This window comes from Neomonachus schauinslandi, chromosome 6 (genome assembly GCF_002201575.2).
Source record: "Neomonachus schauinslandi chromosome 6, ASM220157v2, whole genome shotgun sequence".
Lineage (NCBI taxonomy): Eukaryota > Metazoa > Chordata > Mammalia > Carnivora > Phocidae > Neomonachus > Neomonachus schauinslandi.
In genome coordinates, this window is record NC_058408.1 from 127,968,944 (window position 1) to 128,039,045 (window position 70,102).

At 44.9% G+C, this 70,102-nt stretch overlaps 2 protein-coding genes and 1 pseudogene across 8 annotated transcripts; 2 read left to right on the forward strand and 1 right to left on the reverse strand.

Annotated features, from left to right (window-relative positions):
• Positions 1-9,820: 9,820 nt before the first annotated feature.
• Positions 9,821-24,977, forward strand: PPRC1 (PPARG related coactivator 1). Of its 4 annotated transcripts, none has more exons than XM_044916136.1 (14): positions 9,821-9,988; positions 14,413-14,601; positions 15,173-15,319; positions 15,439-15,540; positions 15,655-18,547; positions 18,847-18,900; positions 19,742-19,799; positions 20,571-20,641; positions 21,630-22,353; positions 23,319-23,468; positions 23,579-23,645; positions 23,764-23,885; positions 24,134-24,285; positions 24,578-24,977. In XM_044916136.1, the coding sequence occupies exons 1-14, from the start codon at positions 9,836-9,838 to the stop codon at positions 24,679-24,681; spliced, it is 4,986 nt and encodes a 1,661-aa protein (XP_044772071.1). In that variant the 5' UTR covers positions 9,821-9,835; the 3' UTR covers positions 24,682-24,977. The 4 variants fall into 4 exon arrangements, with proteins under 4 accessions (XP_044772071.1, XP_021555468.1, XP_021555469.1 ...); XM_021699793.1 differs by having other exon boundaries at positions 15,439-15,531; XM_021699794.1 differs by having other exon boundaries at positions 15,439-15,531; positions 20,574-20,641.
• Positions 24,978-26,676: 1,699 nt separating this feature from the next.
• On the forward strand, positions 26,677-38,398 carry NOLC1 (nucleolar and coiled-body phosphoprotein 1). Of its 4 annotated transcripts, none has more exons than XM_044916586.1 (13): positions 26,677-26,844; positions 29,515-29,570; positions 29,679-29,821; positions 29,925-30,055; positions 31,265-31,430; positions 33,140-33,237; positions 33,357-33,495; positions 33,859-33,987; positions 34,184-34,294; positions 34,382-35,026; positions 35,209-35,315; positions 35,700-35,792; positions 35,942-38,398. In XM_044916586.1, the coding sequence occupies exons 1-13, from the start codon at positions 26,725-26,727 to the stop codon at positions 36,098-36,100; spliced, it is 2,097 nt and encodes a 698-aa protein (XP_044772521.1). In that variant the 5' UTR covers positions 26,677-26,724; the 3' UTR covers positions 36,101-38,398. The 4 variants fall into 4 exon arrangements, with proteins under 4 accessions (XP_044772521.1, XP_021555209.1, XP_044772520.1 ...); XM_021699534.1 differs by having other exon boundaries at positions 29,682-29,821; positions 33,131-33,237; XM_044916585.1 differs by having other exon boundaries at positions 29,682-29,821; positions 33,140-33,262; positions 33,352-33,495.
• Positions 38,399-66,496: 28,098 nt separating this feature from the next.
• LOC110589479 overlaps positions 66,497-70,102 on the reverse strand; it is a 4,587-nt pseudogene continuing 981 nt past the window's right edge.

Genomic DNA, 70,102 nt, shown 5'->3' on the forward strand with positions numbered 1-70,102 from the left:
AACGAGCTTAGGAGAAAGATATTATTACCTCCATTGAACAAGCAAGAAAAGTGATATCCAGAGAGATTAATAAATTTGAACTTGTCTGTAAAACATTCTTCTTCCTCTTCTTGCCTACTAATTAGTTAATGCCTCTTTAAACCTCAGTTTCTAGCTTCACCTCCTGTTGGAAGGAACCCCTCCCACTCCCACCCCAGCTGATCTAGTGGCCCTGTTTTCTTTAAGGAAATATCTCAGTGCTGTTGAATGGGTGATTAATGGTTTAAGTCCTTGAGGAACCAGACTTACAGAGGTTAAGCATCTTGCCCAAGGTCACACAGCTAACTAGTACTCAACCCAGGGCTCTTCTACCTGCCTTAACTTCTAGTATGGACCAGACCTGGGGAAGGAGAGGACATCTTTGGAGCAGTTTTCCGAATTGTGGTGCAGGCAAAAATGGGAACTTACAGCTGCCTGGCAGATGGACCTGGGGTCTGGTAGGGAGGCAGTGAGTCTATGTGGAAGGTCTTTAATATAATGACATGTCCTGGAGGATGGCAAGCTTAGCTCATTTGGATGGATGAACATGAGCACCTAGTATTTTTTTCTTTTTGAGGTGAAATTACATGACATTTAAAGTGAACAATTCAGGGGCGCCTGGGTGGCTCAGTCGTTAGGCGTCTGCCTTCCGCTCAGGTCATGATCCCAGGCTCCTGGGATCGAGCCCCGCGTCGGGCTGCTTCTCCCTCTCCTACTCCCCCTGCTTGTGTTCCCTCTCTTGCTGTGCGTCTCTCTGTCAAATAAATAAATAAAATCTTTAAAAATAAATAAAGTGAACAATTCAGGGTGCCTGGGTGGCTCAGTTGGTTAAGTGACTGCCTTTGGCTCAGGTCATGATCCTAGAGTCCCAGGATCAAGTCCTGCATCGGCTCCCTGCTGAGCAGGGAGTCTGCTTCTCCCTCTGACCCTCCCCCCTCTCATGCTCTCTCTCTCATTCTCTCTCTCAAATAAATTAAAAAAAAAAAAATCTTAAAAAAAAAAAAAGCACTAATCCCATCATGGGGGCCTCCCCCTGATGACCTCATCTAAACCTAATTACCTTCTAAAGATCCCATCTCCAAATACCACTTTGGGGGTTAGGTTTCAACACGTGAATTTTGGGGGTATACCAACATTTAGTCCATAGCATTCATCATAAATCTATACAGCAATAAAACACAGTAGAGAAATTAATCTTTATAATAAAGTCATTTAAAAAAATAAAAAAGTGAACAATTCAGTGGCATTCCAGTATTTTTTAATACCAGCCATTAGTGCAAGATAGACTATAGACACGGGATGAAGTGAAGTAGGAGGTACTAAGGAGAAGAGGTGAAGTGAGGAAAGGAGAAGGGGAGAGGAGCCCTACAGAGAGGCAGGCAGCAGAAGCAACTAGGTCAGCTTGTTCCCAGAAAGAGGTGGGCTCCTGCTTTCAGCCCCTAGAACCTGTCGCATCCAACTCCCTCTCCTGACCTTGACCTTGTCCTGCTTTATTTTCTCCCACATTTCTCTACCCCTGAAACACCCACAAATATTATTGGCATCACTCTCTTTCAAGGATGAATTTTCTTTTTCCATCGAGGTAGTAGTTGATATGTCTTATTAATGGCTATATCCCTAGCACCTAACAGAATGCCTAGTATTCAGAATGCCTACAACTTTGTTGAATGATAAAAAATTTGGACAGGATTTATCTTCCCCTGCCCCAAAATATGATGCCTTTCCCTCTTGTCCATTTACCATCATTATCACCATATACAACCACCACTTCTTTCTCTGCCAAAGCAGTTTCCTAAAGTGTGTAAGAAACTCCCAGGAAGGGGTGCCTGGCTGGCTCAGTCAGTGGAGCATGCAACTCTTGATCTCGGGGTTGTAAGGTTGAGCCCCACATTGGGTGTAGAGATTACTTAAAAATAAAATCATATGGAAAAAAACACCCACAACTTCCCAGGAAACCTGTTAAATATGCAGAAGACCCCACCTTCAGATGGAAGAAATCTCTTCTCCGGAGAAGAGATCTAAGTAGTCTGCATTTTATTTATTTATTTATTTTTTTTTTTTTTTTTATTTTTTTAAATATTTTATTTATTCATTTGAGAGACAATGAGATAGAGAGAGAGCATGAGAGGGGGGGAGATCAGAGGGAGAAGCAGACTCCCTGCCGAGCAGGAAGCCCAATGCGGGACTCGATCCCCGGACTCCAGGATCATGACCTGAGCCGAAGGCAGTCGCTCAACCAACTGAGCCACCCAGGCGCCCAGTAGTCTGCATTTTAAAGAAGTTTCTCTGGTGATTCTTCTGCATGCCCATATTTGGAAATAGTTCTTTTTTCTAAAAGTGTCCCTGCCCCTCAGAGCATTCCCACCAAGGGGATGAAACCTATTCATTCATTTCTCCTTCAATAAGCACCTGCTTGGTATAGTGGTGGAACTAAGGAGCCTCACTGTGTGCCTCTGCCCAAATGGTTCAACCCTTCCTTAGCCTCAATTTTTTCCTCAGTAGAAGGGAGATAATAATCCTCAAAAGTGGGTTTTGGGGACTAAAAATTAAGCACCAAAAGAGGCCTGAAGTGCTGGCAGCTCCCTAGCAGAGTAGCAGCAGTCCAGGTATATTAATTATCTAATGCTGTGGAACAAGTTACCCCCAAATTTAGCATTTTAAGACCACAAACTTTTGTTATTTCACTCAGTTTTTGAGGGTCAGGAATCCAGAAGTGGCTTAGCTGGTGTTTTAGCTCAGGGGCTCTCACAAGATTATAGTCAAGCTGTTGTCGGGGTCTGCAAGGTTTGACTGGAGGTAGAGAATCTGCTTCAAGTTCACTCTCATGGTTATTGGCAGGCCGCCATTCTTCAATGGCTGCTGGACAGAGGCTTCAGTTTTTTGCTACATGGGCTGTCCATAAGGCTACTCTCGCAACATGGCACATTACTTTCAGAGAGAGAGAAACAAGAGCACCTGGGCTGAAAGCCTCAGTCTTTTTGTGACATTATCTCAGAAGCAATATATCATCATTTCTACTTTATGTTATTGGTCACACAGACCAACCCTGCTACAATATGGGGGTGTGGGGGGGGCTAAGAAGATTGTGACTAACAAGAGGCAGAGATTATTGGGGGCCATCTGAGGGTTTCCAACCACACCATGTCCGGTCTTCAGCATTGTAGGCCTAGAGATTCAATTTAGGCAGTGAATCAGAATACATCAGATTCAGGAAACTGATTCACACAAATTAAATACACATGAAATATCCTGGTAGACTCTCCCTCTTCTCTGGAATTCTTTAGTTAAACTGGTCTTCCTTTGGAACACAACAAATGGGTTATGGGTTCCCACTTCAGAGCCTATGTGCTGACTGTTCTTCTTAGAATGCTTTTTGAATGGCTAAGTCCTCCTTGTGCTTCTGGTCTTACTTCAGATGTCTCCTCAAAGGCCTTACCTGTTCACACCATATAAAATTTTTCCCACTTACTTTTTATACTCTTCATCCCAATTATTTTCTGATAGCACTTAACGGCTCTCTGGTATTATTTTGACTTTTTATTTACTTGCAGAATTTCTCCCCAGTAGAATTTGAGCTCCACTAGGGAGGGTTTTTGTTTTTGTCTGTTTTTTGGGGTTTTTTGGTCTGTTTTGTCATTGCTGTATCTCCAGTGCCTAAAGCAGTGCCTGGCACATAGTAGGCACTCAATAATAAACCAGGGTGCTGATTTGCTAATTCACACTGAAAAATATGTCGTGTGAACTGGGCATTTTATCTCACTTGATCAACACACATTCTCAACATAGAAAATGATACGGGAAGGTGGTTACTACAATCAGGTGAGTCTTTGGTGAGCATGGAGTCAAGCAAGGACACATGATTGGAGGTTCCCAAAGTTTGGTGGTTTATAAGGTTTTACTTTTTTTTTTAATATTTATTTATTTTAGAGAGAATGAGAGAGAGCAGGGGAGAAGGGCAGAGGGAGAGGAAGAGGGAGAATCTTAAGTAGCCTTCCCGCTGAGCATGGCACTCCACTTGACACAGAGTTTGATCTCACAACCCTGAGATCATGACCTGAGCCAAAAATCAAGAGTCGGACACTCAACTGACTGAGCCACACAGGTGCCCCTTTCGTTTTATTTTTTTAATTAAAAAAAAATTTTTTTTAAAGTAAAATCCAATGCGGGGCTCAAATGCACAATGCTGAGATCAGGAATTGCATGTTCTACCAACTGAGCCAGGCAGGCAGGCACCCCTGAGGTTTTCCTTTATGGCTCTTAGAAATGCACCTGCCAGGGGCACCTGGGTGGCTCAGCCCTTAGGCATTTGCCTTCAGCTCAGGTCATGATCCTGGGGTCCTGGGATCGAGCCCCGCATCAGGCTCCCTGCTCAGCGGGGAGCCTGCTTCTCCTTCTCTGGCTCCCCCTGCTTGTGCTCGCTCTCTCGCTGGCTCTCCCTCTCTGTCAAATAAATAAAATCTTTTAAAAAACGTAAGAAGGGGCACCTGGGTGGCTCAGTCGTTAAGTGTCTGCCTTCGGCTCAGGTCATGATCCCAGCGTCCTGGGATCGAGCCCCGCATCAGGCTCCCTGCTCCACAGGAAGCCTGCTTCTCTCTCTCCCGTTCCCCCTGCTTGTGTTTCCTCTCTCGCTGTGTCTCTCCCTGTCAAATAAATAAATAAAATCTTAAAAAAAAAAAAAGTAAGAAAAGAAAAGAAATGCACCTGCCAGGCACCTGGCTGGCTCAGTCGGTGAAGCATGTGACTCTTGATCTCAGGGTTGCAATTTCTTTCTTTCTTTTTTTTTTTAAGATTTTATTTATTTATTTGACAGAGAGAGACACAGCGGGAGAGGGAACACAAGCAGGGGGAGTGGGAGAGGGAGAAGCAGGCCTCCCGCTGAGCAGGGAGCCTGATGCGGGGCTCGATCCCAGGACCCTGGGATCGTGACCTGAGCCGAAGGCAGACGCTCAACGACTCAGCCACCCAGGCGCCCCTCAGGGTTGCAATTTCAAGCCCCATATTGAGTGTAGAGATTATTTAAAAATAAAATCTTTAAAAAAAAAATAAAGAAAGGAAGAAATGCACTTGCCAAGGAGACAAGGAACCATGACACACCTGTCTGGGTGGCACTGGAGATCCAAAGATACATTCTTATCTTTTTTATATATTTTATTTATTTATTTGACAGAGAGAGAGTAAAAGAGCACAAGCACAGGGAGCACAGGGGGAGAGGGAAAAGCAGGCTCCCTGCTGAGCAGGGAACCTGATGCAGGGCTTGATCCCAGGACCCTGAGATCATGACCTGAGCCAAAGGCAGACGAGTAACTGACTGAGCCACCCAGGTGCCCCCAAAGATTTTTTTTTTTTTTTAAGGAGAGAGAGTGAGCACAGGAGGAGCGGAGGGAGAGGGAGAGAGAGAATCCCATGCAGGTTCCATGCTCAGCATGGAGCCCGACAAGGAGCTCAATCTCACCACCCTGAGATCATGACCTGAGATGAAATAAGAGTCGGAAGCCTAACCGATTGAGCCACCCAGGCGCCCCTATATATTCTTATCTTTTTGAGTAGATTCCATGCTGACATCATACTTACGAGATTAGATTGTTTCACTGGATGATGAAAAAGCAGAAATGGCACAGTTTTCTGCTTTAACATTAATCTTCTTCCCAAAGCCCAATCACCAGAGTAATGACCATAATTAGAGCCCAAATCACCAGTATTTACAGGGCATCTCTTAGAATTTGTTTCTTCCAGGCTGCTCTTTCTGCCCATGGGTCCTGTCCCGGTGCTATAATAAAATCACTTTTTGGAAAAAAAAAAATGTTTCCTCCATAGAGGAACAATTGTGCCATTCTGTATTGGTTCTTAATGATTTCTCATAGGCAAATTATTTCCAAATTCTTGGAAATAAAACTTAGTGTTTCCCTCATTTGACAATTCTATGAAAAAATGGTGAACAGATTCAGTTTCTGAATTTACGGCTTTTAAAGCTTATTTGGGAAGGCAAAACTAATACACTTGAAATATTAAGAAAATAAAAGGAGAGGGCACCTGGGTAGTTCAGTCCATTAAGCATCTGCCTTCGGCTCGGGTCCTGATCTCAGGGTCCTGGGATCGAGCACCACATTGGGCTCCCTGCTCTACGGGGAGCCTGCTTGTCCCTCTCCCTCTACCTCTTTCTCCCTCGGTGCACTCTCTCTCTCTGTCAAATAAATAAATAAAATTTTTAAAAAGAAAAAATAAAAGGAGGTTGTATTAATCTATCCAGGCTGCCATAATAGAATACCACAGACTAAGTGGCCTAAAAACAAATTTATTTTCTCATAGCTTCAGAGGCTGAAAGTTCAAGATCAAGGTACTCACAGGGCTGGTTTCTGGTGAGACCTCTTTCCCTGGCTTGCAAGTATCTCTTCCTCTTCTGACACCAGTCCTATTGGATTAGGCTCCCATCTTTATGATGTCATTAAATGGGCGCCTGGGTGGCTCAGTTGGTTAAGCGACTGCCTTCGGCTCGGGTCATGATCCCAGGGTCCTGGGATCGAGTCCCGCATCGGGCTCCCGGCTCAGCGGGGAGCCTGCTTCTCCCTCTGACCCTATCCCCTCTCATGCTGTTTCTCTCTCTCTCTCTCTCTCAAATTAAAAAAAAAATTATGATGTCATTAAATTTAATTACCTCCATAAAGCTCTATCTCCAAATACAGCTACCGGGGCTGAAGCCCTTCAACATATAAATTTTGCCTGGATCAGGAGGGGGGTTACAATTCAGTCCAGAACAGAGGTCCTCTCCTCTCATGATTTCTTTTTTTGTGTGAGAATGTATATTGATACAACCTTCCTAAAGGGCAGTTTGGCATTATCCACCAAAATTTCAAATGTATACATCCTTTAACTCAGCAATCTCATTGGAAGGAAACTATTTCATAGACAGAATGTACAAAAGGGCAAAGATACATGTACACGTGCACAAGAATGTACACTGTAACTTAATCTGTAACAGTGAAAAATTTGAAATAACTTAAATATAATTTAAATAATAGTATAGTCATATAATGGAACTGGTACTCACTAAGGTATCAGTAAATAAGATCTCAGGAAAGACTAATGTATTGTTACCTGAAAAAAAAACCGAGTTGTAGAATCATACATATGGAATGGTCACTTTTTTGGGGGGGGATAAAGACTTTTTCTTTTTTTTTTAAGATTTTATTTATTTGACAGAGAGAGACACAGTGAGAGAGAGAACACAAGCAGGGGGAGTGGGAGAGGGAGAAGCAGGCTCCCCGCCAAGCAGGGAACCCGATGCGGGGCTCGATCCCAGGATGCTGGGATCATGACCTGAGCCGAAGGCAGACACTTAACGACTGAGCCACCCAGGCGCCCCCCTAGACTTTTATTTTTATTTTTATTTTTATTTTATTTTATTTTTTAAAGATTTTATTTATTTATTTGAGACAGAGAGAATGAGAGAGACAGAGAGCACATGAGAGGGGGAAGGGTCAGAGGGAGAAGCAGGCTCCCTGCTGAGCAGGGAGCCCGATGCGGGACTCGATCCCGGGACTCCAGGATCATGACCTGAGCCGAAGGCAGTCGCTTAACCAACTGAGCCACCCAGGCGCCCTAGACTTTTTTTTTTAAAGATTTTTATTTATTTATTTGTCAGAGAGAGAGAGAGAGCACAAGCAGGGGGAGCTGCAGGCAGAGGGAGAAGCAGGCTCCCTGCTGAGCAAGGAGCCCTCTGCAAGACTCAACCCCAGGACCTGGAATCATGACCTGAGCCAAAGGCAGACGCTTAACCAACTGAAGCACCCAGCCATCCTGATTTTTTAAATTTATTTTTATTTTTTTATTTTAAAGTAATCTCTACACCCAATGTAGATCTGAAACTTTCCCTATGTATTTTTACATGAATACAAAAAGTGTGGATGAATACACACCAAAGGTGACAAGGATTAAATCTGGGGAGTAGAACTGGAATTTGCAGGCCAAGAGCATTTTTAATATAGTTTTATATATAGTTTTGTGCTATTTGAATTTTTTTTTACATTTATTTGAGAGAGAGAGAGAAAGAGAGAGCACATGCACACGGGGGAGAGGGAGGGGGAGAGAGAAACTTCAGCAGACTCCGCCCTGAGTGCCAGTGCAACTGGGGCTAGATCTCAGGACTCTGAGATCATGACCTGAGCTGAAACCAAGAGTCGGATGCTTAAGGGACTGCACCACCCAAGCGTCCCTGAAATGATTTTTAAACTTTTGTTAATAGAAAAGTTTTTTAAAAATAAGAAAACGATAAGAAGGAGCTTCTAAAAGGCAAATGAATGACTAGCAGTGATAGTGATGGACTGTGGAAATACAGAGAGGTATCATGGTTTGTTGGGATGATCAGAAAAGCTTTCCTGGATAAAAGAGGGCATGAAAGATGTTTCCAAGTTCAAATATTCCAAACAGACAACAAAGGCAGGAGAATACCAGTTGTCTTTGTAGGACAGCAAGATGATGTGCAGCAGCAGGAAATACCTTTGGTAATGAGGTGCCAATGTGGGTTTCTGAGTAGCCCAGAAAGACCCCAAGAATGCCGTGTTTTAAGATTAAACCTACAGGGGCGCCTGGGTGGCTCAGTTGGTTAAGCGACTGCCTTCGGCTCAGGTCATGATCCTGGAGTCCCTGGATCGAGTCCCTGGATCGAGTCCCTGGATCGAGTCCCTGGATCGAGTCCCGCATCGGGCTCCCTGCTCAGCAGGGAGTCTGCTTCTCCCTCTCCCGCTCCCCCCTCTTGTGCTCTCTCTCTCTCTCACTCTCTCTCTCAAATAAATAAATTTTAAAAATCTTAAAAAAAAAAAGATTAAACCTACAAACTTTTTGGGGCACCAGGGTGGCTCAGTTGTTAAGTGTCTGCCTTTGGCTCAGGTCATGAGCCCCGCATTGGGCTCCCTGCTCAGCGGGAAGCCTGCTTCTCCCTCTCCCACTTCCCTTGCTTGCTTGTGTTCCTTCTCTCACTGTCTGTCAAATAAATAAAATCTTAAAAAAAAAAACCTCTACAAACTTCCATTTATAAGATAAATTAGTAGTAGATATGTAATGTGCAACATTACATAGCTAATACTGATGTATGATATATAGGAAAGTTGTTAAAGAGTAAATCTCATCACATGGAGAAAAAATTTTTTATTTTACCTATGTGACAAGATGGGTTAGCTCAACCTGCCTATGGTGCTCATCATTTCACAGCACATGTATATCAAACAATCATGCTATATGCCTTAAACTTATACAGTGGTGTATATTAAATATTTCCTAATGAAACTAGAAATAAAGGAAGATTAAACTGTAACAACAAAAAAAGATTAAACTAGCAGGTAGTGGCGCAGTAGGAGATTAGGTGAAGGTTAGCTCCTGGAGTGCGGGTGCCCACTAGGGGGTGCTGATTCAAAGCATAGGCCCACTCGGACTATGTGGTAAAAGGAAAGTACCGCTTTATAGAATGTCAGATAAAGAAGGCGTTTGGACAGTTGGACAAATTAGGAAAATAAAGAGATGCGTAAATGTTAACCCTCCCCTTATTACCTCGCGCTCCCCAACCCATAGAACCCATAGAACACAAAACTAAGCAGGACAGTATGACTGTAGCATGTGCCGCTGGGGCTCTGCTTAGAACAACTACTATTCCCAGGCTCCCTTGCGAGGCCAGGGCCCTCTTCCCAGGTGCAAGTGGGTCTCGCCGCAAGGCCTTTTGGGATCCGTAGTCTTGCAATGTCTTCCGGGAATTGTAGTTTCCATCCCACAATCTGCTGGGCGAGGCGGCGCCGGCGACCAGAGCTGCGCTGGGTGTTCAGGGGCCAAGATGGCGGCGCGCCGGGGACGGAGAGACGGAGTCGCGCCGTCTCCGAGTGGGGGCCCCGGACCCGACCCCGGCGGTGGAGTCCGCGGCAGCAGTTGGGGGACTCGGAGCCAAACACCGTATGGGACTGTGGGATCTGTGAGTGGCGGGGAGCAGGTGAGAGGCTGGCGGGCGGCCCGCGGCTGGCAGCAAAGCGGCGTGTGCCGGGCGGTGACACGTGGACGCAACAGGAAAGGGAGGAAGCGCTCGGGAGGCGATGCCGGCTGGCTGCGGGAGACGGGTTGGGCCGAACGGACCTGGGCTGTTTACTGGAGGGACGCAGGCAGAGGCGGGGGTCCCCATGGCCATTCCTCTGGAACGCCGGAGGGGCATAGCCGGGTGTTGGAAACATGGCCCGTGGTGGGGAGTCAGAGATTCGGACTTGGAATCCAGGGTTAAGACCTCCCTCTGAGGATGCCGAATGGGGGTGCCCCTAGCACCGCGCTGCAGTGCCTTTTTGGAGCCACGTGGGGTGGGGGGAGCAATTTTCCCGGGAGAACTTGTCGGCTTCCCCTCCCCCTCTAGGCGGCTCTGGCACCCACGTGGGTTGGGCTTCTGGTTGGGGGGTGGCCCGCGGGTCCACGTGGGGGCGGGGAGGGGATGTCCACGTGGCTCCCGCTCCAGGCTGCCCGGCATCTCGTATCGGCGTTGGAGCCGCACTGCTGGGAACTGGGTGTGTCTCAGCCCGTCCCGCCATCTCCGACCGTGTTGGGGGCCCCTGGCTGAGAAGGAAGGTAGGGCCTGCTAGAAGCAACTTTGCCCAGGGTCTTGGAGTAGTTTTTTTCTCCTGCATTGGTTCACGGCGCCTCGATAGCGGACGGTGAAGGACCTTCCAGATGTGCGGGGAGTCAGTTCCCTGCGGTTGGTGGAGTGTGTTGGGGAGGGCAGAAGGCTGAGGTTAAAGGGCTGTGGAGTAAGCTTGTGGTGGCTTCTGCCTGACCGGCTTATGGTGGGTTGTGAGTCATGGGCACTGGCGTTTTGGTTGCCTGCGGACCTGCCTCATTCGTGATTCAAGGGGCATGGGGAGTGTCAACATATACGTGGGACAAGCCTAAGTAAGGGAAAGAGAATCCTTTCTCCTTCCCTTTTTCCTTCAGCGTCTCTTTTGAGGAAGCAGCTAAGGCCTCCTTCTGTGAACTGACACATAAAAATTGAGGTGATCTGTATTTAGAGCTCTTTGGAATTTTGCTGGGGATGGGAAAAGTTGGAGGCGATTTAAGAACTATTGAACACTAGTTGAACATTTATTGGATAGGGGTGGCTTCTTCTGTCAGATTCTGTTTCTTTGGTCTTCATTTCTCTATGCTTAGTGTTACCATCTCACTCCTCAGCAGAGGGCTTTTTAAAAGTTGCCACCTAGAGTGGTGGGCAGGACTTAGTCTGAATTGTTCTCTCTCTCTCTTTTTTTTTTTATAGATTTTCTTTTTCTAAGATTTTATTTATTTATTTGAGAGAGAATGAGAGGGAGCACATGAGAGGGGGGAGGGTCAGAGGGAGAAGCAGACTCCCCGCCGAGCAGAGAAGCCGATGTGTGGGATTCGATCCAGACACTCCAGGATCATGACATGAGCCGAAGGCAGTCGCTCAACCAATTGAGCCACCCAGGCACCCTGAACTGTTCTCTCTCTTAAGCAATTAAGCTGAGTCCTTGAAAGCTTTTGGGTGTTTTGCTTTGGTTTGGTTTAGTTCTGGGTGGGAATTGGGCTGCAGGCTACCAGGTAATGTCAGTTCCAGCAGACCAATCCAGGCCCTTGCTTCTGAGGCCCTAGCTTGGGAGCTGCTCACCTTTTAGGGGAGAGGCAGGAAGGATCAATGACCCAGCTGTAATCCAATTTAGGTGGTCATCTGGGGTTGGAGAGGGTCTCATGGAGAGATTGTGTTTCCTCTCTCACCTCTCCCCTAAGAAAGGTAGATATGTGGAAGCTAGTCAGTCAATCAATATTTATTGAGATGCTGTGTTCAGACATAAGGGATCCTGGGGTAAACCACACACAGTCCCTGTTCTCTAGGATCGTATGGTTTTATTGGGATAGACAGACAATAATGATGAGTGGGACAAAAGGAAAGTGCAGCATATTTGGGATTATATAATGAGTAGTAGTAATAGTCTACATTGCAGGATCTGGGAAAGGACATTTTAAGTTGAGACTTGAAGGCTGTCTGTGGTGAGGGAGGGAAGCTTTCATCAGAGGAAATAGTATGGGAAGGATTTGAAGTGGGAGAGAACATGGCTTATTGAAGAAATGGAGAGACCTGTATGTCTGATGAATAGAGAGAGGCATAGTGGTAAGAGAGGACACATACTGGGGCAGAAGAGCCTGGTGGGGAAGACCAGGACCCCTGTAAGTCATATTAAAGAGTTTAAATCTAGTGCTAAGAGCAGTAAGATGCGGGGCGCCTGGGTGGCTCAGTCGGTTAAGCGGCTGCCTTCGGCTCAGGTCATGATCCCTGGGTCCTGGGATCGAGCCCCACGTCCGGCTCCCTGCTCAGTGGAGAGCCTGCTTTTCCCTCTCTTTCTGCCTGCCTCTCTGCCTACTTGTGCTTTCTCTCTCTGTGTCAAATAAATAAATAAAATCTTAAAAAAAAAAAAAGCAGTAAGATGCCATTGGAGGGGTTTAGGGAGCGTCTCAAAAAGTGATCACATGTGTATTCTTAATAGTTTGTAGTTGGTTTTGACCCCTGTAGGGACAGGACTGCGTGTGAGAAAGCCAGTTGGGAGGTTGCTGAAGTTAGAGATGCTGGTGGCTGGCTCACTTTTAGCCTGGGTTTAGCCCCTAGATGATTTTGGTAGTCTGAGTGCTGTGCTCTTTGGGGATTAGGGATAGATGATGTCAGGTGAAGAAGGGAGTGTCTCTGACTGGGGCTCCAGTACCTGCCTGATGGGGGTGGTGAGTGGGTCCCAGAGCTGGGCATTGTTTTAAGATTCTGGCCTAGTGACTGGGTCAGGTAGGTGGCAGGGCAAGTTGAGATGCAGCCTCCTTGCTCATCCAGGAGTGTTTGCTGAGCCAGGTGCTATTCTGCTGCTGGTTGTAATTACAGGATTGTGAAGGCTTGGGAGGAGTTAGTGCCTAAAACCTGCCACCTTTCACTTCTCCTCTGGGCATTGAAACTCCTCAGTTTAGTTAGGAGGGTGGGTATGGGGGTATAGTCACACCTGTTGCTTTTTTTTTTTCTCTTGGAAGAGGTGCAGAGTTTCCCTTTGCTGCAGGAGGGGAGAGGGGATTAGCTTGTCCTTATTTGTTCCTATTCTTTGGCCTTCATCATCTGTTTCCTATAGTGGACATACCCCTGGTTCTGGCCTCCGGCCTTGCCAGCCCCATTCTAGCTACTATCTGGCCCTGCCCACGCCCACACTCTTGAACAGGCCTGGGCGGGTGGCTCCCTGCCTGGCAAGGCTGAAGATGTTGCTAGTTTTTAGGCAAGTGGTGGGGTGGGGCTTTTCCATGTACTGAATCAACGAATCAGGCTTTCTCTTTTGTGCTCACATGGTCGAGGTGGGAGACTTTCCTTTGAGACTATCGTTGAGAGATTGAGTGGCCCATTGTAGGGCCTTCAAAATACAAAAATGTGAGTTAAGTGTGAATGTCAACTCTGTATAAGACACTGTGCCAGGTGGGGCGCCTGGGTGGCTCAGTCATTAAGCGTCTGCCTTCGGCTCAGGTCATGATCCCAGAGTCCTGAGATCGAGCCCCGCATCGGGCTCCCTGCTCCACGGGAAGCCTGCTTCTCCCTCTCCCACTCCCCTTGCTTGTGTTCCCTCTCTCGCTGTGTCTCTCTCTGTCAAATAAATAAATAAAATCTTAAAAAAAAAAAAAAAAGACACTGTGCCAGGCATCATGGATCATCAGGAAGTATAAGCACATGTTTAAACCCTTCCGAGATCCAAAAGGGATATAGGCTAGTATGGTACAAAGGGTTGTTTGCCCCAAAGGAAGTTAGAATCGGTTTTAGTAATGATGCAAGGAACATCATGATTGCCAGGAAAATGAGTGCTACAGAAATCTGATTGAATTCAGGGGTATGAGGAGAGATCAGCATGGGTTGGGGAAGTCCGCGTTGTCTTGAACAAGGTTGGGTTTGAGCTAAGTAGAGAAGAAAGGCCTGAGTGGGACTTGAGGGAGGTAAGGTGGTTGGAGCTGAAATTGCCTCCTTGCTGACCACTTCTCCTTTGGTGTACCCCCCAGACTGTCTGCCTTTACCACTGCCAGCAGACAACTCTTCTGAACAATTTTGATCTTTTTGATGTTTTTACTCCCTAGTTTAATAATCTTCTGTGGCTCCAACTGTTTCTGGATGGAGTCCAGACTTTTTTTTTTGCCCAGAAGGTCCTTGAACACTGCCACCCTGACTGGTGCTTTGGCTCATGGGTATACTTCTCTCTGCCCAGCAAGTCCAGAGGTTTGGCTTTGGTGGGGCTCCTGCTGAGTCTGGGGCATTGGTGGAGGGCTGAGCGCCTGGTTTACAGAGCCTATCACACAGCTGCCCTGGAGGTCCCATACCCTGCAGCCTTCATGCCCTTATGACCATCCTGTTTGCCCCAGGTGCTGCTGCATGAGGAAGGGGATGATTCTGGTTTTGTTAGTCTGTCTCGGCTTGGCCCCTGCCTGAGGGACAAGGACCTGGAGATGGAGGAGCTGATACTGCAGGATGAGACGCTGCTGGGGACCATGCAGAGCTACATGGATGCCTCCCTCATTTCCCTTATCGAGGATTTTGGGAGCCTTGGGGAGGTGAGCTGGGGCTGGGCCTAAATGTCTTTAGGTGGGAGGTTTGCATTGGAGGCTATGGCTCAGTGACTCTGCTTTCCCAGGATCTTGGTTCCTGGATACCCAAACCAAGTCCTTGAAGTGTGTTTTTTGTCTCTCAGTGAGAGTTGGGCTGTAGGATGCTAGACTATGTCCCATGTGAGAATGCCCTGGCAGGCTTGAACAATAGTCCAAGGCCTTTCCCCCTGCATGGGCCCCCATCTTACATGTCCAGGGGGTTCCAATTTGTTTTGAGTCCAGTTCCAGCCTAGCCAAGGGTTGTCTGCTGAGCATCCCACATCTTACCTGAGGGTGGAGGGAGTATATGAAACATAAGCCTAAGCCTTAATTTTAACAGGCCTCTCTTGGCACTAGAGAGGTGGGAGATGGCAATGAATGAAATTGGAGCCCATGCTTTCTGGCATTCAGATCTCTCTCAGGCAAATTGAGTTGAACTGAGCCTGGGAGACTATGTCTCTTGGCGTTCAGTCCTTCTCAGTGGCCAGTAGATCATTAAGGATGATGGTGGGACCTTCCTGTTGTCTTTCTGGAGCAGAGCAGGTTATCTCTGGAGGACCAGAATGAAGTATCACTGCTCACAGCTCTGACAGAGATCTTGGACAATGCAGATTCCGAGAACCTGTCTCCGTTTGACAGCATTCCTGACTCAGAACTGCTTGTGTCACCTCGGGAGGGCTCCTCTGTGAGTGTGGGACCCGGGAGGGTGGTGTGTGGTTGGCGCAAAGGTTAGAGCCAAGACTGTGGGCCTACTCCTATAGTTGTGAAGCACGAACTCATCTTAGGTCTTTTCCTCCCTCTCAGCTGCACAAGCTGCTCACCCTCTCCCGGACACCCCCAGAACGTGACCTCATCACCCCGGTTGACCCATTGGGGCCCAGCACAGGCAGTAGTAGAGTGAGTGGGGTAAGCCTGACCAAGGGAGCCTCAGAGACTCCCAGGAGGGAGGAGTGTGTGGGGACAGACCTGGAAAAATGTATCCCTGGAGAAAACTTCTGCAGCTTCTCTTCTTCCCTGCAGGTTGAGATGTCTCTCTCAGATCCTCCTTGGGACTTCTCCCCACCTTCCTTCTTAGAGACCTCCTCCCCTAAGCTTCCTAGTTGGAGACCCCCAAGATCAAGAGCCCGCCGGGGCCAATCCCCTCCTCCCCAGCAGCGCAGTGATGGGGAAGAAGAGGAGGAGGTGGCCAGCTTCAGTGGCCAGATGCTTGCTGGAGAGCTCGACAACTCTGTGAGCAGTATCCCAGACTTCCCTATGCACCTGGCCTGCCCAGAGGAGGAAGATAAAACCGCAGCAGCTGAGACGGCAGTGCAGGCAGCTGGTGATGAGAGCATCTCCTCCTTGAGTGAGCTGGTGCGGGCCATGCATCCATACTGCCTGCCCAACCTCACTCACCTGACATCACTCGAGGATGAGCTTCAGGAGCAGCCGGATGATTTGACACTGCCTGAGGATTGTGTGGTGCTAGAGATTGTGGGCCAGGCAGCCACAGCTGGTAATGACCTGGAGATTCCAGTTGTGGTAAGGCAGATCCCTACCCGGCCCCAGCCTGTGCTCCTAGATGACTCGCTAGAGGCCAGTCCAGCTTTGAAGCTACTCATGCCTACACTAGAGTCGGAGACAGAAGCTGCTGTACCCAAGGAAGATCTCTGCCTTGAGAAAGAGGGGTTGTCAGTAGACTCAGAGGAAAAGCTGGAGTCAGTCTGCTTGTTGGAGCCCAGGGAGGTCATGGAGCCCGTGATGCCCAAGGGGCCTCAGAACCCATCAGCCAACACAATGCTGAGCTCCCAGAGAGCTCGAAAGGGCAGGAAGAAGAGGAGCAAAGAGCAGCCAGCAGCCTGTGCAGAAAGCTATGCCAGGAGGCTGAGGTCATCTTCTCGTGGGCAGTCTACCATGGCTACAGAGGTGACCTCTCAGGCAGGAAACTTGCCTCAGGAGGAACTTCAAAGAGAGGTTGGGCCTCCTCGTAGTAGAGGGAAGCCCCGGGCTTGGGCTCGGGCCTGGGCAGCTGCCTTGGAGAAACCTAGCTCTGGGAACTTGGAGAGTAGTGCTGGGCAAGCTAGTCCTGACAAAGAAGATCCTCTAGACCTTTACTCCAACCTGGTTGACGGTATCCAAGCCAACCCTGTTCCAACCCATGTCTCTGCTCAAGCCGGCCCCATGCCACTTGACTCTGTTGAAACCGATCCCACTGAAGTTAATCCTGTTCTAGCCGACCCTGTACCTGTTGATCCTGCATTGGTTGACCTTGCTTCAGCAAACTCAGAGCTGGTTGACCCTCTCCCAGCTGACCCAGTGCTGATTGACCCAGTCCTGGCTGACTCAGCAGAAATTGACCCTACAGTGGTTGTTCGCTTCTCAAATAACTTGCCACCAGGTGACCCTGTGCCAGCTAACTCAGCACCAGTTGACTCTGTTCCCAATGACCTGGCTCTGGTTGATCCTGTGCTAGTTAAGTCTAGGCCATCTGATCCCAGACGTGGTGCAGTGTCATCAGTTCAGGGGAGTCCAGCTCCCCAGATCCTTCCAGAGTCAGAGTCCTTGGACTCCCTAAAGGCTATCATCCCTGAAGTCCAGGAGGTTATGGGTCCTTTGAAGGTAGAAAGTGGTACCAGTGCCACACCCCAGGAAGCCAGACCTCGGCCTCTTAGCCTATCAGAGTACCGGCGACGGAGGCAGCAGCGCCAAGCAGATGCAGCAGAGAGGAGTCCCCAGCCCCCAGCTGGGAAGTGGCCCAGTCTCCCAGAGACCCCCACAGGGCTAGCAGACATCCCTTGTCTTGTCATCCCACCAGCCCCAGCCAAGAAGACAACTCTGCAGAGAAGCCCTGAGGTTTCTCCTGAGGCTTGCTCTGTGCCTGTGGGTTCTAGCCCTACTTCTCCTAGTCCTGAGCCACCTGCAAACAAACCTATGGCCTCAACTCCCACTGAGCAGGTGCCATCCCAAGAGCTGCCACTACCAGCAAGACCTCCACCTCCTACTGTGCAGCCCATGCCTCCCAAAATGCCCACTGCTTTGCCTTTCCCTCCAGGTGGGCTAGGCATGACCCCCATGCTGCCCCTTCCTACAAGTGGGCAAGGGATCCCCAGTCTGCCCCCACCACCCTTGCAGCCTCCCAGTCTTCCGATGTCTATGGGGCCAGTGCCACCTGATCCCTATACTCACTATGCTCCTGTGCCACCCTGGCCTTGTTATCCCCCTGTGTCCCCTTCTGGCTATCCTTGCCTGCCCCCTCCACCAACAGTGCCCCTAGTATCTGGTACTCCTGGCACCTATGCTGTGCCCCCCACTTGCAGTGTGCCTTGGGTACCCCCTCCAGTCCCAATCCCACCTTATAGCTCCAGCTGTGCTTATGGGCCCTTGGGATGGGGCTCAGGGCTGCAACACCCTCCATTCTGGCCTACTGTGCCACCACCTCCTTTGCCTCTAGCATCTGTTGGGAGAGCTGCTCCCCCACCCAAGGTGGAGCCCAGTGGCATTCCAGCTGGCCCTTCTGAAAGTGTACTTCCTGGGCCAGTGACTCTCAGTCTTGGGTCAGCTGGCCAGGGAGCTCCGCAAGTAGAGCCCACCAAGGTGGAGGTCAGGTCAGTGCCTGCATCTCCCCATCTGAAACACAAGGTGTCCTCCCCAGTGCAAAGCCCTCAGATCAAGGCTCCACCATGTCTGCCTGCTGAGAGTGTGGCTGTTGAGGAGCCTGCATCAGAGAGGCTAAAGCCTGAGACCCAGGAGACCAGGCCCAGGGAGAAGCCCCCCTCTCCTGTTGCCAAGGCTGTTCCCACACCCACACCAAAGCAGAGCACTGTAACTAAGCTGCCTGCTGTCCACCCAGCCCGTCTAAGGAAACTCTCCTTCTTGCCTACCCCACGTACTCAAGGCCCTGAGGACGTGGTACAGGCTTTCATCAGTGAGATTGGTAAGTGCCACACAGTTTAGTTGATGTGAGTGAAGGGCATGGGGGTTGGATGGTGAGCATACTCCATAGAACAGGACAAACCACCTTGATGGGGCTGGGCTTTGTGGAGGGTCATTTGTTTGTTTGGAGTGTTTTTGAGGCAGAGTTCTGGGTTTGTTTGATTCCTTCCTGCTTTGTGTTGCTGCCTTCATTTACTTAGTATAGTGGGCAGGGGGAGCATAAAGGGAGAAGTGAGGTGATTTGGGAATTCTAGGACTTGAGTACTTCTGTTTCCAATCCTGTGTTGTGTGCTTCTACAGGAATTGAGGCGTCAGACCTGTCCAGTCTGCTGGAGCAGTTTGAGAAATCCGAAGGTGAGGAACCTGGGTAACTATGCTGAATCCCTTTCTGTTGCTATTTTCTTTGGGCCCAGCCCTGTAGTTACTTAGATGGAAGGAAGGGAGTGGTAGAGGGACAGTCTCAGAGTCTCAAGAGAATTAATCTTATTCTGATAGGAATGGGGAGACAAGGTTCACCTATAATACAACCTAACCCAGGGAGAGGGAGGTAGTACAGCATGGCAAGAACTATAAAGAGTAAATAGATGTTGGAGATCCAAGAGGGTTGGGTTGGTTGGGGACATTTTTCTAGAGGGTAGTAGCTCTCAAGCTGGGCCTTGAAAGACAGGATGTGTGTGTGGTGAATAAAGGCAGAAGTGTAGGAAGGATTGTGTGTGGTGTATTTGGAAGGCAAGGGATAGCTCAGCCTCTCAGTACAAAGCAAGGACCTAGGTGCTGTGGAGGGTATTGTGCCCTGTTCTCAAGGAGCTTATGGTCAATGGGGAGGAAAATTACAGAAATGACTCCTGAATTAGTAACAAGTATCTATAGTACAAGGAAAAATATAAAATAAGTGTAGAACAAATAGACCCCAAGTCCAGGAAGTTGCTTAGATCACGTAGAACCTTACATGCTAGGCTTAGAAGTTTGGGCTCTATCTCAGATTCAGTGAGTAATTAACAGATGTCTCTGAGCAGAGACATGATTAAAAATAGTACTGGCGTACCCACTAGAAGAGAATGGATCTCTCTGGGGAGAGTCCAGTGAAATACTAGGTAAACTGGATTTTCCTTCTTTGGGTCTCAAAGTCAGCCCTTCTGCACCTCCTCAATCTGGAACATCTGGTGGCCTTTTAACTAATTTGGTTTCTTTGCAGCCAAAAAGGAGTGCCCTCCCCCGGCTCCTGCTGATAACCTGGCTGTAGGAAACTCAGGGTGAGTATGGAGACATATAAGCGAGTTACCCTACAGCTGTTGGTCAGTAGCCGGCCGGCGCTTCAGGAACGTCAACTGGATGCCTCTGTCACAGGGACTTTTAGTTAGCTTTAGAGTCTTTCCCTGTTTCCCCGTGCCCCACTCAGCCCGTCACTATTGGACACTGTCTTGGGTGGTGAGATAGGAGGATGTGTACCATCCTCTGCTGTTGCCAGTCTGGGATTCCAAATGTCCTGGAGGTGTTTTTTATCTTCTGGCAAATTGTGCCTTTGGGGATTTCTTTCCTTTCTTTAACAAACTTTAAGCTTGCTCAACACTGGTGATGGTATAAGATCAAATGGGGAAGATACTCATGGCTAGGGCTCTCCTGACTCCTTGGAGGAGGCACCCTGGACATCCTTGTTCCCCAGTCTTCCAGCACTGAGAGGCCTTTTTTCATTTATCATGTTCATGCTACCCTATCCTCTTCTGACCAGCCTGTTCCCATTCACATTGATAGTGGGTTGTTTTTGAGCTAGGTAGGCAAGGCTCCTGGCTTAAAGGAAGCGGGGGGGGCGGGTATTCAAGGTCATAGCCAGCCTACCTTCTGAACAGAGCCGAGTTGAGACCCAACCTACATTTCGGTGCTAAGAGCCCATTGTGTTGGAGGAGAGTAATAGGGGCAGTTTGTGTATCTTGTTCTTCTCTGCACAATTGCTTTGTGAGGAAAACAGATGTACAAGATGTTGAGGAGGCAATGAACCAGGCTTTCCCTTTTCCCCCCCCCACCAGCAGCGTTGACACTCCCCAGGAGAAGAGGCCCCTAGACCGGTTACAAGCCCCAGAACTGGCCAACGTGGCAGGTGGGTTCAGAGTGGGGAACTCTGCCTTTGATTAGTATGCAGCAAATGTTTATAGAACCTGCCCTGCACCGGGTGTGTGTAGATGTTGGGAATACAGAGATCTGATCCTCATCCTTGAGGTTCTCATAGTCCAGGGAGCAGATGTATAAACCAATGACCATGTTGAGTATCAGAGAGGTTGTATGTTAAAGAAGCCTTTGTGGTTTATAGTGGGGTCTGAGATGGGACAGTCAGGGGAGGGTTATATATAGAAGGTGTAATCCCTGAAGCAGAGGTTTGAGAAAATCACTGATACCAATCAGATTTAGGGGATGGGGCATTCTAGGTCGATGGAGCAGCTGGAGTGAACTGAAGAAACACAACGAGCCTGGTATGTTTGGGGAAATTGCAAGTTGTTTGGTTTGGCTGGAGTGTAGCGGCTGATGGGGATGTGGGTAGAACTAAAGCAAGAGATAAAGCTGAAGTGGTAAGTAGGAGGTCAGATTATGGGAACCTTGAGTGCCATGTTAAGTTGTGTGGATTTTATTTTGTGTATTGAAGAAGCAATTGGTTTTGGGGTGTTCCCTCTAGCAGGAATGTAGAAGACAGGGTAGATGGGCGTAAAACCTGAGATAGGAGATCGTTGGAAAATGATTACATGAGTCCAGGCAAGATGTAGCTGTGAAGTCACGCAGTGCTGGGTGGGGAGGTGTGGGGCTGGGTCTAAGAATGGAGGGGTGGACCAGACAGGAGCTGGTCACTAGCTAGGTTTGGGCAGTGAGAGGTTGAGGGGTTCAGGAGGACCCTAGCTGGCTGGGGGTTTCTTTTGCTTCATCCTCAAGATGGGGAACTTGGGGGAAGGAGTAGTTGCAACAGTGGGAGAAGTTGGGCTGTTGACTCTCGGTTACTTTGTGACATGAGGTGGGGGTCTCTGGACCCTCTCTACACAGTGTTTGGAAGTATAGAATCAGATCTCATCCTGCTATCTCCATCCTCCCTCCCCTCACAGGGCTCACCCCACCAGCTACCCCTCCCCACCAATTATGGAAGCCCCTGGCTGCTGTCTCACTGCTGGCCAAAGCCAAATCTCCTAAGTCTACCGCCCAGGAGGGAACCCTGAAGCCTGAAGGAGTTACAGAGGCCAAACATCCAGCTGCAACCCGCCTCCAAGAAGGGGTCCATGGCCCTAGTCCAGTCCATGTGGGCTCTGGGGACCATGACTATTGTGTCCGGAGCAGGACTCCCCCCAAAAAGACGCCTGCCCTAGTCATTCCAGAGGTGGGCTCCCGATGGAACGTCAAACGCCATCAGGACATCACCATCAAACCCGTCTTGTCCCTGGGCCCAGTCATCCCCCTGTCCCCACGCACAGCTGCTTCCCAGGAGCCACTTGATCACAGGACTAGCAGTGAGCAGGCAGATCCCCCAGCTCCTTGCCTCGCCCCATCTGCCTTGCTGTCCCCTGAGGCCTCACCTTGCCGGAATGACACGAACACTAGGACTCCCCCTGAGCCCTCAGCCAAGCAGCGGTCAGTGCGCTGTTACCGAAAAGCCTGCAGGTCAGCCAGCCCCCCCAGCCGGGGCTGGCAGGGCTGCCGTGGCCGCAGCAGCCGTTCTGTCAGCTCTGGGTCCAACCGGACCAGCGAAGCATCTTCCTCTTCATCCTCATCGTCGTCTTCCTCATCCCGGTCCCGGTCCAGGTCCCTCTCCCCCCCACACAAGAGGTGGCGAAGGTGAGCTCTGATGGCCTGTTAGGTCCTCTTCATTTAGGAAGTCTGTGTGCTCTTCTCCAGTTTACTTTGAGAGCTTTTGCACATTGAGTTTGATATTTTCAGGCTCTAAGGCTTCCACTTCTGTCCTTGGCTTTTGTCTTCTCCCCCTTTCTTAGATTATTGACGGAGGCAAGTTGTGAGAAGATAGCTTCCATCCCTGTTTGAGTTTGGGTATCCCTGAGGTCACCTGCTTCCTCGACCCCTGCCTTGGGGAGACCATTAGGGCTGGATCTCGCCCGTGTTTACTCTGTCACATACTGTATCAGTCCTCACTTCTGCTCTTTTCTTGATGGGCTGCCGAAAGATGGGATAGTGGGTTGTTGATAGCAGTTCTAATTGTCTGTTGAGGAAAGAGTCTGGACAGTTCCTTTGTTACTGTGGCCTCATACATTTTGGGGCAGTACCTTTTTCTCAGTAACAGACCCAAATTTTCCCGCTTAATCCATGAAGAATTCTTGGTTTTGGAACCAGAATGACCTCTTGAGAAATGACTCTACTACAGGTCTGGCAAGTCACCTCCCTTTTACGCCATGGTCACAGCACTGCTATGAGACATGTTAGGGGAGGAGGAACCCAGAGATGCAGGCCTGGCACCCCCAGCTAGTTGTAAGACCTAGGGCCCAGTCCTTTATTTCTGAGTCTCCATTTATTTTTCTTCTTACTGACTTGTTAAATATTTTTGTTTTTAATTGCATAATTGAAAATAACTATGATCTGTGCCAAAACACTCTAAAACATTCCAGATACATCTAAAGTTCATGAGGGCCTCAGTTTTATCATCTGTGGAGTTCCTCTAGACCTCTTTTGCTCTGCTTTGCCTTTGGGCCTGAGCTTCCTGACAGAGAGGCAAGGTTGGGGCCAAGGTGAGGTAAGTAGAATATATTTGCACCACTCCCAGCATTCCCACCTGCCCCTTTATCCTCCAGATCCAGTTGCAGTTCCTCTGGACGTTCCCGAAGATGCTCTTCCTCTTCATCCTCCTCATCTTCCTCCTCATCTTCCTCATCTTCCTCATCCAGTTCCCGAAGCCGGTCCCGCTCCCCATCTCCCCGACGGAGAAGTGACAGGAGGCGGCGGTGAGTATGAGGTCATGGAGTCTGTGCATCTGGGATGCAAATGCCTGAGAGTTCTGAGACTTGAGGTATTTAATGTCTGGGGGGCTGATGGCACCTTCTTCTCATGTCAGGTACAGCTCTTACCGTTCACATGACCATTACCAAAGGCAGAGAGTTCTGCAGAAGGAGCGTGCAATAGTGAGTAGAGGAACATGTCTTGGGAGGATGGGGCTTGCCCCTGGGCCGTGAGCTTGGAGGGTCTTCTATGTCGGTAGCCCTGGATCATGGTGTGTCAATTTTCCTTGTTCCAACATAGGAGGAGAGAAGAGTGGTCTTCATTGGGAAGATACCTGGCCGCATGACTAGGTCAGAACTGAAACAGAGGTTCTCTGTTTTCGGAGAGATTGAGGAGTGCACTATCCATTTCCGTGTCCAAGGGTAAGCTTGGGCCCTAAGGTCAGAGTGTCCTTTCCGTCCCATTCATCTACCGTGATGCTTCTTTGCCTTTCCTTCTTCCTCTGGTGTGCTAGAATGTAGGATGACCCCTGCACTCCCACAGTCAGAGGGTTGGCCATTTGGGGAATGAGAGGAACCACCCCAGTCCCTCTCTGTACCCTGGGAAGTATCTGTTCTCCATGGCATTAGCTCAGATAGCCATCCTAGCCTTGCCTCATCTTCCTCACCAGTGACAACTACGGCTTCGTCACTTACCGCTATGCTGAGGAGGCATTTGCAGCCATTGAGAGTGGCCACAAGCTGAGGCAGGCAGATGAACAACCCTTTGATCTCTGCTTCGGGGGCCGCAGGCAGTTCTGCAAGAGAAGCTATTCTGATCTTGGTGAGTGGAAGAGACCCTGAGGCTTTGGTATACTTCATATTGTCCCCAGAAGGGTTCCCAACCATTTTGAGAGTGGGGCTCTCCTTCATGGAGCTGACTTAATGCTGAATGTGACACAAAGAACCTGGGGGGTGGGATGAGAGGAGAAATGGGGGTTCTCTTGTCTTTTTGACTTAAAACCAGGGTGATATTATTTCCATCCATTATTGGGGTGGGAGGAGGCTGGCCTTTTGAGGACCCTGTGGTAGGGAAGTGTTGTCAGAGACCTTGATGTCTGTCTCTATTTTTATAGACTCCAACCGGGAAGACTTTGACCCTGCTCCTGTAAAGAGCAAATTTGATTCTCTTGACTTTGACACATTGTTGAAACAGGCCCAGAAGAACCTCAGGAGGTAACCCTGGGCCCTTCTCCCCCTTCCCTTTTTCTTTGGAGGTGTCTAACCTCCTCCACCCCCTCTCCCCCACTTTAGGGGAGAGAGCTGCTAGTGAGGAGATGACTGTTTTATAAAGAAATGGAAAAAAGTGAAATAAAAAATGTGTTAAATCAGATTTTTTAAAGGGTTATTCATTTTTTATAACAGGCATTGAAACAAGTTAACTTGCATTCCTATGTTCCGATGGGGCTGAGGGGTTCCCCAGTGTTTGGAAGATCTAAGTCACTATGCAGACTAATAAACACAAACTAGAGAGAATTCCCAAGTGCTGTTGTGCTTCTTTCAATGGTGCCAGTGCCAGACACACTCTTCCAATCTGAACACAATCAGGGACATGCTTACCTCCATTTAATTCCTAAGACCTCTCTTCGGTCGGGTGCAAAATCCTGTTGGACTTGAAACTTTGCTCCTCAGGATGTGTTGTCAGTGAAATCAGTCTTCTGGGGCAGTGCTTCTCAAGCTTTAAAAGAGAATTTGAATTATCTGATGATCTTTTTAGAATGCAGATTCTGACTTCAGGGGTGGGGCCTGAGATTCTGCATTTCAAACAAGGTGATGCTGATGCTGCTACAGTCCCAAGGAAGGGATTTTTACCATTAAGGACCTAAAAGAAGCTCACACTTGTTCCAAATAAAGGTGGTTTTTTTTTTTTTAAGTTTTTTATTTATTTGACAGCAAGAGAGGGAACACAAGCAGGGGGAGTGGGAGAGGGAGAGGGAGAAGCAAGCCTCCCGTGGAGCAGGGAGCCCGATGCGGGGCTCAACCCCAGGACGCTGAGATCGTGACCTGAGCAGAAGGCAGATGCTTAACGACTGAGCCACCCAGGCGCCCCCAAATAAAGGTTTTCTAAAAGAGACTTATGTGTACGTGTATGTACCAGTTTAGTGTGAGCACAGTGCTTGGCACACAACAGGTACTCGGAAGAATGCATGCATGTGAATAGACCTCTGGGTAAAAGAGAGATGTAGGAGTTATATCTAAGGAGAGTGCCTATTTTGAGAAGAGCAAAGGAAAGGTATGTCCCCCTAGAAAGTGGATCCTTACCTTTCCTGACAGGTATGAATGGGGAAGTAATCAAAGGGTAGTGGGTAAAGGGATTGATGTCTGCTAATGTGAACTGAAATGTGATAGAATTTGGAATTAACTTGGCAGGCCTGGGCATTGATTTTTGAATACTCGTAACAGAGGCAGTTGGAGGGTTTTCTAGTTCTTCCACAGGGAGAGTTCAGGTGTGAACTGTGGCTCAGGAGATAGGGTAATTTCCAGGATTTCAGATTTGCAGAGATTGCTGCTGCTGTGTCACTCAGGGTTGGTGCGCAATGGCTTTTCCCTTCATGGAGCTGACTTAATGCTGAATGAATAAGGGGGGAAAGGGTTCATGATTGAAAGAGGGGCATTTTTAGGGATCGTCGACCCGCTATTACCATGAATAATCTGAAGGATCCTCTGCAGTGGAGGTGGGATTTGGAGCGGTATCTGACATACGGCCTCTGTGGGTGTTGGAGGCAGGGAAAATGAAGGGTGGGAATCGGCTGGCGGCGAGAATGGGGGTGGTTGGGAGATCCTGTGACCAAGGCTAGAGAGTCCAAGGACAGCTCAAGCCCACCGGTCCACTCTACTCTGGAATGCGAATCCCAGCTGCGGCTCCAAACCGCAGCTCTGGAGGAAAGGGCTCGATCTGAAAGGGCGCGGGAAGTCTGAAGTTTTCCCGCCACTGGTGAGGGCGTGGCCAGTGACGTCAGGGCTCCGCCTTCACAAGGTGGTGGACGGAGGGCTCCGCCCTTAACAAGATGGCGACACTTGTGGCACCGGAAAGAGCTTCTAGATTTCGCCTCGATCCTGCCACCAAAGTGGAGGCGGGACTACCTTGTGGAGTGTGCCGCCCCTTCCGCCGTGCGCCCGCGCCGCGCGATGACGTCACAATGGTTCCGCCCTCATCCCTCCGGGTTCCCGAGTTCCTGAGTCTTGAGCGTCGGCAACCGTAGTGACGCGTATTGCCCGGAGGATGGCGGACGCCGGCTTGCGCCGCGTGGTTCCCAGCGACCTGTATCCCCTCGTCCTCGGCTTTCTGCGCGATAATCAGCTCTCGGAGGTGGCCAATAAATTCGCCAAGGCAACAGGCGCTGTGAGTGCGGCCTTGGGACAAGGGCTGGGGTGGGATGACCACAGGTCTTCGGGCCCTGACATGTTTAGGTTTCCGGGTACCGAGGTCTGTAGGGTCCGCCAATCCAGCCTTTGTGCCGAGCTCTCGGCGGTGACCCGAGAGCCTGGAGTCCCGGCACCTGGTCTCCCATGAAGTCTCACTAGATAGCATTGAGTCTTGTTGCTTTTTTCTGTTGAGCGGTGCAGCGACGGCAGCGTGGGATCCTCGTGGCCCAGGTCACGTGGCTGGCGGAGTGCGGCGTGGAGAGGGAGCGTGGTGTCCCACCGGAGGCGTTGGAGGCTCTTGGTTCCTTCTTGGGTTTTACATTGGTTGATGCAAAGCGTGACGACCTTAACTCTCAGTCGAATTTACCCCGGACTCAAAGATAAAATTGCTTTAGAAATGAGGGATGGGATTTTCGTTAATAAAGAAGAAAGTGAAAGAGAGTAGAGACAAAAAGCAAAATTGAGCATCATAGCCCTGCCAAGCAGTGGGCTTGGATCTTTGACTTTTGGAACCAAACACATCTAGATTTGGGACCAGGCTCTGTTTTCTTAAAATGTATAATCTGAACATCTTGCTGAACCTCTCTGAGTTTGTTTCTATTCCTAAGGGAGATGCCATCATCCACTTTATAAGATTTTTGTGAATTTCAGTAACATGATAAATATGAAGTGGCAATTCCAGTGCCTCGTGCTCAGGAAGCATCAGTGAGTGAAAGCTGTTATCATAGTTATGGTAATCTAGGATGTTCCAAACACACGTAAAAAGTGGACTAGGGATGTGAAAGGTTTGGAATCTCCCTAAAGAAAAGCTATCATGGGGCACCTGGGTGGCTCAGTCTGTTAAGCGTTTGCCTTGTTCAGGTCATGATCTCACGGTCCTGGGATCAAGCCCCACGTTGGTCTCTGCTCAGTGGGAAGCCTGCTTCTGCCTGTGTCCCTCCCCCTGCTTGGGCTTGCTCACTTTCTCTGTCAAATGACTAGGTAAAATCTTTAAGAAAAAAAAAATATGATGCATGGGAAAACATCTTGAGAGAGGGTATAGTCTTTGACAGTCTTCTTAGCCTTTGACTAAGACGATAAGTTTATTCTTTGTGGCAGCATCAGGCTGCACAAGGACAGAATCAAATCAGCTTCAGAAAGGACTTCCTTAAGCTGGGACAGCCTGCCGTGTGATCTCCTACAACTGCTTTCATATTGGAACTGTTTTTTGAATTGACCATTAGGGAGACTGCAAAAAGTATTTTCACAATGGGCTGGATGGAATTGGGCCTTTCATAATAAGGATTTTTTTTTTTTTTAAAGATTATTTATTTGAGAGAGAGAGAGAGAGCATGAGAGGGGGGAGGGTCAGAGGGAGAAGCAGACTCCCTGCCGAGCAGGGAGCCTGATGTGGGACTCGATCCTGGGACTCCAGGATCCTGACCTGAGCTAAAGGCAGTCACTTAACCAACTGAGCCACCCAGGCGCCCCAGAATCAGGATTTTTTTTATATGACAAAAACTAATCTTTCTGGAAGACTTACTAAGGGCCAGATGGTGTTTCCAGATGCTAAGTCCTCTATATGCATTATCTCTAATTCTCTCAACAACTTAATAAGATGTATAGTATTATCTCCATGTTATAGAGAAGTAAACAATCTCAGAAAGATTAAGTAATTTGCTCAGGGTCACACAGTAATAATAGGCAGAGGTGAGTTTCACGTCTGTACACTTCTAACTCTGAGCCTATACTCTTGTTGGTACTGTAATGCTTTGCAATTTTTTTTGCATCAGATAATCTATATCAGTGTAATTAATAGCTGAATGTAATTTTGTACTGAGTATATAACTTAGCTTTTTAACCAGTATTGGAGGCTGGATTCCTATGATTTGGTATTATGAACCACATTTCAGGAAACACCCTCTTCCGTTAATGTTTGTGTCCTTGTTTCACAGGTAGGGATAAATTCCTAGACAGTGCATTGCTAGAGTAAAGAGAAAGCACAATTTTTTTTTTAAAGATTTTAAAAAATTTTTGAGAGAGTGTGCATGCGCGAGCACGAGGGGGGCAGGGGCAGAGAGAGAGAGATGTAGACTCCTTGCTGAGCAGGGAGCCTGTCACTGAGCTGGATTCCAGGACCCTAGGATCATGACCTGAGCCGAAGGCAGATGCTTAACCGACTGAGCCACCCAGGCACCCTGGGAAAGAAGATTTTTTAAAAGGCTTTGATAAATAGGATTGACTAGGGATAGATGGTGACAGAAACTGTAGGAGTAACCCAAGTTTTTGATGTCAAAAATTGGGAAGTACATAAATAGGTTATTTTTCAAGTAGGAGAAGTCTCACAAAGATGTAACAATTACACGAAATATAGCAGGTATAAAAGAGGTCACTTTTTAAAGATATTGTTTATTTATTTGAAAAAGAGAGCGAGTAGCACGAGCAGGGGGGAGAGGGAGAAGCAGACTCCCTGCTGAGCAAGAAGCCTGATACCGAACTCCATCCCAGGACCTGAGATCATGACCTGAACTGAAGGCAGACACTTAACTGGTTGAGCCACCAGGCACCCCAAGCAGGTCATTTTTAAAGAGAGAATAAAATAAAATCTGGTTTCCCCCTAGAACAACAGGATAAAATTTTCTTACTAAGTTATTTTTTTCTCCTATAGACCCAACAGGACGCCAACGCCTCTTCTCTCTTGGACATCTACAGCTTCTGGCTCAAGTAAGTCTTCCCTGTACCACTGTGACTGTTTTTCCCCCAAGGAGTTGGGCTGTGTTCCCTGGTGTGGGATGGTCCTGATCCCCCAAAAGTTAGCCTCATCTATCTCAGCAGGTCCACCAAGGCCCCGAAGCGGAAGTTACAGGCAAATGGACCAGTGACTAAGAAGGCTAAGAAGAAGACTTCATCCAGTGACAGCAGTGAGGACAGCAGTGAGGAGGAAAAAGCCCAAGGACCTCCAGCTAAGAAAGCTGGTAATGCTGGACAGGGAATTGGGGTTAGTGGTTCCCAGAAAGGAATTTGTAGCCTGCCTGTACCACATGGCTGATTCTCACTGGGGTCTGTGGTTTTGTTCAGTTGTACCTGCCAAGCGGGCCAGTTTGCCTCAGCATCCTGGAAAGGTTGCAGCCATAGCATCAGAGAGCAGCAGCAGTGAAGAATCCAGTGATGATGAAGAGGACAATGACAAGAAGAAAAAGCCTGTTCAGGTTTGCAACTTGAGGAAGGAAAGAGGTTGTTTAAGGGATTAGAAAGAAGAAACCTAAAGTCCTGGCTTGTAGCTTGGAACCAAGGGATGGCAGTGGGTATATAACAGGTGACCGTGGGGGTGCCTGGTTGGCTCAGTCAGTAAAGCATGGGACTCTTGATTTCAGGGTTATAAGTTTGAGCCCCATGTTGAATATAGAGATTACTTAAAAAATAAATAAATAAGGGGCGCCTGAGTGGCTCAGTCGGTTAAGCCTCCAACTCTTGGTTTTGGCTCAGGTCATGATCTAAGGGTCCTGGGATCTAGCCCCCATTGGACTCTGCTCAGCAGAGGGTCTGCTTCTCTGCCTCCCTCTCCCTCTGCCCCTCCCACCACTCCCAACCATGTGTGAGTGCGCATGCGCCCTCTCTAAAATAAAATGAATCTTTAAATATATAAAACATATATAACAGGTAACCATGGAAGAGAAAATAGATGTATGAAGTTTGGAAAGGATACGTGAGGGTGAAGTTATACCCTGAATCTAGGAACCCATTCTCTTTCCCAGGCAGTGGTGGGGGAAGGGGGAAGAGGGAGAGGGAGAAGCAGACTCTCCACTGAGCAGGGAGCCTCGCTTGGGGCTTAATCCCAGGACCCTGAGATCATGAGCTGAGCTGAAAGTAGACGCTTAAGTGACTGAGCCACCCAGGAGTCCTCTTTCTTCCTCCCTCCCTCCCTTTCTACCTTCTTCCCTTCCCGTCCCTTCTTTCCCTGTTCTTTTTCTTTCTTTCTTTCTTTTCTTTTCTTTTTTCCTTCCTTCCTCCTTAAGATTTTTGAACTATTTTTAAGTAATCTCTATACCCAGTGTGGGACTCAAACTCATAACCCCAAGATCGAGTTGCATGCTCTACCCACTGAGCCAGCCAGGCACCCCAATATTTTTGTGTCTCATGAAGAATTTGGTGCCCTTTCCAGAAGCTATCTTTTTTTTTTTTAAGTACACTCTGTGTCACACATAGTGCTTGAACTCCTGACCCCAAGATCAAGAGTTGCATGTTCTACCAACTAAGTCAGCCACGCTTTCTCAAATGTTGTCTTGCTCAGCTTTCTTTTGCTCTTACTGCTCCATTAGCTCCTAAAAAATAAAAGTCTACCATGGTTTCCACCTTAGGATGCCGTTTGGGTACCCAGAACCTCTTGCTGATTCTCCTCATTGTGTGTTTCCTTACAGAAGGTAGTTAAGCCCCAACCCAAGGCAGTCAAAGCTCCTCCTAAGAAAGCCGAGAGCTCTGATTCCGATTCAGACTCAAGCTCAGAAGATGAGTCACCAAAGAACCAGAAGCCAAAGACAACACCTGTGGCAGCTAAAGCTCAGACTAAAGGCTCAGGCAAACCAGGTACTATTTCTGTTCCCAAGAGACCAGGCTGGGGACTAGCTTGCTCTGGGGACCGGTATTAAAATTGCTCATTCAGGGGCACCTGGGTGGCTCAGTCGGTTGAGCTTCTGCCGTCAGCTCAGGTCATGATCTTAGGGTCCTGGGATTGAGCCCTGCATTGGGTTAAGATTCTCTCTCTCCCTCTCCCTTTGCCCTTCCCCATCCCGTGTGTGCATGCTTGTGCACGTGCCCTCTCTCTCTCAAAAAAATTGTTCATTCAGCACAGGGGTGAAATGGCACTGGTTGTTGAGCTAGAAGTATTGATTAGTGTCTCTCCCACCCCTTAAAGAGGCTTTTTATTGGGATTAGTAACTGGAGAAACAGTCTGCAGTGAGGAAAAATGTGTTTTTAAAATGGTATCCAGAGGCACCTGGGTGGTTCAGTTGGTTGGGTGTCTGACTCTTGATTTCAGCTTGGGTTCTGATTCCAGGGTCGTGGGATTGAGCCCCATGTTGGGCTGCACTCAGTAGAGAGTCTGCTTGAGGAATCTGTCTCCCTCACCTCCTCCCCCCAGTCTTGTGTGCTCTGTCTCTCTCTTTCTCTCTCAAATAAGTTAATCTTTTTTTTTTTTTTTTATCTTCTCTTAAAGATTTTATTTACTTGAGAGAGAGAGAGACAGATAGAGAGAACAAGAGCGGGGAGGAGAGGGAGAAGCAGGCTCCCCGCTGAGCAGGGAGCCCAGTGTGATGCGGGGCTCGATCCCAGGATGCCTGGTCATGACCTGAGCCGAAAGCAGACGCTTAACTGACTGAGCCTCCCAGGCGCCCCTAAAATAAATAAATCTTTAAAAAAAAAAAAAAAGGTATCCATTTGCCATTCTTGTTCATTTCATAGATGATTTACATTCCCACAAATGCCATTCTGTTATGACCGCTTATACATCTATCGTTTGTGCTTTTTTTTTTAAGATTTATTTATTTGAGAGAGTGAGACAGAGAGCACAAGATGGGGGAGGGTCAGAAGGAGAAGAAGACTCCCTGCTGAGCAGGGAGTCCAATGCGGGACTCGATCCCGGGACTCCGGGATCATGACCTGAGCCAAAGGCAGATGCTTAACTGACTGAGCCACCCAGACGCCCTCCTTTGTGCTTTTCATTGCCATCATTTCTCCTCTGTATTCACTCCGTAGGACATGTGAGAATTTAAACTCTTTTCTGTAATATTCTTGTGATGACAGGTTATGATTTATAGGAGTTTCTCTGAATGGAAGTTGGAGTGAAAGATTTCATAGAGCACGTCTGAATTATTTACATCATATCTTTTTTATTTTCTTTTTAAAGATTTTATTTATTTGAGAGAGAGAGAGCGAGCTTACACATGAGCTGGGGGAGGAGCAGAGTGAGAGGGACAAACAGACTCCCCTCTGAGCCCAGAGCCTGACACAGGCTTTGATACCATGACCCTGATCATGACCCGAGCCGAAATCAAGAGTCGGACACTTAATGGGTTGAACCACCCCGGCGCCACTACATCGTATCATTTGTTAAAGATAGTTTTCTGCTTGAAATTGGTCAGGAAAGTCATCTTTTGATAGTCAGCCGTGGCAGTCCCTCATGCCTGCCCTAAAGGCAAGAGAATTGATAGGCTCCTAAGTTCTGAGCTAACAGGTTTCTGTGGCCCATTAAGGCCTTGATACTTCTTACCGTATTTTTCCCTTCCTAGGTACCCCAGCTCGGCTGGCGTCTAAGCTAGCCAACGGTGAGGTGGCCGGCCGCAAGAGCAGCAGCAGCAGCGAGGACTCAGAGGCTGCAGCAGCCATACCTAAGAAGGTTTGGGCCATAACTTCTACCAGGGGACCCGGTTGGGGTTGGTGAGGGTGTCTCCATTTCTTGGCAAGATTAGTTGGACCAGCTTTTTCCTGTGGTAACAAATTTTCTGTATGATGCAGACTGTACCTAAAAAGCAAGTTGTGGCCAAGGCCGCAATGAAAGCCACAGCTGCCCCTCCCCAAAAGAGTTCCAGCAGTGAGGACTCCTCCAGTGAGGAGGAGGAGGAAGAGCAGAAAAAACCTATGAAGAAAATGCCAGGTGAGGTTTGTTTTTTTTTTTTAAGATTTATTCGTTTTTTAGAGAGCACAAGCAAGCACACACGTGTGGTGGGGGCAGGGGGAGGGGCAGAGGGAAAGGGAGAGAATCCCAAGCAGACTCCCTCCTGAGCATGGAGCCCCACCACAACACTTGTCTTTTTTTTTTTTTAAGATTTTTATTTATTTCATTTATTTCAGAGAGAGAGAGTGAGCACGTGTGCACAAACGGGGCAGCAGCAGAGGGAGAGGGAGAAGCAGGCTTCCCAGTCCCCTGGGATCATGACCTGAGCCGAAGGTAGACGCTTAACTGATTGAGGAACCCAGGCGCCCTGACACTTGTTTTTGTTTTTGTTTTTTTAAACAGGTCCCTATAGCTCAGTCCCTCCGCCTTCTGCTGCCCTATCCAAGAAGTCCCTGGGAACCCAGGCTCCCAAGAAAGCTGCAGAGAAGAAACAGCCTGTGGAGAGCAGTGAGGACAGCAGTGATGAGTCTGGTGAGTCCCCACCCATGGAGAATGGGTCTGGGGAGTAGATGAGGAATATAAAAGACAAAAATGCCACTATGCCTTTTGTTTTTCACTGAAGCAAGACAGTGCTTAAGTTTCTGTGTGGGTCTTTGCAGCCTCCTTTTTATTGCTTTTGGTTGGGTTGGGACTCTGGTCCCAGCCTAATGCCATAGGTTCTCTCCAGATTCAAGTTCTGAGGAAGAAAAGAAACCCCCAGCTAAGGCAGTGATCTCTAAAGCAACCACTAAACCAGTTCCAGCAAAGAAGGCGGCAGACAGCTCTTCAGACAACTCAGGTGAGGCATATGGAGGCCCTCAGGGCATTGGGAGTTCCAGGGGCTCTCTTCATTCTGATTTATATGTATTCTTTGCTCTCTCTCTAGACTCTGACAGTTCTGAGGATGAAGCTCCTTCCAAGCCAGCCAGTACCACCAAGAATCTACCAAGTAGGCCGGTTGCCACTCCTAAGCATCCTGCAGCTAAACCAGCCACAGCTCCCAAGCAACCTGCAGGTAGTGGCCAGAAGCCTCTCACCAGAAAGGCTGATAGCAGCTCCAGCGAGGAGGAGAGCAGTTCTAGTGAAGAGGAAAAGACAAAGAAGACTGTGGTCACCCCCAAGTCCAAGGCAGCCGCCAAAGCAGCTCCATCTTTGCCTGCCAAACAGGCCTCCCAGGGTGGTGGAGACAGCAGCTCTGATTCAGATAGCTCTAGCAGTGAGGAAGAAAAGGAAGAGAAAATGTCAAAATCTCCAGTTAAAAAGAAGCCACAGAAGGCAGCAGGAGTTGTAACCTCTTCCAAGGCAGCTTCCACAAAGAAAGCAAAGGCCGAGAGCAGCAGCAGTTCTTCCTCTGATGATTCCAGTGAGGAAGAAGAGGAGGAGAAGCCTAAGGGCAAGGGCACTGTAAGGCCACAAGCCCTCAAGACCAATGGGACCTCTGCACTGACTACCCAGAATGGAAAAGCAGACAGGGATAGCGATGAGGAAGAAGAAGAAAAGAAAAAGGCAGCAGTGGCAGTTTCTAAGCCAGGTCTGTATCCAAAGAATCTGTCTCCTTAGTTTGTTCCCCCAAATATGGGTGGGATATACACTTGGGGGATGGGGTAGAGAGAGGAGGCCCACGATTAGGTTTCCAGTTGCATGCCCTGGGTGTGGGAACCCGGGAGGAGGAACATGAAACTGGTCTCCTGAGTCTGGCTTTTTGTTTCGTAGGTTCAGGAAAGAAGCGGAAGCAGAGTGAGGCTGCCAAGGAGACAGAGACTCCTCAAGCCAAGAAGATAAAGCCCCAGACCCCCAACACATTTCCAAAAAGGAAGAAAGTAAGTTATCTTATTTTCTTCTCAGGAGCCAGCCTTTAAAGAGTAGAAAGGGGCACCTGGGTGGCTCAGTTGGTTAAGCGTCCGACTCCTGATTTCCTCTCAGGTTGTGATCTCAGAGTCGCGAGATTGAGCCCCGAGTAGGGCTCTGTGCTCAGCGCGGAGTCTGCTTGAGATTCTCTCTCCCTCTGCCCCTCACTCCATTCTCTCTGCCCCCCTCAATCAATCAATCTTCAAAAAAAAAAAATAACAGTAGAAAAAAAATCTGGGATCATCTTGACAGCTCTCTGCCTGGCCTGGCACTCGTGCACATGTGTAGCTAAGGAGGGCTTTTCTGTTGAATGGCCACTCTGTCTTTAACTTATTTCTTACTTCATTCTTCTCTAGGGAGAAAAAAGGGCATCATCCCCATTCCGAAGGATCAGGGAGGAGGAAATTGAGGTAGATTCTCGAGTGGCAGACAATTCCTTTGATGCCAAGGTGAGGGGAGAGGGTGTTTGTCATTCTTAAGGGGGATGGATGGAAGAGAGGGCAGCTTTTTGGTTCAGGTTGCCTTGAGCAGGGAGAAGAACGTAACAGGGCCTTGATGTTGTTCTTCCGTGTATTAATCACTTCTCTCTGCTTACCAGCGGGGTGCAGCTGGAGACTGGGGGGAGCGCGCCAATCAGGTTCTGAAGTTCACCAAAGGCAAATCGTTCCGGCATGAGAAAACCAAGAAGAAGCGGGGCAGCTACCGGGGAGGCTCCATCTCTGTCCAGGTCAATTCCATTAAATTTGACAGTGAGTGACCTGGGGCCATCTGTGGTGAAGCCGGGGTGATGATCCAAGACCACTTACTTTCCCCAGTGGACCTGGGAAACCCTCAGCTCTATTAAGAAAGGGTCTTGGTGAGGACAGCAGTTTAGAATAGGTCCGAAGACTTTGCTTCGTAACATCCTCTCTCGTCCTTTTCTGTGTTCGTAGTTTTGTACAGATTTGTTTTTGAGTGTTGAGTAGCAAGGACAACATAAGGGGCGTGTTCTTTTTTAAGAAAAAGAAAAATTTTAGTTGTCATTCCCTCTCCCTGTTCTGTGAAAGTCCTCATACTAAGAAATTTGTATATTTTATATTAAATCATTTCCTATTGATTTTTGTTGTGATTTCACAGGTGGGTTCCCACAGATAAAATCTTAGCTATTGCCTAAGACGTAGTAAAGGTCACATTATGAGTTTTTGTAATTGGAGAATTCTGCCTGTTGTGCACATTTCATCCGTCCTACCCCTCACAGCTTTGGGAAGGGGCAGTTAAGAGTGGTAAATGTATGTGTTCGCTAAGCATGCACTGTGTAGTTTATACTCATTCATGGGGTTTAGGACTGATGTTTTCAGCGAGCATGGACTTAATTACTTTTTGGGATAAAATTTACTTTTGTTACAGGCAAAATTCTGGTGTAGTGTGAATGCCATGCGGTTAGTCTAAATATTTTGTTTTCTGTAATTTTAACATCTAATGTTTGCAATACGTGTTTAGTTTTTTAATTTGAAAACATAAACTTTTCTATTGTTCAAAGACTTTTTTTGATGACCCTTCATAGTACTAAATTGAGGACTGCATTTCCTTGTTTTTTACATTTTAGAGAACAAAATAACTATGAAAAGTATATATCACTTGGTATTTCTGTTTTAGTAACTGGTGACACAGAATTAGTTTCATTAACTCCTATGTGGTTGGAAATCACTGATCAAGGTGAAAGAATAAAAACTATAATTAAAAACTTCAATCCTCAGTAGGAATTAGATTACATTAGTCAGGCAAATTTATAGGTAACCTGTGTGTGTGCTGATGGAAATGGGAAGAACCTTTATAAAAGCATATTAGGGGGTAAAACTCAAGTAGGGTGGGATTGGGAGAGCATCCCAACAAGATTGTTGTGTTTTGTAGTTGGAACAAGGGAGCAATTGATGTGCCCCTTTCAGAACCTTAATTGTCAGTAACAGTGGAGGTAACAGTAAAAGCCAGTGAGCAGAAATACAACTCTGAGGCCAAGTCGGCTGATCATAAAGCTGTAGGAGATGACAGTGTTTGGCCAGAGCAAGATGGGAAGGGAAGAGGCAACAGCAAACTCTGGAAGCTGGGACTGTTCCTGAGCTGGGGAAGTGTGCCCTAGCTTCATGGATGAGGGAGGTGTAGGTTTTAAGATTAGCCTCCCCTTGTTTGGATTCCGTACTTGCGAAGTAACTTGATAGTAAGTTGGTTTTCCATGTAACTGCCTCTAGGAGGAACATGCACCATTCATGCTGACATAGGTACATCAGTCTGCATGGTAAAAGTTACCCATCTTACTACAAAACAATAAACTGGCTGGTTTATAACGTGTCTTGGGAGTTTTTTATTGTGAGTCCAAAGCCCTCCCACCTACTCAAACCAGAACAATTTGCCAGTTAGAGGGCTGGAGTGAGACCTGTGAGTTCACTGCAGACCTTCTTGGCAGCAGCTTGCTGGCTTTTCTTGGCCATACCTTGTCTCATGGTGCCTTGTCCAGGCCGTAGTCCAGAATGTGCACAGTCTAAACTGGGGTTGGCAGAATGGCCTATGGGTGAGTCCAGCCCATGGCTTCTTTCTGTAATGCTTAGACGCTAAGACTGGCTTTTACATTTTAATTTTATTTATTTGTTTTTAAGTAGGCACCACACCCAACATGGGGCTTGGTTTTTTACATTTTAAAAGTGCTTGAAAGAATATGTGGCTGACTTTATGTGGCTCACAAGGCCTACAGTATTTACTAATTGGCCCTCTGTGGAAAACGTTTGCTAATTCCTGGTCTAAATCAGTGATTTCACAACACTGGCTGAAAATTAGAATCATCTGGGAAACTTTTTAAAAATACTAAGACCCAAGGGCCCATCCCAGACCACCTGAGTCAGACTCTGGTACTCTCTGGTGGGGCCTGGGTGTTAGGACTTTTTTTTTTCTTTTTTTTAAAGCTACTGGGTGATTCTGATATGAGCAGCTGAGGTTGAAAACCACTAATCTGAGAGTGTTTGAAAATAATTGAATTGGGGTGCCTTGCTGGCTCAGTCGGTTGAGCATCCGACTTTTGTTTTCCGCTCAGGTCATGATCTCGTGGGTCACGGGATTGAGCCCTGTGTCGGCTCCGTTCTCACAGTCTGCTGGAGATTCCCTCTCCCTTTGCCCCTCCCCTGCTTGTGGGCACACTCAATGTCTAAAATAAATAAATCTTAAAAAAAAAAAAAACTGGTATTTTTTTCATTCCTTTCATGCTTTCATTTTCAAATATACTTGTTAAATCTAATAATATAAAATGAAAATTAAATTTTCATCTTAGCTCAGTTTCCTGGGACTTGATTCTGTGTCTTCACAGTTTCTCTGAATGTATTATTACATGCTTCCACTCATATTTTTCCTTAGACAAATGGGGTAGCAGTGTTTCATATGCAGTGTTTCGTAAGTTTGGAGCTCATTTTATAACACAGCAGCTCATTTTTAATGGCTGCATGGTACTCCATTGTATGGAAATAGTATGTTATTCAAAGCAGTAATGTTGGTAGATGTTTTGGTTTTTTTCAGTATTTTGCTACTACAAAAGAACCACAGTGGTTATTCCTTTTCTTTTTTTTTTTTTTAAGTAAACTCTGCCCCCAGTGTGGGACTCAAACTCATGACCCCGAGATCAAGAATCACATGCTCCTCTGACTGAGCCAGCCAGGTGCCCCGCACAGTGAATATTCTTGTACACAAAACTGAGTATCTGTGGATTAAAAAAAAAAATTTTTTTTTTACAAGAGTTCATTCTTAATTGTACAACGGGATCTAAGACCTAATTCTAGCTATAGATGGCAACATGCTATGATAGGAAAGCCAGATGTTTATTTTTTTTTAAGATTTTATTTATTTGACAGAGACACCGCGAGAGAGGGAACACAAGCAGGGGGAGTGGGAGAGGGAGAAGCAGGCTTCCTGCAGAGCAGGGAGCCCAATGTGGGGCTCAATCCCAGGACCCTGGGATCATGACCTGAGCCAAAGGCAGATGCTTAACGACTGAGCCACCCAGGCGCCCCCCTTTTGCCACATTTCCTAATTCCACTTGTGGCCCGGGGGCCTTTCCCCATGGCCTTCATTTTTAGCTCCTCCTTGAGTTTCTTCTGTTTCTGCTTGAATGTCTTCCTTTTTCTTCTCTGATTGCTGGGACTTCCAGTACTATGTTGAATAGAAGTGGCAGGAGTGGACATTTCTGTCTTGTTCCTGATCTTAGAGAAAAAGCTTTCAGCTTTTCACTGTTGAGTATGATGTTGATTTGGCATATATGACTTTAATTATTTTTTTAAAGATTTTATTTGTGGCACCTGGGTGGCTCAGTCGGTTAAGCGACTGCCTTCAGCTCGGGTCATGATCCCAGGGTCCTGGGATAGAGCCACATGTTGGGCTCTCTGCTCAGTGGGGAGCCTGCTTCTCCCTTTCCCTCTGCCTGCTGCTCCCCCTGCTTGTGCTCTCTCTCTCAAATAAATAAAATCTTAAAAAAAAAAAAGATTTTACTTATTTGAGAGACAGCGAGCATGCACCAGAGTGGGGGGAAGGGCAAAGGGAGAGGAGAAAGAGACTCCCAATTAGATGTGGGGCTCGGTCTCACAACCCTGAGATCATGACCTGAGCTGAAGGCATAGGTTTAACCGACTGAGCCACCCAGATGTCCCTGGATTATTTATTTATTTATTTACTTATTTTTAAAATACTTATTTGACCCACACTGGGGGTAGAGTTTACTTAAAAAAAAAAAAGGATAAGAGCACAAGCAGGGGGAGCAGCAGGCAGAGGGAGAGGGAGAAGCAGGCTTCCCACTGAGCAGGGAGTCCAAAGTGGGGCTCCATCCCAGGACCCCGGGATCACGATCTGAGCTGAAGGCAGATGCCTAACCAGCTGAGCCACCCAGGCGCCCCTATTTATCTTTTTCTTAATAATTTGTAAGTGCTCTTGATGTATTAAAGGGATTAGCCCTGGGGCGCCTGACTGGCTCAGTTGGTGGAGCATGCAACGCTTGATCTCGGGGTTGTGGGTTCAAGCCCCACATTGGATATAGAGATTACTTAAAAATAAAATCCTAAAAAAAAACAGGAAGAAAAATAAAGAGATTAGCCCTTAATCACAGATTAAAGTTTTTTTTCAAGTATTTTCATTTTAAAATGGAATATAATATGTATCCATTAACTTTTCTCCTTAAAATAGATGAATAATTTGTAAGCTTGTTGTTTTGTTTTGTTTTTAAGTTTTTTATTTTATTTAAGTAATCTCTACACCCAGCGTGGCACTCAAACTTGTAACCCTGAGATCGAGTCACATGCTCTTCTGACTGAGCCAGCCAGGTGCCCCAGCTTATTGTTTATTGTTTAAACTATGACGTATTTATTTTTTTCTTTTGCATTTTATAAATATAACCCATCCTAGCCTTGTTTGCCTTTTTAACTTAGTAGACCTCCTTTTCCCTTAGGGCCTTGCAAAACTCAACCTGCTATATATATACATAATGTGTGTGTGTGTATGTATGCAGGTAAAGTGTTACACAAATGAAGCAGTTTAGTAAATTGTTCAACAGCATTTACTAGAAAGATTACTTAACCCCTCTGAGTCTACTTTCTCATATTTAAAATGACAGAGTATTTTATTATCTTGTCTGTAAAATCTGACTACCCCAGAGGACTGTTGTAAGGATTGAGGATTTATCTAAAGCACTTAGTACAGTCCCTGGCACATTGTAAGGACTCTCTGACTGCCACTTGCACAATAAAAGAGGATTTGGGGAATAACACTCCTTGGTGTCCTTGTGATATGCAACATACCTTTTGAACAGTCTTTTTTTTTTTTTTTAAGACTTTATTTATTTGAGAGAGAGAGAGAGAAACAGCATGAGAGGGGAGAGGGTCAGAGGGAGAAGCAGTCTCCCCGCTGAGCTGGAAGCCTGATGTGGGACTCGATCCCAAGACTCCGGGATCGTGACCTGAGCCGAAGGCAGTCGCTTAACCAGCTGAGCCACCCAGGCGTCCCTTGAACAAAGTCTTGAATCGTATCTTAGAGTTAATGGTTATATCCAGGCAATATTTTTTTTGTTGTTCTTTGATGTTTATCTATTTAGCATCTTCATTCATGATGCCAAATATTGATACACAGAATTGATCCTATTTCTTAGGAACTTTAGGTTTGTGAGGGATCTAGAATTCCCACCCAATGCTGATGGGTTCTGGAACTGTTGCTGAAATCCATAAATTCAGTGGATCCACACATCATAGCTCATGCCCCTCATGCCCCTCTGCCATGTACTTACTTCATATGGACAAAAGGTAGGAGATTTTCCAACGCCTTGTAGGTTTGCGCTTTGCAGGTTATGTCCTCACTGCAACCCAAACCTGTTAGATCAAGGTTTCTCACCCTCAGCACTGGTACCATTTTGGACCAGATAATTCTTTGTTGTGGAGGACTGTCCTGTGCTTTGTAGTTTGTGTGGCAGCATCCCTGGCCTCTACCAGTGGGTGTCAATATCATTTCCCAGTTTGGGCAACCAGAAATGCTCTTGATAGATAGCTAGGAATAAACCTAACCAAAGAGGCAAAGGATCTTTTCTCAGAGAACTGTAGAACACTCATGAAAGAAATTGAGGAAGATAGAAAGAAATGGAAAAATGTTCCATGCTCATGGATTGGAAGAACAAATATTGTTAAAATATTGTTAAAGTGTAGGTAGAATGCTACCTAGAGCATTCTACACATTCAATGCAATCCTTACCAAAATACCATCAACTTTTTCACAGAGCTGGAACACATAATCCTAAAATTTGTATGGAACCAGAAAGGACCCCAAATAGCCAAAGGAATGTTGAAAAAGAAAAGCAGAGCTGGTGGCATCACAATTCTGGACTTCAAGCTCTATTACAAAGCTGTAACCACCAAGACAGTATGGTACTGGCCCAAAAGACACATAGATCAATGGAACAGAATAGAGAACCCAGAAATGGACCCTCAACTCTATCTATGGTCAACTAATCTTCGACAAAGCAGCGAAGAATGTCCAATGGAAAATCAAGACATCTTCAACAAATGGTGTTGGGAAAATTGGACAGCCACATGCAGAAGAATGAAACTGGACCATTTCCTTACACCACACACAAAAATAGACTCCAAATGGTTAAAAGACCTCATTGTGAGACAGGAATCCATCAAAATCCTAGAGGAGAACACAGGCACCAACCTCTGTGACCTCAGCCGCAGCAACTTCTTGCTAGACACGTCTCCAAAGGCAAGGGGAACAAAGGCAAAAATGAACTATTGGGACTTCAGCAAGATAAAAAGCTTTTGCACAGCAAAGGAAACGGTCAACAAAACCAAAAGACAACCGACAAAATGGGAGAAGGTATTTGCAAATGTCTCATCAGGAAAGGGCTAGTATCCAAAATCTATAAAGAACTCATCAAACTCAACACCCGAAGAGCAAATAGTCCAATCAAGAAATGGGCAGAAGACATGAACAGACATTTCTGCAAAGAAGACATACAAATGGCCAACAGACACATGAAAAAATGCTCCACATCACTCGGCATCAGGGAAATACAAATCTAAACCACAATGAGATACCACCTCACACCAGTCAGAATGGCTAAAATGAACAAGTCAGGAAATGACAGATGTTGGTGAAGATGTGGAGAAAGGGGAACCCTCCTACACTGTTTGTGGGAATGCAAGCTGGTGCAGCCACTCTGGAAAACAGTATGGAGGTTCCTCAAAAAGTTCAAAATAGGGGCACCTGGGTGGCTCGGTCAGTGAAACATCTGACTTCACCTCGGGTCATGATCCCAGGGTTCTGGGATCAAGCCCTGCGTCGGGCTCCTTGCTCAGCGGGGGGGTGGGGGGGGTGCCTGCTTCTCCCTCTCCTTATGTCCCTTCCCCTGCTAGTGCTCTCTTTCTCAAATAAATAAAATCTTTTTTTAAAAAAGTTGAAAATAGAGCTACCCTACCACCCAACATTTGCACTACTGGGTATTTACCCTAAAGATACAAATGTAGTGATCCAAAGGGGCACCTGCACCCCAATGTTTATAGCAGCAATGTCCACAATAGCCAAACTATGGAAAGAGCCCAGATGTCCATCGACAGATGAATGGATAAAGAGGTTGTGGTAAATATATACATGGAGTACTACTCAGCCATCAAAAAAATGAAATCTTGCCATTTGCAATGATGTGGGTGGGACTAGAGGGTATTATGCTAAGCGAAGTAAGTCCATCAGAGAAAGACAATTATATGATCTCACTGATATGTGGAATTTAAGAAACAAAGCAGAGGATCATAGGGGAAGAGAGGAAAAAATAAAACAAGATGAAACCAGAGAGGGAGACAAACCATAAGAGACTCTTAATCTCAGGAAACAAACTGAAGGTTGCTGGAAGGGAGAGAGGTGGGGGGATGCGGTGATGGATGTTAAGGAGGGCACGTGATGTAATGAGCAGTAGGTATTACATAAGACTGATGAATCACAGATCTGTACTTCTGAAACCAATAATACATTATATGTTAATTAATTGAATTTAAATTTAAAAAATGGAAAGATAAAATAAAATTTTAAAAAATGCTCCTGATAGTGCTACAAGTCCCCTGGGAGACAAAATTGCCCCTAGTTGAGAACCACTGGGGAAACAGCTGAGTATCAAGTGATTTGCTTAGGGTCGATAAAACTGTAACTTGTGGCACACTGAGATAAGAACTCAAGTCTCTGTCTTTTGAATATCCATCTACCTGAATTCGGCATTGTTTGATTGTCTATATTGTACCAGCCATAGAACTCTTTGAGAGCTCAGTGTCTAATGGGGGAAGTTGGACCTGGGAACAGTTCTGTACACCATGCTGAGTCCTGACACCAACGGCCAGAGTAGCACCTCAAAGGGGACAAGCAAGGAAAGACTTAGCTGGTGTTGGCCCAGGATTCCGAGAAGAGTAGCAGCTTCACATATAAGGAAGGCACATGCCATGCAAGAAATGGAAATTTTCTAGTAGGAGAATAGGGACTTTTTAGGATGGAGCAAGTGGAGGGTGTGTGGGAGGTAGGGGCAAGATAATGCTGTCTGTTCAATGACAGTGGCCTTTTGTACCTGGATCAGGAGTTAGTACTTTGTTTGGTCCACCCATGTATGTTAGGGGATGCGTATAGTCCAGTGCAATGCTCCTGGCACTAACACAGCTGCCAGGAAAGCCAAGTTACTGGTCACTGAGTTCTCTCCTGCTCCCCGCAGAACCTGCTTAAACTGTCTGCAGTTACTAAAGAGGCCAGTAGATGGGGCTCTTGCCCACTGCTGTGTGAAGGTTGGCATCCTTACTCCAGTTACATTCAACAGACTCAGAGAACCTGCTGTCAACCTTTGGATACAGAAATGAATAAAACAGGCCCTCATTTGAAGACCCTTGGTTCTGGAGAGTGGAGAGGGGAGGCCCTCTGGTCTCTAGTCTGTTCTGGTTATCTATGAGAGGTGACCAGTTAACCTGAAAGTTAGCAAGAGGCAACATGGCTTATAAAGGAACCACAATGTTCACCATAGAACCCTCAGCCTTCCCCTCAGGTTTTCACAAGGGGGACTACCTACAGGTCTGCACTCCTTATGGAAACTGCAGACCTGTTTCCTTCCTAGGCTTGAGAGCTCAGAGGCTCTGGCACTCTTCCCTTGTCTTGCCTGTGTCCCCTCCTCTCCTAGCATAATCCCCTTATGGAGCTCCGGATTGAGAACGAACGGCCAGGCTTCCACCTCGGAAGTGGGTTGGAGGGTGGGGGTGGGGGACAGAGTATTTCAATAAATTAACCTTCCAGACACAGAAAAATCATCCATTTAGCAATTATGAGTGCTTGCTATGTGCCAGGCACATATGTGATTCTGTGTGAGAGATAATGAGGATACAATCATGAATGAAAAAAAAACAAAAAAACAAAAAACAAGACACAGTCCCTGCAACCAAAGTTTACCCAGGCTAATGAGAGGGCAAAGATATTAATCATTACAAGTAAATGCATAAATATAAACATAAGTGCAATGAAAGCAATGTGAAAGAGCTATGAGAACATGTAATGGGCAGCTGACCCATGTGGTGGTGGGACTTCCTCACAGATTGGGTGACCATGTAATTTATAATCTAAACGGGGATGCTTTTGAGGGTGAAAGAACAGTTAATTTGGCTGGAGATAAACAGGTATAAACTGAGAGTGCCCTAGGTATGCCAGGACATATGGTCACCATAGTAATAGAAATTTTTACTGAGGAAGTGATGTTTCAGCTGAGATTTGATGATGAGAGTTAATTAGGTGAAGGTGCCTTGTGTGTTTTTTCCAGTTAAAGGGAATAGCATGTATAAAAGCCTTTTGGTGAGAAGCAGCATGATGGAGACCCCAGTCTGAAAGAAGGTCTATGCAGAATGAGGAGGAAAGCTGTGTAAGATGAGGCTAGAGACCTACATAAGTATTAGAGCATGCAGAGCCTTTGTAAGGCATGTTTAAAATTTTGGTCTTTATTCTGAAGGCAATAGGAAACTATTGAAGAGTGTGTGTCTTAGCTTGGGCTGCCGTAACAAAATACCATTGATTGGGTGGCTTATAAACAAATTTATCTCACAATTCTGGGGGCTGGGAAGGCCAAAATCAAGATGCAGGCATATTTGGTTCCCGGTGAGAGCTGTCTTCCTGGCTTGCAGTGGCTTTTTGCTGTGACCTCTCATGGTGGGGAGGGAGAGAGCAAGCTCTCTGATCTTTTTATAAGGACATTAATCCCATCATGGAAGCTCCACTCTCATGACCTCATCTAAACTTAATTACTTGCCAAAGGCCCTGCCTCCTCATACTATCACATTCAGAGTTAGGACTTCAACAAATGAATTTTAGGGGGACATATTATGGAACAGTGAGTATATATGTATGTGTTTTTAAAATTTTTTTATTGGGGAAAATTTCAAATATATACCAAAGTGGAGAGAACAGTATAATAAATCCCCATCTTCCCATTTAGCTCTTATCAATCCATGGTCTGTCTTGTTTTATCTCTAATACCCCAACCCATACCTTTCCCCAATCTCTTCCCATTGGATTGTTTTTTTGTTTTTTGTTTTTAAAGATTATTTATGTGTCAGGGAGAGAGGGAGCACACAAGCAGGGGGAGCAGCCAGCAGAGGGAGAGGGAGAGGCAGACTCCCCGCTGAGCAAGGAGCCCAATGTGAGCCTTGATCCCAGGACCCTGGGATCATGATCTGAGCCGAAGGCAGATACTTAATGAAGGAGCCACCCAGGCATCACTCTTGTATTTTTTTTAACAGAAAGTTTGCTTTCTCATTTAGTCAAATGCTAGATATCTTCCATTTGCCCCTCCATATACACTTTCTACCTTTCTCCACTGGCTCTCTGCCTGGGGAGGTTGACCTCTAGGAACTACGCCATTGGGCTCTGTGCCCTTTGGCTTCCGGTTGAGTTTGGTCCAATGGGGTGTTCCAGTAGGATAGTATAAGAAGGTGGAGAATGAAAGGAGATATCTATTTCTTCTCCTTCAACCTCCTGTGTCCTCAAATAAAAAAATCACTGCTCTTCTTCAGGCAGTCTCCTTTGCAAATTTTTTCCATCAGGGATCAGAGCTCCTTATGGTCACTGCTTTTGCTCAGGTGTGGTAACATCCTGCTGCCTGTAGCTCCCAGTCAAAGCACTGTCTTAAATTCTCCTGTACCCATACTGCTGTAAGTAATCTTTTTTTTTTTTTTAAAGATTTTATTTATTTATTTGAGACAGAGAGAATGAGAGAGACAGAGAGCACATGAGAGGGGGAGGGTCAGAGGGAGAAGCAGGCTCCCTGCCGAGCAGGGAGCCCGATGCGGGACTCGATCCCGGGACTCCAGGATCATGACCTGAGCCGAAGGCAGTCGCTTAACCAACTGAGCCACCCAGGCGCCCCTGTAAGTAATCTTTTTAATATAAAGGACCTTTTCTCAGACTATTTTAATCTGAGTGTGTCATCTATTTCCTGTTGGACTTAATACTTATTAATATTTTAAAATTAGTGCTTTTTGTCTGTTCTTTAACAAAATTTTCTTGGGGTGCTTGGGTGGCTCAGTTGGTTAAGTGTCTGCCTTCATGATGCCAGGGTCCTGGGATTGAGCTCCTTGCCGGGCTCCCTGCTCAGCGGAGAGTCTACTTCTCCCTCTCCCTCTGCTGCTCCCCCTGCTTGTGCTCCCTTGCTCTCAAATAAATAATTAAATCTTTTAAAAAATTAAGAAATGTTTAGGGAAAAAAAAAGAAATTTTTCTTTATCCTAGGGTAACGAAAATATTCTATATTATCTTCTTTTTAAAAAAATTTATTGGGGCACCTGGGTGGCTCAGTCGATAAGCGTCTGCCTTTGGCTCAGGTCATGATCCCAGGGTCCTGGGATCGAGCCCCGCATTGAACTCCCTGCTCCGCGGGAATCCTGTTCTCCCTCTCCCACTCCCCCTGCTTGTGTTCCCTCTCCCACTGTGTCTCTCTCTGTCAAAAAAATAAAAAATCTTTAAAAATTTTAAAATATATATATATTTAAATTCAGTTAATTAACATATAGTATATCATTATTTTCAGGGGTAGAGTTCAGTTATTCCTCCATTGCATATAACACCCAGTACTCATTACATCCCGTGCCCTCCTTAATGCCCATCACCCAGTTAACCCATCCCCCCATCCTGTATTATCTTCTAAAAGCTTTATTATTTGTTTTCCTTGTTTTGTTCTATAGTTTACCTGATTTTAATTTCTAAGTCCTCCTATATTTATAAAGATTATGTTATTATGGCCCAGCAAATGGTCTGTCTTGGTGACTATTTCATGTGCACTTGAAAAGAATGTGTGTTTTGGTATTGTTGGTGGAATGTTCTATAAATGTCAAGTAGGGCAATTTGGTTGGTAGTATTGTTCAGGTCTTCTACATCTTTGCTGATTTTCTGTCTACTTGTTCAATTACTGAGAGAGGCATTTTGAAACAACTATGATTATGGATTTGTCTTTTTTTTCTTTCTGTTCTCTTAGCTTTTTCTGATATCAGTATAGCCATTCCAACTTTCTTTTAATTAGGGTCTGAATAGTATTATCTCTTTCAATCCTTTTACTTTTTTTAAAGATTTTATTTATTTTTCAGACAGAGAGAGAGGAGAGAGAGAGAGAGAGGCAGGCAAGGGAGAAGCAGGCTCTCCGCTGAGCAAGGAGCCCAATGCGGGACTCGATCCCAGGACCCTGGGATCATGACCTAAGCCGAAGGCAGACACTTAACCAACTGAGCCACCCAGGTGTCCCTCCATCCTTTCACTTTTCACTCTTGTCTTCATATTTAAGGTAGATTTCTCGAAAACAGGATAGCCTCTTTTTTAAAAATCTAGTCTGATAATCTCTGCCTTTTAATTGATGTGTTTAGACCATTTATATTTAATGTAAATATCAATATAGTTAGGTTAAGATCTGTCATTTGATTATGTATTTTATGTTTTCCCCATCTGTTTTTCTTCTTCTTTTTATTATTCCATTTTATCTTCCACTATTGGCTTATTTGCTGTACCTCTTCATTTTACTTTTTATGTTTGCTCTAGGGATACAATATGCATCATCTTTAACTGATAAACTGTCTACCTTTAGGCAATATACCATTTCATGTATAATATAAAAGCCTTCCATTTTTCATACCCCATTCTTTGTGTTATTGTTGTCATACATTTTACTTCAACACATTATAAAACCAAAAATACATTGCTGTCACATTTGCTTGCTTGCTTGCTTTATTTATTTATTTAAAAAATTTTTTAAAAGTAGGCTCCATGCTAAGCATGGAGCCCAATGTGGGGTTTGAAATCACATCCCTGAGATCAAGACCTGTGCTGAGATTGGGACGCCTGGGTGGCTCAGCCGTTAAACGTCTGCCTTTGGCTCAGGTCCTGATCCCAGGGTCCTGGGATCAAGCCCCATATCAGGCTCCCTGCTCAGTGGGGAGCCTGCTTCTCCCTCTCCCACTCCCCCCTGCTTGTGTTCCTTCTCTCGCTGGGTCTCTCTGTCAAATACATAAATAAATAAATCTTAAAAAAAAAAAAAAAGACCTGTGCTGAGGTCAAGGGTCGGATGCTTAACCCGCTGAGCTACCCAGATGCCCCACATTTGCTTTAAATAGTTATCTTTTCTCTATATTTTTTCCACAGTTTTATTGAGGTATAATTGACATAAAACAAACTGCACATTTTTTAGGTGTAAATTTCATGACGTTTGACAAATGGTTTACATCTGTGAAACCATTACCATAATCAAGATAATGAATATTTTCTTTTTTATGTAATTCTTTGTAATCTATTCTTGTTGTATACTTAGGAGGGAAATTGCTGGGTCATATGGTAATTCTCTGTTTAACCTACTGAGGAACTGCCAGACTGTTTTTCAAAGTGGCCTCACAATTTTTTTTTTTTAAGATTTTATTTATTTGACAGAAAGAGACAGCGAGAGAGGGAACACAAGCGGGGGAATGGGAGAGGGAGAAGCAGGCCTCCTGCTGAGCAGGGAACCTGATGCGGGGCTCGATCCCAGGACCCTGAGATCATGACCCAAGCCGAAGGCAGACATTTAACGACTGAGCCACCCAGGTGCCCCAAGACAGGTAAGTTTTACTACAGAAACACGTAGGACGTCTTTTCGGAGGGGGAAACACAAAGCCAAAAGACAGAAAGAAACCTATGGGAAGAATATTTGCAAAATAGGACAGACAACCATTTTCCTATTATACAAAGAATATTGTATTTTTTTAAGTTTTATTTTGTTATGTTAATCACCATACATTACATCATTAGTTTTTGATGTAGTGTTCCATGTTTGTTTGCGTATAACACCCAGTGCTCCATTCAATACGTGCCCTCTTTAATACCCAAAACCAGGCTAACCCATCCACCCACCCCCCTCCCCTCTAGAACCCTCAGTTTGTTTCTCAGAGTCCATAGTCTCTCATGGTTTATCTCCCCCTCCAATTCCCCCCCTTCATTTTCCCCTTCCTACTATCTTCTCTCTCTCTCTCTCTTTTTTTTTTTTAACATATAATGTATTATTTGCTTCAGAGGTACAGGTCTGTGATTCATCAGTCTTACACAATTCAAAGCACTCACCATAGCACATACCCTCCCCAATGTCTGTCACCCAGCCACCCCATCCTTCCCACCCCCCACCACTCCAGCAACCCTCAGTTTGTTTCCTGAGATTAAGAATTCCTCATATCAGTGAGATCATATGATACATGTCTTTCTCTGACTGACTTACATCGCTTAGCATAATACCCTCTAGATCCATCCACGTCATTGCAAATGGCATGATTTTGGTTGTTTTTTTTTTTTGATGGCTGCATAATATTCCATTGTATATATATATACCACATCTTCTTTATCCATTCATCTGTTGATGGACATCTTGGCTCTTTCATAGTTTGGCTATTGTGGAGATTGCTGCTATAAACATTGGGGTGCATGTGCCCCTTCAGATCACTACATTTGTATCTTTGGGGTAAATACCCAGTAATTCAATAGCTGGGTCATACGGTAGCTCTATTTTCAACTTTTTGAGGAACTTCCATACTGTTTTCCAGAGTGGCTGCACCAGCTTGCATTCCCACAAACAGTGTAAGAGGGTTCCCCTTACTCTGCATCCTCGCCAACATCTTTTGTTTCCTGACTTGTTAATTTTAGCCATTCTGACTGGTGTGAAGTGGTATCTCATTGTGGTTTTGATTTGGATTTCCCTGATGCCAAGCGACGTTGAGCACTTTTTCCTGTGTCTGTTGGCCATTTGGATGTCTTCTTTGCAGAAATGTCTGTTCATGTCTTCTGCCCATTTCTTGATTGTATTATTTGTTCTTTGGGTGTTGAGTTTGGTAAGTTCTTTATAGATTTTGGATACTAGCCCTTTATCTGATATGTCATTTGCAAATATCTTCTCCCATTCTGTCAGTTGTCTTTTGGTTTTGTTGACTGTTTCTTTTGCTGTGCAAAAGCTTTTTATCTTGCTGAAGTCCCAATAGTTCATTTTTCCCTTGTTTCCCTTGCCTTTGGTGATGTTTCTAGGAAGAAGTTGCTGCCACTGAGGTCGAAGAGGTTGCTGCCTGTGTTCTCCTCTAGGATTTTGATGAGTATTTTATTTTTTAAAAGATTTTATTTATGTATTTGACAGAGAGAGCACAAGTAGGCAGAGTGGCAGGCACCTCTCTGCAGGCACCCAATGCAGGGCTCGATCCCAGGACCCTGGGATCATGACCTCAGCCGAAGGCAGACGCTTAACCGACTGAGCCACCCAGGTGCTCCTCCTATACAAAAAAAAATCTTAAGAAAATAAAACAACCCGGAGCGCCTGGGTGGCTCAGTCGTTAAGCGTCTGCCTTCGGCTCAGGTCATGATCCCAGGACTCTGGGATCGAGCCCCGCATCGGGCTCCCTGCTCAGCGGGAAGCCTGCTTCTCCCTCTCCCTCTGCCCCTCCCCCTGCTCATTCTCTCTCTCTAATAAATAAATAAAATCTTTAAAAAAAAGAAAATAAAACAACCCTATAAAAAATTGGGTAAAAGATGTGCATAGATTGCAGAAACTGAAATTAAAATAGCCAATATAGAAAGATGGTCAGCCACACTAATACTTCAATAAATAGAAATTGACACATACAATAGAGGTCGTCATGTTCACCTACTAGTTTGGCGAAGACATAAAAGATTATTGAAATCCAGTAAGGGAGTGAGAAAATAGGCATTCTTATATATTGTTAGTAAATGTACAAATTCGTGAAGTTCTTAAGGAGGACAGTTTGGCAATATCTTTTGAAATTTTATTATTTTTTATTATTTATTTATTTTTTTTTAAAGATTTTATTTATTCATGAGAGACAGAGACAGAGAGAGAGAGGCAGGCTCCCCGTGGAGCAGGGAGCCCGATGCGGGACTCGATCCCAGGACCCTGGGATCATGACCTGAGCTGAAGGCAGACGCTTAACTACTGAGCCACCCAGGCATCCCAAAATTTTATTTTATTTTTTAAAAACATTTTATTTATTTGAGAGAGAATGAATGAGCAGTGGGGAGGGGCAGAGGGGGAGGGAGAGAAAGAGAGAGAGAGAGAGAGAGAAGCTGACTCTCTGCTGAGCAGGAATCCCGATGTAAGGCTTGATCCCAGGACCCGGAGATCATGACCTGAGCAGAAGGCAGATGCTTAACTGTCTGAGCCACCCGAGTGCCCCATCTTTTGAAATTTTTAATTTTATGCCCTTTGTCTGACTAATTCCATTTTTAGGGAGAGGTATTCTAGAGAATTACACAAGTGGAAAATTATATATTTACAAGTCTCAACACTGACAGAAAGGGACACTAAGTACTTGTTTAGCATACCAACAGAGTAAGAGTAGCAAAATAAAAAAACCTTTTGAAATAATTTAATATTCGGTATTGTATTTTTTTTTTAAGATTTTATTTTTAAGTAATGTCTACACTCAACATGGGGCTTAAGCTCACAACCCGACGATCCAGAGTCTAACACTCCACTGACAGCCAGTCAGGCACCTCTTGATATTTGGTATTCTAAAGCAGTATTGAGTAAATTATCTTGAGAAAAAGCAACTTTGCTGGAATTTCTTACACTTGATTTGACATTGGTGTTGATTTTATTTTTATTTTTTATGCAGGGGTAGGAAGGAGCATTGTAATATTTCCAATGTTTAATGATTCTGAAGGGTTTGCAATCTAATCTTCAAAGCAGTGTTTATTGTTAATTAGTGTTAGTTTACTTATGTGTATAATAATAAATTTACACAATAGTATTTTAGCTGGGTTAAAGATGAGACACTATTAGGCTGGAGTGTAACAATACAACACTTGCCTCTAGAGGTCCTCTGTGTGCTTACTCCAGACCAGCCTTTCAGCAATAGTATAGCGCCTTTTTTTTTTTAAGATGTTATTTATCTATTTGACAGAGAGAGAGAGACAGCGAGAGAGGGAACACAAGCAGGGGGAGGGGGAGAGGGAGAAGCAGGCTTCCCGCCAAGCAGGGTGCCCGATGCGGGACTCGATCCCAGGACCCTGGGATCATGACCTGAGCCGAAGGCAGACGCTTAATGACTGAGCCACCCAGGCGCCCCGTGCTTTATTTTTATTTATTTATTTTTTAAAGATTTATTTATTCACTTCTAGAGGGAGCAGGGGGAGAGGCAGAGGGAGAGAATCTCAAGGAGACTTCCTGCTGAGTGGAGAACCCAATGCAGGGCTCAATCTCACGACCCTGAGATCATGACCTGAGCAGAAGTCAAGAGTCAGACACTTAACCCACTGAGCCACCCAAGTGCCCCAATAGTATAGTGGGGTTTTTTTGTTTTTGTTTGTTTGTTGGTTTTGCTTTTTGTTTTTTAGTATAGTGTTTAAATGCTCATGTGGTGGGGCTCCTGGGTGGCTCAGTCATTGAGTGTTTGCCTTAGGCTTGGGTCATGATCCCAACATCCTGGGATCGAACCCCATTATCCCCTGAGCCGGGAGCCTGCTTCTCCCTCTCCAGCTCCCCTGGTGCTTGTGTTCCCTCTCTCAATATCTCTCTCTGTCAAATAAATAAATAAAATCTTTAAAAAAATAAAGGCTCATGTGGTGACAGATACTGAAACATGAGCTATGAAGGAGGCCTAGGAGTGCAGGTAAGGCAAGAATTGGAACCTGGTCCATATTTAGAATTCAAAATGTGTGCTCCCAGATAGCCTAAGGATTTCTGAAAAAGTCAGAATCATTGGAAGGATATATCATTAGCTGGGATCTGCTGGAGTGGGCTGGACCAAACAGCATAGCTGGGTTTTGTTAAGAGCAGTGGTTCCAGTCTGTATATAGAATGTCCACAAAGTCTGGAAACATAGATAATAGTATTTTTACTTTGAAATAGTAAAAATAGTATTTTTCAAAGTAAAATACTATTATTGAAGATGCTTTGATGGTATGTCACCTCACTGGTGTTTCTAAACTGTATGGACTGTGGTGGTCAGGAATCCTGAACACTTTCTGAGTCTCTCAGAAAGTCTGTTCAGTGAAGGGGGGATCTGTAGTGTCAAGGAATGACTTGAGTCTTTACAACCTCAACATCTCTGCTGTGGGAATTCCCTCTGGTTGTGAGAGAGGAATTATCCCTTTGTCCAGAGGGTTTTGAGCACTAAAGGTTGGCAGCAACTGCAGCTGCTGAGGTAGTGGCCAGGCAGGCAGCCATGACACTGAAGAAAAGAAAAGGTCAGCAGCAACCTAAGCGCCGTCATGATTAGTTGGCAGCAATGTGGGCATTGGCCTGTGGACAACAGGGTGACAACAGCCAGCAGACCAGCAGTAGCAGCTGAAACGAATGCTGATGGCTTACAGAGCTGTTGGCAGCTGTTCTGATGATATCAATAATAAATATCTCCACCCCCACCTCTAAAACCCTTAGAGAAATAACTATAGAGGAAGATCCTGGAACCAAAGCTTGAAGATATGGGTGTTGCTATAAATGTGACCCATCAGTGGATGGTGGGGAACCTATGGATATATCAGTCTCTGATGAGGGAAATCTGCTAGTCCCTTAATCAAAGGGACTGTAAGTCACATATTCAAAAGATTAAACACTCTGAACACAGTACTAGGACTCTTTTTGTTTTTGAATATTTGAATCTTCTTTCAGATGTATACTTTACCTTGTTTACTTGTTTACTGTGACTTGTTTTCAAATGTGTATTTTATTTTAATTAGTATTAGTACCCCCTGCCATTTTCAAAATAGATACCACAACCTTTTTAATATTTTGGCATTTGTTTACTTGTGTGGACGAGGGCCTTCTTTACCTCTAGATCCCAAAATGATTTCTGGAAAAATTGGGAAGGCAGCAGGTCTTGAGTTGACTTCTGTATAAGAAAACCCATGAAGCCAATGTGTTAAGAGCTGAAGTGAAATACTACCCAGATTCTGATTGGGAGAACCTCCTCTCACTTCCTCCTTCATGCAGATTTTTTTAGTAAATGCCAAAAATCATGTTTCAAAAACTTCTGCATTGTGGTCTTATTTCAATAATATTACAGGGGCGCCTGGCTGGCTCACTTGGTAGAGCATGTGACTCTTGATCTCAGGGTTTTAAGTTCAAGCCCTTTGTTGGATGTAGAGATTACTTAAAAATAAAATCTTAAGTAATAATAATACATATACAATGGAATATGACACAACTATTAAAATGAATACAATAAGGAAAAAGATGTAGCAGGATATACATCAAGCTCCTAAGACTGGCTATCAAAGTAGGGTAAATGGAGGTAACCTCTTGTAATGATGCATATTATAATCTCTGAAGTAATCACTAGAAGCATAATAAAAGAAAGTACAACTAAAAAGCCAAACAGGAGTGAAAAATTGAAGTGCAAATATTACTTTATCACTCCAAAAGGAAATGAAAAGGGAGGAATGCAGGAAAAAAGAACAGATGGGAAAAATAGAAAACAAATATCAAGATGGTAGTTTTTTTTTTTTAAAGATTTTATTTATTTATTTGACAGAGAGAGACCCAGCGAGAGAGCGAACACAAGCAGGGGGAGTGGGAGAGGGAGAAGCAGGCTTCCTGCTGAGCAGGGAGCCCGATGCGGGGCTCGATCCCAGGACCCTGGGATCATGACCTGAGCCGAAGGCAGACGCTTAACGACTGAGCCACTCAGGCACCCCTCAAGATGGTAGTTTTAAGGCCATCTATATCAGTAGTTAACATTAAATGTGAATGGTCCAGGGGCACCTGGGTGGCTCAGTCAGTTAAAGCATCTGCCTTCAGCTCAGGTTATGATCCTGGAGTCCCAGCATTGAGTCCCAGGATCGGGCTCTGCTTCTCCCTCTGACCCTCCATCCCCTCTTGTGCTCTCTCTCTTTCTCTCTCACTCTCTCTCAAATAAATAAAATCTTTAAAAAAATGTGAATGGTCTAAGCGCTCCAATAAAGAAACACTCCAATAAAAAAGAATATCAGGTTCTTTTATCTCTGCCACTGACAAGCCATCCAGAGTGAGGAAGACCCAGAATTTTGGGGCCACATGAGCCATGGCCAAGGCTGCATGGGCAAGTACCCAGGAGGTTGGGGTAATGCCGGTGGTGTGCAACATCACAGGATCAACTTTGACAAATATCACCCAGGTTACTTTGGGCAAGTTGTATGAAGCAGCATCACTTAAAGAGGAACCAGAGCTTCTTGCCCAGCTGTCAACCTTAATAACTGTGGTCATTGGTCAGTGAGCAGACACTGGTAAATCCTGCCAAAAACAAGACTGGACCTGCTCCTATCATTGATGTGGTTCAATTGGGGTTCTGGGGAAGGGAAAGCTACCAAAGCAGCCTGTCATTGTAAAGGCCAAATTCATCAAAAGAAAAGTTAAGAAGATTAAGGGGGGCAGGTGGTGTCATGGTAGCTGGAAGCCACATAGAGGGAAGTTCATTAAATGCTAACAAGTGCTTTAACAAAAAGGAAAGAATGTCAGACTGTATATAAAAGAACAACAACAACAACAACAAAGAACCCACCACAAATCTTACTTATGGTACTTATAAGAGATACAAATTGGCTTAACATTCGGGGGCCTGGGTGGCTCAGTCGTTAAGCGTCTGCCTTCGGCTCAGGTCATGATCCCAGGGTCCTGGGATCGAGTCCCACATCAGGCTCCCTCCTCGGCAGGAAGCCTGCTCTCCGGAGCTCTCCCACTCCCACTGCTTCTGTTCCTGCTCTCGCTATCTCTGTCTCTGTCAAAAAAAAAAAAAAAAATCTTAAAAAAAAACAAATAAAAACAAATTGGCTTAACATTCAAAATCCATTTGATACCATCACCAATTAACAACATAAAGGAGAAAAATGTGGTTTTGACCTTTTTTTTAAATCCATAGACATTATATTTTAGAGAAATTTTAGGTTCACAGAAAAAATGGAACAGAAAGTACAGAGAGTTCTCATGTTCCCCTTGATCCGATATACACACAGCCTCTCCCACTATCAGCATCACTCATCAGGGGCGCCTGGCTGGCTCAGTCAGTAGAGCATGTGATTCTTGATCTTGGGGTCATGAGTTTGAGCCCCACATTGGGTGTAGAGCTTAGTTAAAAAAAAAAAATTGTTTTATGGCCTAGAATATGGTCTGTCTTGGTAAATGTTCCATGTGCACCTGAGAAGAATGTGTATTCTGAAGTTTAGTGGAGGGTTCTATAAATGTCAATTAGGTCAGATTGTATAAACCAGTCTGAAGAACACTATAAACGTGTTCTTCAAATCTGTATCATACTGATTTTCTGCCTAGTTTTCTATCAGTTACTTAGGGAAAAGTGCTAAAATCTCCAATTACAATTACAGATTTGTCTATTTCTTATTTTCAATATAGCCACTTCAGCTTTCATTTGATTTTTATTTGTATGATAGACATTTTCCCATCCCTTTACTTTTTTTTTTTTTTTTTAAGATTTTGTTTATTTTTTCATGAGAGACAGAGAGACAGAGGCAGAGGGAGAAGTAGGCTCCCCGCGGAGCAGGGAGCACGATGCAGACTCGATCCCAGGACCCTGGGATCATGACCTGAGCTGAAGGCAGATGCTTAACTGACTGAGCCACCCAGGCGTCCCTCCCATCCCTTTACTTTTAACTATCTGTTTCTTTATATTTAAGTGAGTATCTTGTAGACAACATGTGGTTGAGGTTTAGTATTTTATCCAATCTGATCATTACATTTTAATTGGGTGTTTACAACATTTACATTTAATGTAATTATCAGTATGGTTGAGTTTGAAGCTATCATCTGGGCTATATATTTCTTATTTGTCCCATCCTCTCTGTTACTTTGTTCTTGTCTCCTTGCTTTCCTTTGGATTGACTATTTTTCATAATTCCATTTTGTCTCCACTATTGGGGTATTAGTTTTTCCTTTCTTTCTTTTTTTTTTTTTTAAGATTTTATTTATTTATTCATGAGATACAGAGAGAGAGAGGCAGAGGGAGAAGCAGGCTCCCAAGGAGCAGGGAGCCCGATGTGGGACTTGATCCCAGGACCCTGGGATCATGACCTGAGCCGAAGGCAGACGCTTAACCATCTGAGCCACCCAGGCGCCCCTTTTATTTCTTTAGTTGTTGCCCTGGAGTATATAAAATACATTTTTAAAAAAGATTTTATTTTTTTATTTTTTAAGATTTTATTTATTTATTTGACAGAGACACAGCCTGAGAGAGGAAACACAAGCAGGGGGAGGGGGAGAGGGAGAAGCAGGTTTCCTGCTGAGCAGGGAGCCCAATGCAGGGCTTGATCCCAGGACCCTGGGATCATGACCTGAGCCAAAGGCAAATGCCCAAAGTCTGAGCCACCCAGGTGCCCCAAAGATTTTATTTTATTTTGTTTTTTTGCTTTTTGTTGTTTTTTTTTAATTATTATGTTAATCACCATACATTACATCATTAGTTTTTGATGTAGTGTTCCATGATTCATTGTTTGCATATAACACCCAGTGCTCCATGCAGAACATGCCTTCTTTAATATCCATCACCAGGCTAACCCATCCTCCCACCCCCCTCCCCTCCAGAACACTCAGTTTGTTTTTCAGAGTCCATAGTCTCTCATGGTTCCTCTCCCCCTCCAATTCCCCCCCCTTCATTCTTCCTCTCCTGCTATCTTCTTCTTCTTTTTTTTTTTTTAACAAATAATGTATTATTTGCTTCAGAGGTACAGATCTGTGATTCAACAGTCTTGCACAATTCACAGCCCTCACCATAGCACACACCCTCCCCAATGTCTATCACCCAGCCACCCCCTCCCCCCCCCCCCCCCCCCACCCCACCAACCCCCAGTTTTTTTCCTGAGATTAAGAATTCCTCATATCAGTGAGGTCATATGATACATGTCTTTCTCTGATTGACTTATTTCGCTCAGCATAATACCCTCCAGTTCTATCCACGTCGTTGCAAATGGCAAGATTGCATTCTTTTTGATGGCTGCATAATATTCCATTGTATATATGTACCACATCTTCTTTATCCATTCATCTGTTGATGGACATCTTGGCTGTTTCCACAGTTTGGCTATTGTGGAGATTGCTGCTACAAACATCGGGGTGCACGTACCCCTTCAGATCCCTACATTTGTATCTTTGGGATAAATACTGAGTAGTGCAATTGCTGGATCGTATGGTAGCTCTATTTTCAACTTTTTGAGGAACTTCCATACTGTTTTCCAGAGTGGCTGCACCAGCTTGCATTCCCACCAACAGTGTAGGAGGGTTCCCCTTTCTCCGCATCCCCGCCAACATCTGTCATTTCCTGACTTGTTAATTTTAGCCATTCTGACTGGTGTGAGGCGGTATCTCATTGAGGTTTTGATTTGGATTTCCGGGATGTCAAGTGATGTTGAGCACTTTTTCATGTGTCTGTTGGCCGTTTGGATGTCTTCTTTTGAAAAATGTTTGTTCATGTCTTCTGCCCATTTCTTGATTGGATCATTTGTTCTTTGGGTGTTGAGTTGAAGAAGTTCTTTATAGATTTTGGATACTAGCCCTTTATCTGATATGTCATTTGCAAATATCTTCTCCCATTCTGTTGGTTGTTTTTTGGTTTTGTTGACTGTTTCTTTTGCTGTGCAAAAGCTTTTTATCTTGATGAGGTCCCAATAGTTCATTTTTGCCCTTGCTTCCCTTGCCTTTGGTGATGTTTCTAGGAAGAAGTTGCTGCCACTGAGGTCGAAAAGGTTGCTGCCTGTGTTCTCCTTTAGGATGTTGATGGACTCCTGTCTCACATTTAGGTCTTTCAACCATTTTGAGTCTATTTTTGTGTTTGGTGTAAGGAAATGGTCCAGTTTCATTCTTCTGCATGTGGCTGTCCAATTTTCCCAACACCATTTGTTGAAGAGACTGTCTTTTTTCCATTGGACATTCTTTGCTGCTTTGTTGAAGATTAGTTGACCATAGAGTTGAGGGTCCATTTCTGGGCTCTCTATTCTGTTCCATTGATCTATGTGTATGTTTTTGGGCCAGTACCATACTGTCTTGATGATGACAGCTTTGTAATAGAGCTTGAAGTCCGGAATTGTGATGCCGCCAGCTTTGCTTTTCTTTTTCAACATTCCTCTGGCTATTCGAGGTCTTTTCTGGTCCCATACAAATTTTAGGATTATTTGTTCCATTTCTTTGAAAAAAGTAGATGGTATTTTGATGGGGATTGCATTGAATATGTAGATTGCTCTAGGTAGCATCGACATCTTCACAATATTTGTTCTTCCAATCCATGAGCATGGAACGTTTTTCCATTTTTTTGTGTCTTTCTCAATTTCTTTCATGAGTATTTTATAGTTTTCAGAGTACAGATTCTTTGCCTCTTTGGTAGATTTATTCCTAGGTATCTTATGGTTTTGGGTGCAATTGTAAATGGGATCGACTCCTTAATTTCTCTTTCTTCTGTCTTGTTGTTGGTGTATAGGAATGCCACTTATTTCTGTGCATTGATTTTATATCCTGCCACTTTACTGAATTCCTGTAGGAGTTCTAGCAGTTTTGGGGTGGAGTCTTTTGGGTTTTCCACATAAAGTATCATATCATCTGCAAACAGTGAGAGTTTGACTTCTTCTTTGCCAATTTGGATGCCTTTTATTTCTTTTTGTTGTCTGATTGCTGTGGCTAGGACTTCTACTACTATGTTGAATAGCAGTGGTGATAGTGGACATCCCTGCTGTGTTCCTGACCTTAGGGGGAAAGCTCTCAGTTTTTCCCCATTGAGAATGATATTCGCTGTGGGTTTTTCATAGATGGCTTTTATGATATTGAGGTATGTACCCTCTATGCCTATACTCTGAAGAGTTTTGATCAAGAAAGGATGCTGTACTTTGTCAAATGCTTTTTCTTCATCTATTGACAGGATCATATGGTTCTTGTTCTTTCTTTTATTAATGTATTGTATCACATTGATTGATTTGTGGATGTTGAACCAATCTTGCAGCCCAGGGATAAATCCCACTTGGTCGTGGTGAATAATCCTTTTAATGTACTCTTGGATCCTATTGGCTAGTATTTTGGTGAGAATTTTTGCATCCGTGTTCATCAAGGGTATTGGTCTGTAATTCTCCTTTTTGATGGGGTCTTTGTCTGGTTTGGGGATCAAGGTAATGGTGGCCTCATAAAACGAGTTTGGAAGTTTTTCTTCCATTTCTATTTTTTGGAACAGTTTCAGAAGAATAGGTATTAATTCTTCTTTAAATGTTTGGTCGAATTCCCCTGGGAAGCCATCTGGCCCTGGGCTTTTGTTTGTTGGGAGATTTTTGATTACTGCTTCAATTTCCTTAGTGGTTAAAAGTCTGTTCAGGTTTTCTATTTCTTCCTGGTTCAGTTTTGGTAGTTGATACATCTCTAGGAATGCATCCATTTCTTTCAGATTATCTAATTTGCTGGCATATAGTTGCTCATAATATGTTCTTATAATTGTTTGTATTTCTTTGGTGTTGGTTGTGATCTCTCCTCTTTCATTCATGATTTTGTTGATTTGGGTCATTTCTCTTTTCTTTTTTATAAGTCTGGCCAGGGGTTTATCAGTCTTGTTAATTCTTTCAGAGAACCAGCTCCTAGTTTCGTTGATCTGTTCTACTGTTCTTTTGGTTTCTATTTGATTTCTGCTCTGATCTTTATTATTTGTCTTCTCCTGCTGGGTTTAGGCTTTATTTGCTGTTCTCTCTCCAGCTCCTTTAGGTGTAGGGTTAGGTTGTGTATTTGAGACCTTTCTTATTTCTTGAGAAAGGCTTGTATTGCTATATACTTTCCTCTTAGGACTGCCTTTGCTGTATCCCAAAGATTTTGAATAGTTGTGTTTTCATTTTCATCTTTTTCCATGAATTTTTAAAATTCTTCTTTAATTTCCTGGTTGACCCATTCATTCTTTAGTAGGATGCTCTTTAGCCTCCATGTATTTGAGTTCTTTCTGACTTTCCTCTTGTGATTGAGTTCTAGTTTCAAAGCATTGTGGTCTGAAAATAGGCAGGGAATGAGCCCAATCTTTTGGTACCAGTTGAGACCTGATTTGTGACCTAGGATGTGATCTATTCTGGACAATGTTCCATGGGCACTAGAGAAGAATGTGTATTCTGTTGCTTTGGGATGGAATGTTCTGAATATATCTGTGAAGTCCATTTGGTCCAGTGTGTTATTTAAAGTCTTTATTTCCTTGTTGATCTTTTGCTTAGATGATCTGTCCATTTCAGTGAGGGGGGTGTTAAAGTCCCCCACTATTATTGTATTGTTGTCGATGTGTTTCTTTGCTTTTGTTATTAATTGCCTTATATAATTGGCTGCTCCCATGTTAGGGGCATAGATATTTACAATTGCTAGACCTTCTTGTTGGATAGACCCTTTAAGTATGATATAGTGTCTTTCCTCATCTCTTATTACAGTCTTTGGTTTAAAATCTAATTTGTCTGATATAAGGATTGTCACCCCAGGTTTCTTTTGGTGTCCATTAGCATGGTAAATGGTTTTCCACCCCTTCACTTTCAATCTGGGGCTGTCTTTGGGTCTAAAATGAGTCTCTTGCAGACAGCATATTGATGGGTCTTGTTTTTTAATCCAATCTGATAGCCTGTGTCTTTTGATTGGGGCACTTAGCCCATTTACATTCAGGGTAACTATTGAAAGATATGAACTTAGTGCCATTGTATTGCCCGTAAGGTGACTGTTACTGTATATTGTCTGTGTTCCTTTCTGGTCTATGTTGCTTTTGGGCTCTCTCTTTGCTTAGAGGACCCCTTTCAATATTTCTTGTAGGGCTGGTTTTGTGTTTGCAAATTCCTTTAGTTTTTGTTTGTCCTGGAAGCTTTTTATCTCTCCTTCTATTTTCAATGACAGCCTAGCTGGATATAGTACTCTTGGCTGCATATTTTTCTCATTTAGTGCTCTGAATGTATCATGCCAGTCTTTTCTGGCCTTGCAGGCCTCTGTGGATAGGTCTGTTGCCAGTCTAATGTTTCTACCATTGTAGGTTACATATCTCTTCTCCCGAGCTGCTTTCAGGATTTTCTCTTTGTCTCTGAGACTCGTAAGTTTTACTATTAGATGTCGGGGCATTGACCTATTTTTATTGATTTTGAGAGGGGTTCTCTGTGCCTCCTGGATTTTGATGCCTGTTTTCTTCCCCAAATTAGGGACGTTCTCTGCTATAATTTGCTCCAATATACCTTCTGCCCCTCTCTCTCTTTCTTCTTCTGCTGGGATCCCAATTTTTCTAATGTTGTTTTGTCTTATGGTATCACTTATCTCTCGAATTCTGCCCTCATGATCCAGTAGTTGTTTATCTCTCTTTTTCTCAGCTTCTTTATTTTCCATCATTTGGTCTTCTATATCACTAATTCTCTCTTCTGCCTCATTTATCCTAGCAGTTAGAGCCTCCATTTTTTATTGCACCTCATTAATAGCCCTTTTGATTTTGACTTGGTTAGATTTTAGTTCTTTTATTTCTCCAGAAAGGGTTTCTCTAATAACTTCCATGCTTTTTTCAAGCCCAGCTAGTATCTTTAAAATCATCATTCTGGGGCGCCTGGGTGGCTCAGTCGGTTAAGCGTCTGCCTTTGGCTCAGGTCATGATCTCAGGGTCCTGGGATTGAGCCCTGCATCGGGCTCCCTGCTCCTCGGGGAGTCTGCTTCTCCCTCTCCCTTTGCCCCTTGCCCTGCTCATGCTCGCATTCTCTCTCTCTCTCTCTCTCAAAAAAAATAAATAAAATTAAAAAAATAAAATAAAATCATCATTCCAAACTCTAGTTCTGACATCGTACTAATGTCCGTATTGAGTAGGTCCCTGGCAGTCAGTACTGCCTCTTGTTCTCTTTTTTGAGGTGAGTTTTTCTTTTTCTTTTTTTTAAAGATTTTATTTATTTATCTGACAGAGACAGATAGCGAGAGCAGGAACACAAGCAGGGGGACTGGGAGAGGGAGAAGCAGGCTTCCCGCCGAGCAGGGAGCCCGATATGGGACTTGATCTCAGGACCCTGGGATCATAACCTGAGCCAAAGGCAGACGCTTAATGACTGAGCCACCCAGGCGCCCTGAGGTGAGTTTTTCCATGTTGTCGTTCTGTTCAGAGAAGAATAGATGAACGAGAAAACAAAATACTAAAGTGGCAACAATGATCCCAGAGAAATATACACTAAACGAATCAGAAGAGACCCGAAACCAGGAAAAAAAAAAAAAGAGAGAAAAAGAGAGAATATAATCAGGCAGGTAAGCAGAATAGAGCAATACACTGGTTTCTGTGTGTATTTTGGTCTGTTTTTTAGAAAACTAGATATCAAAATTGTAAAGAAAAAAAACATATGTACAAAAATAAAATTAAATACAGTGGAAGGATAGAATGTAACTGTAAAAATGGAAATTGAAAGACAAGAAAAAATAAAAGAGAAACAACAACAACAACAACAACAACAAAGGAAAGGATATAAACAGGTGAACAGAACAGAGCAATACACTATCTCCTGAGTGTATTTTGGTCAGTTTGTTAGAAGAAACTATATCTAAAAATTGTAAAGAAAGAAAAGCTTTAGGGCACCTGGGTGGCTCAGTCGTTAAGCGTCTGCCTTCGGCTCAGGTCATGATCCCAGGGTCCTGGGATTGAGTCCCACATCGGGCTCCCTGCTCGGCGGGAAGCCTGCTTCTCCCTCTCCCACTCCCCCTGCTTGTGTTCCTGCTCTCGCTGTCTCTCTCTCTGTCAAATAAATAAATAAAATCTTTAAATAAATAAATAAATAAATAAATAAATAAATAAAAGCTTTATGTATATATATAAATATATATATATATACACACACACACACAAATAAAATTAAGTACATTGAAAGGGTAGAATGCAACTATAAAGATGACAATTAAAAAAGACTTTAACAAAACAAAAAACCAAAAGAACCAAAAAAAAAAAAAAAGGGAAGAAGAAGAAGAAAAAGCAAACAAACAAAAAAGAGAATATGATCAGACAGGTGAATAGAACAGAGCCATACACTAGATTTTGGGTGTATTTTGGTCTGTTAGAAGAAACTGCATCCCAAAATTGTAAAGAAAGAAAAACTTATATATATACAAAAATAAGATTAAATACAATGAAGGGTTAGAATGTAACTGTAAAAATAAAAATGAAAAAAAGATTTTAAAAAGGAGTTGATAAAATAAGAGATTGGTTGAGAAAGGAAAGAAAAAAAAGTTGAAAGACTAAAGAATCATGGAAAAGCCATGAATTCTTTTTTTAAAAGATTTTATTTATTTATTTATTTATTTGTTAGAGAGAGAGAGTGAGCGAGAGTACAAGCAGGGGGAGCTTCAGGCAAAGGGAGAAGCAGGCTCCTTGCTGAACAAGGAGCCCGATGCGGGACTCAATCCCAGGGCACTGGGATCATGACCTGAGCCGAAGGCAGCCGCCCAACCGACTGAGCCACGCAGGTGCCCCAGATAATGTATTTTTTATATCTAGATGTTTCATTGGATCTTTCTTATATCTTCATTTTCTCTAATTATTGTGGCCATGTTTTCCCCTGTCTTTTTGAACTTATAGAGCATTTTTAATTTTTTTTAATTTTTAAAAAGATTTTATTTATTTATTTGAGAGAGACAGACAGACAGAATAGTGAGAGAGGGCATGAGCAGGGAGGAGAGGGAGAAGCAGGCTCCCCGCTGAGCTGGGAGCCTGACATGGGGCTTGATCCCAGAACCCTGGGATCATGATCTGAGCTGAAGGCAGACGCTTAACAGACTGAGCCACCCAGGAGTTCCTACAGAGCATTTTTAAAAAGATTTTATTTATTTATTTGACAGAGAGAGAGAGCACAGCACAGGGAGAGGGAGAAGGAGAAGCGGAGGAAGAGGGAAAAGCAGACTCCCCACTGAGCAGGGGCCCGATTCGGGACTCGATCCCAGGACCCCAGGATCATGACCTGAGCTGAAGGCAGGCACTTAACTTATTGAGCCACCCAAGCGCCCTAGAGCATTTTTATAATCACTGCTTTTATGTCCTTGTTTGTTCCATCACATTATTATTTCTGGATCTGTTTTTATTGGTTATTTTTCTTTTTTTTAAAACAAAGTTGTTGAGGTTTTATTTACCAGTAGCTTCTCTCTCTTCTCCCTGGCAGCCACTGTGCCCTTTTCCATACTCTCAGATTCAGAAGAGGACTTCTCTGACCTCATCAGTGGTAATCTTATGGGAGTAGAGGTCCGTGGAAAGAGCTGCCACATATTAGTGTGCCTCCTCTGGGGCCTACAAGTCCAACCAGGCCAACCTTTCCTTCAGCAGATGTTCCAGAACTTGCCTCGCTTACTTTGTCTCCCATTTAAGACTGGCTTTGATCTCCCTGATGGTGACATGGCCATCTTCCCTGCAGGCAGCAACACCTAGTGTGATCTCTGTTGAACTCAGAACAGATTGATGAGGTAAGAGCTACCCACAGGGATGATGCTGAAGCCAGTGCCTTTAGTTACTTAATGGCCCTGATCAGATTGTCTTGGCTGATATCCTAGGCAAATTTTCTTCTTTCTTTGAATAGCTATTGATATAGGTCCTCCAAAGTTCTCCAAAGAAGTTTCATTTGGACCTTTCTTATATCTTCCATTTCGGGGGAAATGGAAGGGCCAGGCACACTGTGATAATTTGTATCCCCAGCATCTCAGACCAAAATCGTTTTTCAGAAGTCAGAGGATCCACACCAGTGGTGGCACACATGTCCTGGAACTGTACTTGGAACTTGAGGACTCTTCGGGATCTTCTGCTTGTGCTTGCTGGCAAATGGCCCCAGATTGGTCTTGAATACATTCAACTCCTTGACATCTGGGCCAGTGATACTCAGCCAAGACAGTCCCTCGCTTCTTACAGCTGGCCTTGGCACACGGGCTCTATCCTTGCTATCAGCCAGTGGGCCACTCTGCTGCCAGGACCCTGGGTTTCTGCATCCCTTGATCCACCACTGGCCTCTATTGACTGATTTTTATCCTGTTTATGGGTAATATTTTCTTGCCTTTTTTTGGATGTTTAGGTTTTTTTGAGTCAGACATTGTGAATTTTACATCATTGGCTGCTAGATTATGTTGTATTCTTTTAGATAATGTTGGATTTTTTCTGGTGTGCTGTTAAATTTCTTGGAATCAGATGGATCCTTTTGAGGCTTGTATTTAAATTTTGTTAGAATAGATCCATAGCAATCTTTAAGGATTTTATTTATTCATTTGCCAGAGAGAGAGAGAGAGAACGCACAAGCAGGGAGAGCACAGGCAGAGGGAGAAGCGGGCTCCCCGCTGAGCAGGGAGCCCAATTCGGGGTTCCATCCCAGGACCCTGGGATCATGACCTGAGCTGAAGGGAGATGCTTAACCTACTGAGCCACCCAGGCACCCCTGGCTCTCAGTTCTATTCCATTGATGTATGTCTGTCCTTAGGCCAGTACTACACTGTCTGGATTATTATAACCTTTTTTTAAAAGATTTATTTATTTATTTGACAGAGAGAGTACGAGCAGAGGGCGGGACAGGAAGAGGGAGAGGGAGAACAAGCAGGGCCTCCATTTTAACTGTTTTAAAGTGTACAATGCAGTCGCATTAATTATATTCACAATGTTCTGCAACCATCACTATTATCTATTACTAAAATTTTTCTGACTTCTTTCACTTAGCATTATGTTTACAAGGCTTATCCATGTTACACCATGTATCAGAACTTCATTCTTTTCTATGGCTGATTAATATTCCATTGTATACATATACTACATTTTGTTTATCCATTCATCTGTTGAAGGACACTTTGGTTGTTTCAACCTTTGAGTATTGTGAGTAATACTACAGTGAACATTAGCATACATGTGTTTGCTTGAGTCCCTATTTTCAGTTTTTCTGGATATATACATAAGAGTGAAATTTCTGGGTCATATAGTAATTCTATGTTTAACTTTTCCAGGAACTCTAATGCAGACTTTTAAAAATATAGATTGAGGGGCGCCTGGGTGGTTCAGTCGATTAAGTGTTCCACTCTTGATTTCAGCTCATGTCATGATCTCAGGGTTGTGTGATCGAGCCCTGTGTAGGGCTCCACACTCAGCGTGGACTCTGCTTGAGAGTCTCTGTCCCTCTGCCTCTGTTCCTTCCTGCACTCATGCTCTCTCTCAAAATAAATAAATATAATCTTTAAAATCTAGGGTGTCTGGGTGGCTCAGTCGGTTAAGTGTCTGCCTTTGGCTCAGGTCATGATCCCAGGGTCCTGGAATCAAGTCCTGTGTAGGGCTCCCTGCTCAGCAGGGAGTCTGCTTCTCCCCTTCCCTCTCCCCCTCCCCCTTGCTTGCTCTCGCTCTCTCTCAACTAAATAAAATCTTTTTTTTTTTTTAAGATTTTATTTATTTGACAGAGAGAGACACAGCGAGAGAGGGAACACAAGCAGGGGGAGTGGGAGAGGGAGAAGCAGGCTTCCCTCCGAGCAGGGAGCCTGATGAGGGGCTCGATCCCAGGACCCTGGGATCATGACCTGAGCTGAAGGCAGATGCTTAACGACTGAGCCACCCAGGCGCCCCATCAAATAATTAAAATCTTTAAGAAAATAAAAAATAATAAAATCGGGGCACCTTGGTGGCTCAGTTGGTTAAGCGACTGCCTTCAGCTCAGGTCATGATCCCGGAGTCCTGTTATAGAGTCCCAGACTGGGCTCCCTGCTCAGTGGGGAGTCTGCTTCTCCCTCTGACCCTCTCCCCCTCTTGAGATGCTCTCTCTCTCTCAAATAAATAAATAAAAATCTTTAAAAAAATAATAAAATCTGTATCTATATAATATATAAAAAATCTAAATCTATATATAGATTTTAAAGATTATAAATATATATTATATATAAATAATATGTATAAATTATAAATTATATGTTATATAAACATATATATTGATGTGATTCCCCTCCTTAAAACCTTGTAATGCTTCTCAATTTAAACTTATTATAAAGTTATAAAAGGGTGCCTGGGTGGCTCAGTTGGTTAAGTGTCTGCCTTTGGTTCAGGTCATGATCCCAGGGTCCTGGGATTGAGCCCCACATCAAGCTCTCTACTCAGCAGGAAGCCTGCTTCTCCCTCTCCCTCTGTCTGCCATTCCCCCTGCTTGTGCGCACGCTCTCTCTCTCTCAAATAAATTAAAATTTAAAAATGAAAAAAATAGTTAAAATGGTAGTTTTCATCTTTACATATTTTATCACATTAAAAAAAGAGATTGCTTTGGCAGCTGTGAAGAAATCAGACAAAAGTAAGGTTACTGCAGGAGTCTAGGTTAAAGATGATGTTCTGAAAAAAAAAAATAAATAAATAAAGATGATGTTCTGTTTACCATTGTAGTTTCACTCTATCCTTCTCTGGAAGTCAACCTATATTGACTTATTAACTGGCTCCTAGGCCCTCAGGCTTCTGGTTGAACTTGGCTAATGTGCAGCACCAGCAAGAGATCAGAGGGTGGGAGGATCTCAATCTGCAGGGTTGCTGTGGGCACCTATGGCAATTGATTACAGGTCACAGCTCCTGTCAGGCAGCCCTCTCCACAATGCTCTGTGTGTCTCTGTATTCTAGGAATGGCTCCCTTCCCCCATTCCTTCCTTCTAGGGGTAAAGTGGCCACCACCTGTATTTCCCTACACCAGTTTATTAGTTTAATAGTTCCCTTATTAAACTTTTTTAGAATTACCCAACTTGAGTGTGCTATTAGTTTCCTGCCTTAGACCCATTTGGATGTAGTGGACAGAGCAATGAATATATTTGG

Excerpts from the sequence above, each read along its gene's own strand:
- PPRC1 (XM_044916136.1), top strand. The coding sequence starts at position 9,836 with ATGGCGGCGCGCCGGGGACGGAGAGACGGAGTCGCGCCGTCTCCGAGT. Across the intron at positions 15,320-15,438 it reads CACCTCGGGAGGGCTCCTCT|CTGCACAAGCTGCTCACCCT; the intron begins GTGAGTGTGGGA and ends CCTCCCTCTCAG. Across the intron at positions 19,800-20,570 it reads CTGGCTGTAGGAAACTCAGG|CAGCGTTGACACTCCCCAGG; the intron begins GTGAGTATGGAG and ends CCCCCCCACCAG.
- NOLC1 (XM_044916585.1), top strand. The coding sequence starts at position 26,725 with ATGGCGGACGCCGGCTTGCGCCGCGTGGTTCCCAGCGACCTGTATCCC. Across the intron at positions 29,822-29,924 it reads ACCTCCAGCTAAGAAAGCTG|TTGTACCTGCCAAGCGGGCC; the intron begins GTAATGCTGGAC and ends GGTTTTGTTCAG. Across the intron at positions 31,431-33,139 it reads TAAAGGCTCAGGCAAACCAG|CTCGGCTGGCGTCTAAGCTA; the intron begins GTACTATTTCTG and ends TAGGTACCCCAG.